Genomic DNA, 72,089 nt, shown 5'->3' on the forward strand with positions numbered 1-72,089 from the left:
CTTCTCTCACTCGGCCTGCCTCACTCTCCCGGGCTACTGTCCAACGGGAAAACCTGATCTCATCTCTGCCAATCCCCTGGTTTCTGTGCGACTCACACAGCCGTGGTGGAGAAGGGGAAAAAAGCCCCTTACGTGGGCTGATCTTTGCGGTGGTGGCTGCAACTGCGGCCTAACGCTGGTGCCCCATGGCTGTTCTGGCTGGCTGCCAATGTGCCTCCCCCTCTCTCTCTCTACAGCATGTCTCCCTCTCCCCCCTCTCTCTCTCTGCAGCATGTCTCCCTCTCCCCCCTCTCTCTCTCTACAGCATGTCTCCCTCTCCCCCCTCTCTCTCTCTACAGCATGTCTCCCTCTCCCCCTCTCTCTCTCTACAGCATGTCTCCCTCTCCCCCCCTCTCTCTCTCTACAGCATGTCTCTCTCTCTCTCTCTCTCTCTGCAGCATGTCTCCCTCTCCCTCTTTCTCTTTCTCTCTCTCTCTCTCTCTCTCTCTCTCTCTCTCTCTCTCTCTCTCTCTCTCTCTCTCTCTCTCTCTCTCTCTCTCTCTCTCTCTCTGTCCTCCCCCTCACGGGCCCTCTCTCCTCTCTCTGCCTCACTTGTCCCCTTGCTAGGATGGCCTTTAGTCACTTTGGGGACAGTGTTCTAGCATCAGGAGGGACATTAACAAGAATGGGCTTGACTTCTAGCTGTCCTCTGCAGCGTGCGGTGTATGCTGTGCTGGGAATTTGTCCTCAGTGTTTAGAAGACGTGATCAGTCTCTGCCTTGTGTTATTTTCCTTACCTGCTCAGTAGCAGTACAAAAAAATCTCCTGGCAGGTTTTTTAAAAGATCTGAGGTTCAGCCTTTTTTTCTTCCCCAAATGACATGGAAATGACTGTACTGATCTGTGAGAATCAATCAGCCTCTTTGCAAATTAGGTTTTTAGTGCCTGGGTCTCCCTTATACTCTCTCTGTAACCAGGTCCACTGCACCAAGCCAAGTGGAATGGCAGTGGAATGGGGATTCTGGAATGAGGTAGCCCCTGTCTGTCTGTGTGGTGTGTGTATTGCCATGTGTGTGTGGTGTGTGTATTGCCCAGTGTGTGTGCATGTGTAAAGGCAGTGGGGGAGTGGGGGGCTGGGGGGGATTGGCTCTGACAGAGATGCCACAGGGAGGTGACCTCAAGCTGGGCGCTGCTGTGTTTCGTCAACACGCCTTCCTTCTGCAGAAGACACGAGTCCCTTGAGATTGCCCCAAGCTTTTCTCCCCCAGCTTTCACTCTCTCCCTCTCCCTCTCCCACTCTGCCCCCTCCTCTAACCCCTCTCTGTTTTTCTATTCCTCCACAGTAATTTTGGACAGAGAGGGAAAGGACAGAGAATACATGTGAGCTTTGCTTCATAGATTTCTTTTGAAAACAATCAAAAGAGTTCTATGTGACATGCCACTCACTCAATTCAGTCCTGTGTCAGATGCTGTCATTGTCTTGGATACAGGCATTTTACAGAGGACGTGTTTCCAATAATATCTTCCAGTTTGACCAGTTGCTGATGTGTTAATTTGATATCAGTGGGCTGTGGACCATAGCAATGGCTCAGTTGACAGAAAGGGTGGGAGAGATAGAGAAAGAAGGGCATTTAGACTGAGAGAGAGGGAGAAGGAGAGGAAGAAGACAAGAGTGGGTAATAAAGAGCGGTATAGGGAGCCGTGTCTGGGTGAGTGTTCTCTTCCTCTCCTCTCCTTGTAGGTGGGGATGACAGATGCTTGTTTACCGGCCTCATTATGTCAGCGAAGGGCTGGCTGTCCTCGGAGGCTGTGGCAGGTCACGCCATGCCCCTCCGTCCGGCTCTCTCCCGCCGTCCACCCACTGAGACCCTGCTACCCTAACCACTCTGCCCAGACACACTGCCCTTAGGACAGAGTGAAGGGGAATGCCTGTCTGTACCATTACATAAACTAACAGACGTTACCGGCACACTGTTAATACTCCCATAGACAGCAGATTCTATTGTGAACTTTGCGAAAATACTCGATCAGGTGAGGCTTTTTCGTCAAGGTAGACTACCGGCCTCATGATCAGAGGTCCAAGAGCGGAACATGGTGAGAAGGATTCTTAGTTGAAGTTTGATTTAGTGGCAATGGGATGCAGTAGCTGATATTTTTGCTGTGCAGTGGAGGCTGGTGAGGGGAGGACGGCTCATAATAATGGCTGGAACGGAGTGAAATGGAATAGCACCAAACACGTGTGTTTGATGTATTTGATACCATTCCACATTTGCCGCTCCAGCCATTACCACGAGCCCGTCCTCCCCAATTCAGGTGCCACCAACCTCCTGTGTTTTGATGAAGCGTCATTATGGGCACAATATCGAATTGTCTCCAAGGATTCTTCAGAGTTTCTCTCCCTAGAACGCCATTGTTTGTGTAGTATGTGAATGCACAGTATGTATCAATGACAAATGGTGTGATCATTCATATGAGCATGTATCTATAGTATACGCATGTAGCCGTGTGTGTACATTACCGAGGAAGCCTGTGTGTGTGTGTGTGTGTGTGTGTGTGTGTGTGTGTTTTCCTCTCCGCAGTCCCCACATCTATAATCCCTTTTATTGAAATCCGTGTCACCTGCCGCCCGTGCAGTCCAGCGCCCTGAAGCGCCAGTCTGCTGGCATAGTGACGGGCACTGCGGCGAGAGAGAGAGAGACAGAAAGAGAGCGATGGAGAGAGAGAGAGAGAAAGGTATAACACAATTATACTGCAAACTTGTCAGTTACCACACATATAGGGAAACTTAGTTGCAAAATGTGATTCAAATATTCCGAGACTACCGTCTGTGCGTGCGTGTGTCTGTGTGTGTGTGTCTGTGCGTGCGTGTGTGTGCGTGCTCATAAACATTTGTATTTCAGTGATGTTAATATGCACCAGAGAGATGACAGGTCACAGACAAGAGCAGGGTTGGAGTTGGTCAAGTGTGGGACACATGACCATAACATTCAACCAACTGTTCAATTCATTTCTCACTCTAATCAGGTGAGGCATGTTTTTTTTAGTTTGTTGACAAAACACTCAATCATGCGTGTATGGATAGTCCCTGTTCCTTTGTCCTGTGTAATGAAATCTGCGTGTGTTCCCATTCCCATTTCATTGTTTTGGTAGAGTCCTATGGGCCATGTACTATTGAGGCTGTTTATAACACTGCCCACTCTCTGGTCGTCTTCGTCTAGTATGGGCTGTAGAGTCAGGGCGGCCATCTTGGATGTGATAAAAGGTAGAGCTTGTCCCTCTGGTCTCTCCCCAGTGTGTTTTACCTCCGTGTTTCTGCTCTCCTCTCCTATACACCTGGGAGTTAGGCTGACTATATATTCTGTAGAGGGAAGGAGAGAAAGATGGAGAGAAGGAGGGAGGAGAGATAAAGACAGTGGGAGGGAGGGAGGGAGATAAAGACAGTGGGAGGGAGAGAGGGAGAGGGTGGAAGAAAGCGGCAGGCAATCTTGCAAACCTGTGACATATGAATTATTAACAAACTCAGACTAAATGCGTAAAGTCTCTCCCTCTTGTTCATTCTCTCTCCTCTTCCCTCTCTTCCTCACTCTCTCCCTTTTCCTCTAATTTACCCTCCTCTCCCTCTCCCTGGAAAACACTCACTTTTTTCCTTCTCTCCCCTACACACGCGCACACACACACACACACACACACACACACACACACACACACACACACACACACACACACACACACACACACACACACACACACACACACACACACACACACACACTTACAAACACCCCCTCCTAGCCTGCCTCTCTTTTTTGTGGAGTTTTTCTTATTTTTTCACGGTGAGGTGCCGTTTGCTGCTCGTAAAATGAAGTGGAGCATGTCGGGGGGGTTGGGAGGGTGACAACAGTGTCAGGCATAAGGCCCATAGAGGGAAACTGGAGGGAGAGCGAGGGAGGACAGAGTGAGGGACAGAGAGGGAGGTAGAGGTGGAGAGAGTGGGGACTGGGGGAAAGTGAGATAGAGCGAGAGGGGAGTGAGAGGAAGTAGGAAGAGAAAAATACAGGATGGAGGGAGGCTGAGAGTCCAGAGGCAATGAGCGAAAAGAGAGGGAGAGAAAAAGAGAGGGTGAGAGAGAGAAGGGAGGCAGCGCCAGTCAGAATGAGTTTCAGGTGCTGTTTCTCAGGTGTGGATCAGTTCATTAGTGCAGGAAACGGGCCTCTCTGCAGCTCAACACAGACCTCAACGCACAACGCAAGAGTTTCATGCACGAACACACCAGCACAATATAAACAAAGAAAGTATACTCCAAATCTTGAGGGTGTCTGCAACAAATAAGTGTGAAACAATGAATTCATCAAAGCCATGGCTTTCTGAATGGAGGTTGTGTTGCAATTGATGTTAGGTAGCAGAGGACTGAACAGGTGAAGATTGTTGTTACTGGAATGTAGTGTTGTCCTCACTTAGAAATATGATGTGCTCACTGGTGATGTCATAGTCTATGTAATGACAAATATGATGTGCTCCGTGATGATGTCATAGTCTATGTAATGACAAATATGATGTTCTCCCCTGATGATGTCATAGTCTATGTAATGACAAATATGATGTGCTCCCCTGATGATGTCATAGTCTATGTAATGACAAATATGATGTGCTCCCCTGATGATGTCATAGCCGATGTAATGACAAATATGATATGCTTCCTGATGATGTCATAGCCGATGTAATGACAAATATGATATGCTTCCTGATGATGCCATAGCCAATGTAATGTCTATGGTGTGCCCCCCCCTCCTCCAGTAAACATACACATATCCCATAAGCTCCTTCCATCAACAAACCTGTCACACATGGATAACCATAATAGACACTTTGTACTTGGCCCGCTATGGGTGTTGTCTCCATGGACACTGTCTCCATGGACATGGTGTCCGTGGACAACAATGTCTCCGTGCTTCTTTTTCAGTGGGATGGGGCAGGAGCTTCCCCAAACACACGCTGCTTGCTCTCCACCAGATATCCTCCCTCTGTGATTGGACGGCCAGGGGCCTTTTGTGACAGGCAAAGTAAAGGACATCAGAAACACCCCTACTCATCTATCCCTGCTGAGAGCAGAGAGGCCCACCTCCCCTCCCGCCGCTGGGACAGGAAGCCTGGGGCAGCAGGGACAAGGTCCACCTACAGTCCCCTGAGCCGCTGGTCACAGGAGATCGACTGGTAGTATGGAGGGTTGAAGAACAGGACAGTGACAGACCCCTCAGGACAGCTGGACTAGAACCACAGGACTGATGGGCATAGAGGGCGTGATATTTGATGGTCTACTATGGGGATGAAACTACAGTAAACAAGGTGAGAGAGATCTCATCATCTTTAGATTATTCAGCATTCATTGGATCACATGGCTTGTAGTGTTTTGATCTTCATATCAAGTGTGGACATTCTGGGGTATGGACAAGAAGCTAGGGTTAGGGTTAAGGATAACCATGATGCAACCTAACCATGATACAACCTAATTTGCCATGGCTGCATACTTCAAGCACAGCTACAGTCATATTTTATTACTGATTCATAATGATAGGTTAAGGTTAAGGGATGACTAACAGTCTAGTAACAAATCAGAAACACTTGACCCTTTATAAATGTTAAAGGACAGATCATTTGGTAATCTAAGAGCCAGTCAGAAGAGTGGACGCACATAACATCAGGTAGAGAGAGACTATTGAATGTATTTATGTTACAGAAAACACAGAGGCCGGGTGCACTTAGTGACAATCACACTCACACATTGATGACACACGTTGCAGGGACAGCTGCAGTGACCATACAGTGGACCAGGGAGGACAGTCTCTCTGGCTCTGACAGCCTGCCTCACCATGGCAACACTTCCCACTGTGCAGGCCCTGCAGCTGTATCAGCCGCCTGCACACTGCATGTATACCGGGGCTGTAGCCGCACGCACGCACGCACGCACGCACGCACGCACGCACGCACGCACGCACGCACGCACGCACGCGCGCACACACACACACACACACACACACACTGCCTACACTCTAAGAAATACAGAGTTGTTCTTAAAGGGGTGCAACTGCTTGTCACAGGGGTGGACCCTGTAAGGTCATCGTTTGTAGTCCACAGGTACAAAAGTGTACTTTTAGAAAAGGTAGGATTTGCCTTTATAGGGAACCACCACAGTGACAAAGCCATATGTAAGTGACAATAAATGTACCTCTACCATAGACCACAAACTGGTACAACACTTCCACTCACGGGTGGTCAAAAATAACTAGCTGGAAGCCAAACCTCCCCCTATAATCTCCTAGTGTGCCTTGCCTTTTCGAGTGAATTGTAGAGTTACCACCTATGACTGTATTTGTTAGTGACAGAGAGACATGGCTGTTGAATTCATTCATTTTCAGTCCTGTGGCCTTCACCAAGTGAGTTCCTAGGCATATGTTATGATAACAATACATTACATACAGTGGCGACCCATTCTTTTTAAATACATTTATTTATTTATTTTAGCCTATTTTGCATGTTATTTTGGCATTAATTTGTGTCACATATCAGTTTGCAAACACTGTAAAAACAAATGTATTGAGTGAGTAAAGCCACATACAAATATGTTCTCTTTCTTGCTTTCTTGAGTAAGGTAGCTTCAAAATGCAGGTGTTTCATCCTAGCTCAGTGCTTTCTGTGGTGGAGGGGCAGCCAGCAGAAAATACAGAGCGCAGGAGTTGGTAATCTTCTCTAGTAGCGCCGTGATTGGCTCAGTGTTCTGTCACTCATGGGGACACTACGTCACTGCAGAATCTACAGGGAGAGCTAGGCAGTTCAAGCCCCCTTGGGTGCTACCATACATTTCCATTAGAAGTGCCCATCCAAGAAGGCTCAAGGTCATTGGCCACAGATAAAATGACGTTAAATCACGTTATATCTACCGTAGCTTTGATTGGACTGATCCTGTCAACATCATACTTTCAAAATCTCAGCTAGCAGTCATCATCATGAATCACGTCAACAATCTGCTGGCAAATCCTTTTCAATCCTTGTCATATGAAGCGAAATTATAGATAAAACGTATCGGTGGTCATCGGCCATTGGACATAAACATTACACAACAAGTTGGAAATTGCAAATTCAAGAACGAGTGATTTGGAAGGAATCAGTGGCTAACTGCAAGCGTTGCAAAGCAATCCCTATTTTGCTTCCAGTGTCTGGAAGGGTCTCTTTTCGAAGTTTAAAAGGACAAACATTCAAACACAACACCATGGGCCAGAAAAGGTTGAATACAACGACCATGCTGTCAATCCAGCATGACTTCTGCCTCGTTCAAAACAACTGGAAACTCGGAACTGGGAAATCTCAGACTTCAGTGAGTTCAAGACAACTGGGAACTCAGAATAAAACGAGCTCTGACTGGGAAAATACTGTTTTGAACGGTCATCCAACTTGGAATTCCAAGTCGGGAACTTGGGCATCTTTCTAGAGCTCCGACCTGAAGATCACTGATGTCATGATTCAAACTTGTTCTCTCTCTCTCTCTCTCTCTCTCTCTCTCTCTCTCTCTCTCTCTCTCTCTCTCTCTCTCTCTCTCTCTCTCTCTCTCTCTCTCTCTCTCTCTCTCTCTCTCTCTCTCTCTCTCTCTCTCTCTCTCTCTCTCTCTCTCTCTCTCTCTCTCTCTCTCTCTCTCTCTCTCTCTCTCTCTCTCTCTCTCTCTCTCTCTCTCTCTCTCTCTCTCTCTCTCTCTCTCTCTCTCTCTCTCTCTCTCTCTCTCTCTCTCTCTCTCCTTAAAGAAGAGTTAAGGCCTCAACATTGAATAGGCCTACCTGGTCGCAGCTCGTTTGCTTGCACTTGCTTATACTTAGAGCTAAGTGTTAATGATATAAGTGTAAACATTGTGAATTTACTGAACATAAATGTAATAATGTTTGTGTATGGTTCAAAACTCATTTCGGCGTTGGTTATTATTGAAGGAGAATGCGGTTCTTATCGACACAAAAAAGCAGTCAGTAGAAACCACATTTGTTTAAGCAAGTCAGCCATATCAGCTATGTTTTTTTAAAGGCAGTAAATGAGGCTGAATGAACTGTGTCGCTGCCAGACAAGGCTCCGCTGATAGCCAGGTGTAGCGGTGGTAAGGATTCACTCCATGGTGCTGAAAGGAAAGCTCTGCTGTTGGGACAGCTTTCTGTAATAGTTTTGTAGGCACCGTTTGTCACCGTTATATTGCAATGAACACACGTTTTATTGGTGAAGCAAATGGATCTTCATTGAAAGAGCCAGGTTGAAATGTGATGATGGTGACCAGAAAGGTTTAAGGAAAGGCTCGACTGATGTAATGATTAGAAAGCAACATGCCAAGAATGTTTATGACTCAGTTTATGCTCTTACTTTTCCTTTTGTCTCCTTTCCACGGAGCATGTTCACCAACAGACACGATGAGAGTACAGCTCTGGAATTACATGGTGGCCAATCTTTCCCAATCATTTGCGATTGAAACCTAAAGAGTTCTTCTATTGCAGGTAACAGTATCTGTCTTCTATTGCATGTAACAGGATCTACACAACAGATGGCGTGGAAAATGGCATGACTATGCCACTTTTTGAGTGTACAAAACATTAGGAACAACTGCTCTTTCCATGACATAGATTGACCAGATGAATCCAGGTGAAAGCTATGATCCCTTATTGATGTCTCTTGTTAAATCCACTTCAATCAGCGTAGATGAAGGGGAGAAGACAGGTTAAAGAAGGATTGTTAAGCCTTGAGACATGGATTGTATATGTGTGCCATTCAGAGCGTGAATGGGAAAGATACAATATTTAAGTTCCTTTGAACAGGGTATGGTAGTAGGTGCCAGGCACACCGGTTTGAGTGTATCAAGAACTGCAACATTGCTGGGTTTTTCACGCCTAACAGTTTCCTGTATGTATCAAGAATGGTCCACCACCCAAAGGACATCAAGCCAATTTGACACAAGTGTGGGAAGCATTGGAGTCAACATGGGCCAGCATCCCTGGGGAATGCTTGGACACCTTGTGGAGTCCATGCCCTGACGAATTGAGGCTGTTCTGGGGGTTAAAGGGGGTGCAACTCAAGATTAGGAAGGTGTTTCTAAAGTTTTGTGCAGTCAGTGTATAGACGCTAACAAAATTAGATTTGGGGTGGACTACTCTTTTAAGACTATCATCACTACCTCTACCACTACCACTACCTCTACCTCTATCACTACCTCTACCACTACCTCTACCACTACCTCTACCACTACCTCTATCACTACCACTACCACTACCACTATCACTACCTCTATCACTACCACTACCACTATCATTACCACTACCTCTATCACTACCTCTACCTCTATCACTACCTCTACCACTACCTCTACCACTACCTCTACCACTACCTCTATCACTACCACTACCACTACCTCTATCACTACCACTACCACTACCTCTATCACTACCTCTACCTCTATCACTACCTCTACCACTACCTCTACCACTACCTCTACCACTACCTCTATCACTACCTCTACCTCTATCACTACCTCTACCACTACCTCTACCACTACCTCTATCACTACCACTACCACTATCACTACCTCTACCTCTATCACTACCTCTACCTCTATCACTACCACTACCACTACCTCTATCACTACCACTACCTCTATCACTACCTCTACCACTACCTCTACCTCTACCACTACCTCTACCTCTACCACTACCTCTACCACTACCTCTACCACTACCTCTACCACTACCTCTACCACTACCTCTACCACTACCACTACCACTACCACTACCTCTACCACTACCACTACCACTACCACTACCTCTACCACTATCACTACCTCTACCTCTATCACTACCTCTACCACTACCTCTACCACTACCTCTATCAATACCACTACCACTACCTCTACCACTATCACTACCTCTACCACTACCACTACCACTATCACTACCTCTACCTCTATCACTACCTCTACCTCTATCACTACCTCTACCACTACCTCTACCTCTATCACTATCACTACCACTACCTCTATCACTACCACTACCACTACCTCTATCACTACCACTACCACTACCTCTATCACTACCTCTACCACTACCACTACCTCTATCACTACCACTACCACTATCACTACCTCTACCTCTATCACTACCTCTACCACTACCTCTACCACTACCTCTACCTCTATCACTACCTCTACCTCTACCTCTATCACTACCACTACCACTATCACTACCTCTACCTCTATCACTACCACTACCTCTATCACTACCACTACCTCTACCACTACCTCTACCACTACCACTACCTCTACCACTACCTCTACCTCTACCACTACCACTACCTCTACCACTACCTCTATCACTACCTCTACCTCTACCACTACCTCTACCACTACCTCTATCACTACCTCTACCACTACCTCTACCACTACCTCTACCACTACCTCTACCTCTACCACTACCACTACCACTACCACTACCTCTATCACTACCTCTACCACTACCTCTACCACTACCTCTATCACTACCTCTACCACTACCTCCAACTCTATCACTACCTCTATCTCTACCACTATCACTACCACTACCACTACCACTACCTCTATCACTACTTCTAACTCTATCACTACCCCTACCTCTACCTCTACCACTACCTCTATCACTACCTCTACCTCTATCACTACCTCTACCACTACCACTACCTCTACCTCTACCTCTATCACTACCTCTACCTCTACCACTACCTCTACCACTATCACTACCTCTACCTCTATCACTACCTCTACCACTACCACTACCTCTACCTCTACCTCTATCACTACCTCTAACTCTATCACTACCTCTACCACTACCACTACCTCTACCACTACCTCTACCTCTACCACTACCTCTACCTCTACCACTATCTCTATCACTACCTCTAACTCTACCACTATCACTACCACTACCTCTACCTCTACCACTATCACTACCACTACCACTACCACTATAGCTACCTCTACCTCTACCTCAATCACTATCACTACCCCTATCACTACCACTACCACTATCACTACCTCTACCTCTACTCCTATCACTACCACTACCACTATCACTACCTCTACCACTACCTAAACCTCTATCACTACCATTACCTCTATCACTACCTCTATCACTACCTCTATCACTACCACTACCTCTATCACTACCTATATCACTACCTCTACCTCTATGTCTACCTCTACCTCTACCTCTATCACTACCTCTACCTCTACCACTACCTCTACCACTACCTCTACCTCTATCACTACCTCTACCTCTACCTCTACCTCTACCACTACCTCTACCTCTACCACTACCTCTACCACTACCTCTACCACTACCTCTACCACTACCACTACCACTACCTCTACCACTATCACTACCTCTATCACTACCACTACCACTATCACTACCTCTATCACTACCTCTACCTCTATCACTACCTCTACCACTACCTCTACCACTACCACTACCTCTACCACTATCACTACCTCTATCACTACCACTACCAATATCACTACCTCTACCTCTATCACTACCTCTACCTCTATCACTACCTCTACCACTACCTCTACCTCTATCACTACCTCTACCACTACCACTACCACTACCTCTATCACTACCACTACCACTAACTCTATCACTACCTCTACCTCTATCACTACCTCTACCTCTACCATTACCTCTATCACTACCACTACCACTATCACTACCTCTAACTCTATCACTACCTCTACCACTACCTCTACCACTACCTCTACCACTACCACTACCTCTATCACTACCACTATCACTACCTCTACCTCTATCACTACCACTACCACTACCTCTACCTCTACCACTACCACTACCACTACCTCTACCTCTACCACTACCACTACCTCTACCTCTACCACTACCTCTACCACTACCTCTACCACTACCACTACCTCTACCACTACCTCTACCACTACCACTACCTCTACCACTACCTCTACCTCTATCACTACCTCTACCTCTACCACTACCTCTACCTCTACCACTACCTCTATCACTACCTCTACCACTACCTCTACCACTACCTCTATCACTACCTCTACCACTACCACTACCTCTACCACTACCTCTACCACTACCTCTACCACTATCTCTACCACTACCTCTACCACTACCACTACCTCTACCACTACCTCTACCACTACCTCCAACTCTATCACTACCTCTATCTCTACCTCTATCACTACCTCTACCTCTATCACTACCTCTACCTCTACCACTACCTCTACCTCTACCACTACCTCTACCACTACCTCTACCACTACCTCTACCACTACCTCTATCACTACCTCTACCACTACCACTACCTCTACCACTACCTCTACCACTACCTCTACCACTATCTCTATCACTACCTCTACCACTACCACTACCTCTACCACTACCTCTACCACTACCTCCAACTCTATCACTACCTCTATCTCTACCACTATCACTACCACTACCTCTATCACTACTTCTAACTCTATCACTACCCCTACCTCTACCTCTACCTCTACCTCTATCACTACCTCTACCTCTATCACTACCTCTACCACTACCTCTACCACTACATCTACCTCTATCACTACCTCTACCTCTACCACTACCTCTACCTCTACCACTACCTCTACCACTATCACTACCTCTAACTCTATCACTACCTCTACCACTATCACTACCTCTAACTCTATCACTACCTCTACCACTACCACTACCTCTACCACTACCTCTACCTCTACCACTACCTCTACCTCTACCACTATCTCTATCACTACCTCTACCTCTACCACTACCTCTAACTCTACCACTATCACTACCACTACCACTACCTCTACATCTACCACTATCACTACCACTACCACTACCACTATAGCTACCTCTACCTCTATCACTACCTCTACCTCTACCTCAACCACTATCACTACCCCTATCACTACCACTACCACTATCACTACCTCTACCTCTACCACTATCACTACCTCTACCTCTACCACTACCACTACCTAAACCTCTATCACTACCTATATCACTACCTCTACCTCTATGTCTACCTCTACCACTACCTCTATTACTACCTCTACCACTACCTCCACCTCTGTCACTACCTCTACCTCTATCACTACCTCTACCTCTACCACTTCCACTACCTCTACCACTACCTCCATCACTACCATTACCTCTACCTCTATCATTACCTCAACCTCTACCACTACCTCTATCACTACCTCTACTACTACCTCTACCTCTATCACTACCTCTACCACTAATGTACCTCTATCACTACCTCTATCACTACCTCTATCACTACCACTACCACTACCTCTACCACTAATGTACCTCTATCACTACCACTACCACTACCACTACCACTATCACTATCACTATCACTATCACTACCTCTACCACTACCACTACTTCTATCAGTACCTCAACAATTACCTCTACCTCTACCTCTACCACTACCACTACCTCTACCTCTACCACTACCTCTACCACTACCACTACCACTACCACTACCTCTACCACTACCACTACCACTACCTCTACCTCTACCACTACCTCTACCACTACCACTACCACTACCTCTACCACTACCTCTACCACTACCACTACCACTACCACTACCACTACCACTACCACTACCTCTACCTCTACCACTACCTCTACCACTACCACTACCTCTACCTCTACCACTACCTCTATCACTACCACTACCACTACCTCTACCACTACCTCTACCACTACCACTACCTCTACCTCTACCACTACCTCTACCTCTACCACTACCTCTACCACTACCACTACCACTACCACTACCACTACCACTACCTCTACCTCTATCACTACCACTACCACTACCACTACCTCTAACTATATCACTACCACTACCACTACCACTACCTCTATCATTACTCTACCTCTACCACTACCTATTTCACTACCACTACCTCTACCACTACCACTACCACTACCACTACCACTACCACTACCACTACCTCTACCTCTACCTCTATCACTACCACTACCACTACCTCTAACTATATCACTACCACTACCACTACCACTACCTCTATCATTACTCTACCTCTACCACTACCACTACCTCTACCTCTACCACTACCTCTACCTCTACCACTACCTCTACCACTACCACTACCACTACCACTACCACTACCACTACCTCTACCTCTACCTCTATCACTACCACTACCACTACCACTACCTCTAACTATATCACTACCACTACCACTACCACTACCACTACCACTACCTCTACCTCTACCTCTACCTCTATCACTACCACTACCACTACCACTACCTCTATCATTACTCTACCTCTACCACTACCTATATCACTACCACTACCTCTACCATTACCACTACCTCTACCACTACCACTACCTCTATCATTACTCTACCTCTATCACTACCTCTATCACTACCTATATCACTACCACTACCACTACCACTATCACTATCACTACCTCTACCACTACCACTATCTCTATCACTACCTCTACCACTACCTCTACCACTACCTCTATCACTACCTCTACCACTACCTCCAACTCTATCACTACCTCTATCTCTACCACTATCACTACCACTACCACTACCTCTATCACTACTTCTAACTCTATCACTACCCCTACCTCTACCTCTACCTCTACCACTACCTCTATCACTACCTCTACCTCTATCACTACCTCTACCACTACCTCTACCACTACCTCTATCACTACCTCTACCTCTACCACTACCTCTACCTCTACCTCTACCACTACCTCTACCATTATCACTACCTCTAACTCTATCACTACCTCTACCACTATCACTACCTCTAACTCTATCACTACCTCTACCACTACCACTACCTCTACCTCTACCACTACCTCTACCTCTACCACTATCTCTATCACTACCTCTACCACTACCTCTAACTCTACCACTATCACTACCACTACCTCTACCTCTACCACTATCACTACCACTACCACTACCACTATAGCTACCTCTACCTCTATCACTACCTCTACCTCTACCTCAACCACTATCACTACCCCTATCACTACCACTACCACTATCACTACCTCTACCTCTACCACTATCACTACCACTATCACTACCTCTACCACTACCACTACCTAAACCTCTATCACTACCACTACCTCTATCACTACCTCTATCACTACCTCTATCACTACCACTACCTCTATCACTACCTATATCACTACCTCTACCTCTATGTCTACCTCTACCACTACCTCTATTACTACCTCTACCACTACCTCCACCTCTGTCACTACCTCTACCTCTATCACTACCTCTACCTCTACCTCTACCACTTCCACTATCACTACCATTACCTCCATCACTACCATTACCTCTACCTCTACCACTACCTCTATCACTACCTCTACCTCTATCACTATCACTACCTCTACCACTAATGTACCTCTATCACTACCTCTATCACTACCTCTATCACTACCACTACCACTACCTCTATCACTACCTCTATCACTAATGTACCTCTATCACTACCACTACCACTACCACTATCACTATCACTATCACTACCTCTACCACTACCACTACTTCTATCAGTACCTCAACAATTACCTCTACCTCTACCTTTACCACTACCACTACCTCTACCACTACCTCTACCTTTATCACTACCACTACCTTTATCACTACCACTACCACTACCTCTACCTCTACCACTACCTCTACCACTACCACTACCACTACCTCTACCACTACCTCTACCACTACCACTACCTCTACCTCTACCACTACCTCTACCTCTACCACTACCTCTACCACTACCACTACCACTACCTCTACCTCTATCACTACCACTACCACTACCTCTACCTTTATCACTACCACTACCACTACCTCTACCACTACCTATATCACTACCACTACCATTACCACTACCTCTACCACTACCACTACCTCTATCATTACTCTACCTCTATCACTACCTCTATCACTACCTATATCACTACCACTACCACTACCACTATCACTATCACTACCTCTACCACTACCACTATCTCTATCACTACCTCTACCACTACCTCTACCACTACCTCTATCACTACCACTACCTCTATCACTACCACTATCTCTATCACTACCACTACCACTACCTCTACCACTATCACTATCACTATCACTACCTCTACCACTACCACTACCACTACCTCTACCTCTACCTCTACCACTACCTTTATCACTACCACTACCACTACCTCTACCACTACCTCTACCACTACCACTACCACTACCTCTAACTCTAACTCTATCACTACCACTACCTCTATCACTACCACTACCACTACCACTACCTCTACCACTACCACTACCTCTAACTCTATCACTACCACTACCACTACCACTACCTCTATCATTACTCTACCTCTACCAGTACCTATATCACTACCACTACCTCTACCATTACCACTACCTCTACCACTACCTCTATCATTACTCTACCTATATCACTACCACTACCACTACAACTACTGTACCTCTACCACTACTTATATTTCTACCAGTACCTCTATCACTACCACTACCTCTACCATTACCTCTACCATTACCACAACCTCTACCATTACCACTACCTATACCACAACCTCTCCCACTCCCACTACCTCTACCACTATGACTAGTGTATTAGTACCACTGCTACTATGCTTTGTACTTCTGCAAAAGCTATGAGTAATTATGTCACATACAAGCTTTACCATTATTAATGGAGTTCATAATGAATATACCAGTGATATGGATTTACTCTTTCAAATGAACAAGCACACAAGCAGATCTCCTCAACATACATGCTCTCTCTCTCTCTGGGTCCCCTGGTTTGTCCCCCTGCCCACTTCCTCTGCAGCCTGTGGTGTTTCCGTTGGGGTGAGAGAGTGCCAGCTCCCTCCCCCTGCTCCCCAGTGGGGTTCTGCCTCCCGGCATCTGTCAGGGCAGCTGTCTCCCCTCTTCGCTCTGCACCGCACCACGCCGTGCCTCAACCGGCCTCCACGCAGCACTGTGTGCCACACACACTGCTCACATACACATACTGTGCTCATACATACATGCAAGCCAGACACACACACGCATGGATGCCACACACACGCAGATGCCAGAAACCCACCTGCAACACACAAACACACACATTTTAATGTATTACCCCCCGCCCCAACCACCAACTCAAATACACTCACAGGTGACACGTTATTGGTCAGGAAAATGAAAATGAAGAACGAGAATTTGGTGAAACAGGAGGAGCAACATCCAGCCACTCAGGGGACAACAGATTAGGAGGGAAGTAAAAGCAGAGAGGAGAGATCAAAGGGGGGTGGGGTAGCCTGAGTCCAGGTGTGCTAGGAGCTACGGGGAGTAAACATAGAGGCGCTCAGCTACGCAGGTGCTGCTGAAACCTGATCCTGTGCCTGGAGAAAGAGGCCCAGCAGAGAGAGAAAGAGAGCCAGGCTGATCCATCCTGGAACACAGAGAGCACTCTGGAAGAGGACGAGAGCAGCGGGCCAGAGAAGGGCGCACATGATTGTAGTTCTGACTGTGAGTCTGGAATCAACCCAGCACTGACAACCCTCATCCTCGCCACACTCTCATCCTCTCTCCCCATCTCTCTTGCTTCTTTGTTTCCCTCTCCCTTTCTCTGTCTTTCCCTTTCTCTGTCTTTCCCTCTCTATTTCTCTCCCTCTCTATTTCTCTCTCCCTCTCCCTCTCTCTCTCTCTCTCTCTCTCTCTCTCGCTCTCTCTCTCCTACTCTCTCTCTCACACACACACACACACACCTAAACATACTCTCACCTCCGCACTCTCTTTCTCTTACACCCCTTCACCCCCGGCTCACCCCCCCCCCCCCCCCCCCCCCTCCTGGAGGTAGGGGTCCATCCAGCATGGATGCAGCTCTGATTAATTGGGCGCGACGCGGGGAAGTGGGTCTGGAAACTACCTGCCAATTTCCTTCAGCCTATCCCCCACCCCATCCTCCCCCCTCCTCTTGGAGCGCGCAAGTCGGCAGGTGGGCTGCTGGGAGGTGGAGTGGCTGCCATGCAGGCAGCGTTGATATTCTGCCTGCGTCCAGCTTGCCGGGCGCCCTACATTGCAGGCGCTCCCTCTGCCAGTGCCTGGCTTCAGCTTGGCTTTGGGCTGAGCACTGGAAACACTGAGGCTCTGACAGGATCCATGGACACACACAATGGAACAGAACGGACTGCCGTTCACCACCGCAGCGCAGCCACAGCGAAACACACACACACACACACACACACACACACACACACACACACACACACACACACACACACACACACACACACACACACACACACACACACACACACACACACACACACACACACACACAGATATTTCATTGTACGGTAATGATGCAGAGGAAGAAGCATGTACAGCTGGCTACTCCCACCTCTCTCTGCTCTGGCCCCTGCACTGAGAGAGAGAAGGAGAGGAATTTGGGGGAGTGGACTGGAGGAGGAAAGAAACATTGAAACAGAGTGAGGGAGGAGAGCCAGTGATAGACCCAGGTACAAAGTGAGATTTATAGCGGGTGAGAAGGATGGGGAAATAGATGGGGGACACAGAGAGAAAGAGAGATATTTACCTCATCCACATTCTGTAAACCCGCTGGATTACGCAGTGGAGCAGGAGGGAGGCTGTTTTAATGAAAGCACAGGAAGGGGGCAGCAGCTGGTGGCGTGTGTTTGAGCCGGGAGGATAAGACCGCCCCCCCACCCCCCCGCCCTCCCAACACCCCCTGTAGAGACTGAGCTCCTTTGTCCGCTCTGCTGCCGCCCGTCCTGGAGTGGGGCCCGAGCCGCGGGGGCCTGCCGGTGAGCCAGCACCAGAACCGGAGCAGAACCAAGTTCAGCCTCTCTCTCACAGTGCTGGCTGGAGCCTGTCTCTCTGGACCCACAGAGCAGAGCTGCCTGCCTGGCGCCCACTCACCCTGCGCTTCTTTTGGACTTTTGGACTCTGGTGTGAGCACTGCTCATTGTGTTGGGTGGGGAAAAGAGAAACGCAAAAAAAAGTGATGTCAAACAGAATCGTTGGACAATATGAACAAGAGAGAGAGATGTAGAGAGAGAAAACTGAGAGGAACAGGACCCAAGCTGCGGCAGAGAAATGGGACACTGCGTTCTCAAGCCACACTCTGCTCTCACGGAAAATGTTAGCCATTTTGAGAGGACTAATCTCTCTGCCTCGAGTTTGCATGTGTGGCCATACAGTGTCACGCAGTAAAATGAAGACCAATACAAAATCATTTGACTTTCATTTGTAATAATTTGTAGCCGCACACAAGATATGTTTTCCAAAATCAGAATTACGACACTTGTCCAAACCAAATTAGAGAAACGTCCAAGCAAAATGTCTGATCCCCATAGAGTGCATGCTGAACAGTAATATGAATACAGGTAGAGGGAACAGGTAGGGAAAGAATGTATCAGAACAGGGTAATAGTAGGAGTTTACTGTAATGAGATGAGACACCTTTATTACGTAACAACAGACACCACTCTTCTGTGACTTACCCAATTTATGCCCAAATTGCTCTGGTGCTGCATTGGGGTGCATTAGACAGACATACTGTATCCCGGCGGCAGCATTGGTCTAGTATACATTAGTCCCTGTTTTACTGTAACACACCACTGTGGGAGATGATAAGGATTTTGGTTGAAAGTTGTGGTTAGTGTCAGTGGTGGAAAATGTACCCAATTGCCATACTTGAGTAAAAGTAAAGATACCTCAATAGAAAATGACTCAAGTAAAAGTGAAAGTCACCCAGTAAAAAAACTACTGAAGTAAAAGTCTAAAAGTATTTGGTTTTAAATATACTTAAGTATCAAAAGTAAATGTAATCGCTCAAATGTACTTAAGTGTCATAAGTAAAAGTACAAATCCTTTCAAATTCCTTATATTAGGCAAAGCAGACGGACACATTTTCAAGTTTTTTTTTATTAGCTAGGGGCACGCTCCAACCCTCAGACATAATTTACAAACGAAGCATGTGTTTAGTGAGTCCGCCAGATCAGAGGCAGTAGGGATGACCAGGGATGTTCTCTTGATAAGTGTGGGAATGAGACCATTTTCCTGTCCTGCTAAGCATTCAAAATCTAACGAGTACTTTTGGGTGTCAGGGAAAATGTATGGAGTAAAAAGTACATCATTTTCTTTAGGAATGTAGTGAAGTAAAAGTAAAAGCTGTCAAAAACGTTAATAGTCAAGTACAGATACCCCAAAAAACTACTTAAGTAGTACTTTAAAGTATTTTTACTTTACACCACTGGTTAGTGTTTCCCAACTGTTTGGTTGATAACCTCCGGGTTGTGCTTTAACACTCGATTCTGGCTAGAAGTTTTATTTTTGTTTAAAGAAAATGAAAACTACAAAAGAAAACATTGGGGAGTCACGGGGTTGGCAATTGAGCCAGTTTGTTGTAATCTGGGTAAGGGTTAGTAGAATAATGAGGACCTAACTATAAATACTTTCTGAACTAAAGAGACTCTGGTAAACGTGTAACCTAATAAAGAACTCGTAAAGCCAACCATAAGCATGACACAAATAAATGTCCAATTTGTCGTGATGATGTGGATGAAAGTAAGGAAGGCCAACTCTGATGCATTGCATTAGCTAGAGGGTGGGAATACGGAACGTATAATACAAAAGCCCTCAAATCTAATGGGTGTGTGATTGGCGTGGCGTGGCAGGGTGAAGGGGCTGTGTGTAGGGAGGAGGAGGAAAAGGAGGATGAGGAGCAGGAGGAGCAGGGGAAGGCGCAGGAGGAGAAGGAGCAGGATAAGGAGGAGGAGGAGGAGCAAGAGCAGGAGGATGAGCAGGAGCAGGAGGAGGTGCAGGAGCAAGAGCAGGAGCAGGAGGAGGAGAAGGAGCAGGAGGGTTAGGGTCTTGGGGGCACCAGGATGGTGCAGATCCAATTACCGAGGAACACACTGAGGCCTTTGTGTCTGTCACTCCTGATAACCGGAGCCCCAAACCTCCTTTCTGCTCCGGCTTCTTAGACTGGACACAGCTTAACACTATACCAGTGGATGCTCCTCAGAAATTCATACTCCTCAGTGAATTTCATTTAAAAAATATATATATATTTAAAAGTTTTCCTTTTAAGATAAAACTGTAGTAAATATATTAATGTCACCAAATAATTTATTTAAACACACTGTTTTTCAATGAAGGTCTAGAGTAGCCTCAACAGCACTCTGTAGGGTAGCACCATGGTGTAGCCGGAGGACAGCTATCTTCTGTCCCTCTCTGAGTACATTGACTTCAATACAAAACCTAGGAGGCTCATGGTTCTCACTCCCTTCCATAGACTTACACAGTAATTATGACAACTTCCGGAGGACGTCCTCCAACCTATCAGAGCTCTTGCAGCATGAACTGACATGTTGCCCACCCAATCAAAGGACCAGAGAATGAATCTAGTACTGAAAGCATAAGTTACAGCTAGCTAGCACTGGAGGGTATACAATGCATTCGGAAAGTATTCAGTATTCAGACCCCTTCCCTTTATTCATATTTTGTTACGTTACAGCCTTATTCTAAAATTGATTAAATCAACAATTCTCCTTATTAATTTACACACAATACCCCATAATGACAAAGCAAAAACAGGTTTAAATTTTCTTTTGCATGTTTTTTAAACCGAAAAACATAAATACCTTTTTTACATAAGTTTTCAGACCCTTTGCTATGAGATGTGAATTTGAGCTCAGGTGCGTCCTATTTCCATTGATCATCCTTGAGATGTTTCTACAACTTGATTGGAGTTCACCTGTAGTAAATTCAATTGATTGGACATGATTTGGAAAGTCACACCCCTGTCTATATAAGGTCCCACAGTTGACAGGTCATGTCAGAGCAAAAACCAAGCCATGAGGTCGAAGGAATTGCCCGTAGAGCTCTGAGACAGGATTGTGTCGAGGCACAGGTCTGGGGAAGGGTACCAACATTTTCTGCAGCATTGAAGGTCCTCAAGAACACAGTGGCTTCTATTATTCTTAAATGGAAGAAGTTTGGAACCACCAAGACTCTTCCTAGAGTTGGCCGCCTGGCCAAACTGAGCAATCGGAGGAGAAGGGCCTTGAAAGGGAGGTGATCAAGAACCTGATGGTCACTCTGACAGAGCTCCAGAGTTCCTCTGTGGAGATGGGAGAACCTTCCAGAAGGACAAACATCTCTGCAGCACTCCACCAATCAGGCATTTATGGTAGAGTGGCCAGACGGAAGCCACTCCTCAGTAAAAGGCACATGACAGCCCGCTTGGATTTTGCCAAAAGGCACCTAAAGGACTCTCAGACAACTCAATACTTTACCAGACACACAACTCAATACTATACCAGACACACAACTCAACACTATACCAGACACACAACTCAATACTATACCAGACACACAACTCAATACTATACCAGACACACAACTCAATACTATACCAAACACACAACTCAATACTATACCAGACACACAACTCAACACTATACCAGACACACAACTCAATACTATACCAGACACACAACTCAATACTATACCAGACACACAACTCAATACTATACCAGACACACAACTCAATACTATACCAGACACACAACTCAATACTATACCAGACACACAACTCAATACTATACCAGACACACAACTCAATACTATACCAGACACACAACTCAACACGATACCAGACACACAACTCAATACTATACCAAACACACAACTCAATACTATACCAGACACACAACTCAATACTATACCAAACACACAACTCAATACTATACCAAACACACAACTCAATACTATACCAGACACATAGCTCAACACTATACCAGACACACAACTCAATACTATAGCAGACTGATACCCCACCAACAGATATATACCCCAAACCCAACATACACCCCAGCACTACTAGATCAACAACCCAAAAGAAAAATAACTGAACACTCAAAAGACACCCCAACACGCTCAGACAGACACCCCAACACGCTCAGACAGACACCCCAACACGCTCAGACAGACACCCCAACACTACCAGACAGACACCCCAACACTCCCAGACAGACACCCCAACACTCCCAGACAGACAACCCAACACTCCCAGACAGACACCTCAACACTACCAAACAGACACCCCAACACTCCCAGACAGACAACCCAACACTCCCAGACAGACACGCCAACACTACCAGACAGACACCCCAACACTACCAGACAGACACCTCAACACTCCCAGACAGACACCCCAACACTACCAGACAGATAACTCAGCATTATCAAACAGACACCCCAACACTACCAGACAGATAAATCAGCATTATCAAACAGACACCCCAACACTCCCAGACAGACACCCCAACACTACCAGACAGACACCCCAACACTACCAGACAGACACCCCAACACTACCAGACAGACACCCCAACACTACCAGACAGACACCCCAAACACTCCCAGACAGACACCCCAACACTCCCAGACAGACACCCCAACACTACCAGACAGACACCCCAACACTACCAGACAGACACCCCAACACTACCAGACAGACACCCCAACACTACCAGACAGACACCCCAACACTCCCAGACAGACACCCCAACACTACCAGACAGACACCCCAACACTCCCAGACAGACACCCCAACACTCCCAGACAGACACCCCAACACTACCAGACAGACACCCCAACACTCCCAGACAGACACCCCAACACTACCAGACAGACACCTCAACACTCCCAGACAGACACCTCAACATTCCCAGACAGACACCCCAACACTACCAGACAGACACCAACACTACCAGACAGACACCCCAACACTACCAGACAGACACCCCAACACTACCAGACAGACACCAACACTACCAGACAGACACCCCAACACTCCCAGACAGACACCCCAACACTACCAGACAGATAACTCAGCATTATCAAACAGACACCCCAACACTACCAGACAGATAAATCAGCATTATCAAACAGACACCCCAACACTACCAGACAGACACCCCAACACTACCAGACAGACACCCCAACACTCCCAGACAGACACCCCAACACTCCCAGACAGACACCCCAACACTCCCATACAAATACATCAGCATTATCAAACACACTCAATACCTTCAGACACCTAACATTTCCAAATAGCCAGATTGGTCATCATAACAACACAATTGATAATTGCCAAACTTTCCATCCTACAGCTAAGATCAGAAACAACTCAGAGCTGCTGGGTAATAACCGTATTACAATATTTATACCTGTGATTATCACAACCTATCTTTTCTAAATTGGGTAACTGAAATTTGACAGTTACTTCTCATTATCATACGTGTAAACTGAAAGACAAATTTCAGAGAATCTCTGAGTTTGTGTGTTTGTATGTATCAGTGTTACTCGGTGTGAATTCTGAATGGCTAATGGTCTGTGTGTGTGTGTGTGTGTGTGTGTGTGTGTGTGTGTGTGTGTGTGTGTGTGTGTGTGTGTGTGTGTGTGTGTGTGTGTGTGTGTGGTGTGGTGTGCGTGTGTGGTGTGCGTGTGTGTGAGTGGTCTGGCTACGTGTGGTCTTTGTTCCCAGGGCACAGTTTAATGTGTTCCTGCTGTGTCCCCTTCCATAAAGAGGCTGAAATGGTCTGCACTGACGCGACCTGCTCCCTCCCTCGCCTGGGGAAAGGACAGAGCTACACAGACCCTGGTCTTACCGAGTTCCTCACATACTTCACTTCCCTCTGTCTTCCCCTCAATCTCACTGTCATCTGAGCTAGTGTCGGTGAGGATTAAAATGAGCACAACCCTGACCTGATCTCCATGCTCTGGACCGGCATGCTTAATGAACTTGATTGGCTAGCTTCACTTGCTCTCACTCACTCTAATAACCTAACACGCAGCCAGCACCGGCAGAGCTCATTTCCTAGAAACATGGACACCCCCCCTTCTCTAACCCCCCCCCCCCCTTCCCCCGTGAACTGTGGCCTTCTCCCAGAACGCCATACCCCCCCCCCAGGCAACAACAGCCATCATGTGATCGCAACATCTACGGTATCCTGGCAACCACAGTTATTGGAGTGGTCACAGCTCACAGAGGCCATGTTGGCTGAACCAGCCATGTGACGCAGGTGTTGATGGTGACCCCTAGAGATAGGGCGAGACATTACACACTCCAGCATTGGGATGCCACCCATATCTTGTGCTGCTTGTTTTCCTGTCACATTGACTCCTAGACGGGGTTTAGTGGTATAGTGAGTCCCATCCCAGTTCCATATTAGACTATCAACCTCCACGCACGGCATCACTAGCCCCAATGCCTGTCTCCTAGCAACGCTGACTGCGTCCCATGCCCCAGAGAGGAATCTGTTGGTCTGTACACTAACACTCACATGGTGCAGTTCTTGGAGGGCAAATCAACCCCCCCCCCACTCCCCTCTCTCCCCCCTCCCTCTCCGTGTCTCTCTCGTTCCCTCTCCCTCGCTCTCTTCCCCTCTCCCTCACGCTGGTCTCCTCCAACTGGCTCCCACGCCAGGATTTGGAAGGGCTCTCTCACGCAGTCCTCGGGATGAAAATAACAAGGCCACAAAAATGTCCCTCCCTGCCTCACAGAGCTCTCCTTCTTCTGGTTGGACGTGCAGTGACGATAGTGCACCGTCTCTCCAACACAGTTGGTCTCTCAGGATCACTGGATAATGACCCTCCCAGATGACTCTGCTGAGAATCACAATTTCACTATATCAGTTTGGTCTTTCACTGTTCAATCTTATATTGGGTCACAATGAGTTAGAATACTTTCCCAACCTGTTTCAGACCAGTTTTATCTTCCCTTTAATTGCTGCTGTATGTGTATCTATATTTTGTATAGAGAGCCAATACTGATATATTTCCAGGGGTAAATGAAGGTGTGTGTAAATAATTCATAAGGCGAGTTTGACGGATACAAAGCGTTCCCTGGCCTTGTGTGACCTTTTGTTGTCCTTGTATTTGGGTGAAAAGGAGAGTGAAAAACAAAGCCAAATACATAACAAACTCCAGCGAGCCCTGTGGAACAGGGCCTAGCTCATTAAATCTGGCTCCACACCTCTCTCCATGCGAATGAGTCTACCCCCTACACACACACACACACACACACACACACACACACACACACACACACACACACACACACACACCGCTATTCCCAGAGAATTCCCTGGGCTCTTGGCTGTTCCCCCTCTCTTCCCTCGGAGGGCCCAGCTTTCCCACTAGGCAGCGGGGCTGCCTGCGTCGGCGAGTAGCGAGCCGCTCTTGCCCACCTTCCGCACATCTGAGAACCTCTGTGAAATCCTAATCCCCAGAGCAGGGTGAAGCGCAGACCCAGCTTGCCTGACCTCTCTGGTTGCCATGGATACACCGCACTATAAATAAAACAGAGGGCTTTTTTTTTTAAAGCAGTTTGGCAGGGCTGTGTGTCCTACCCACTGGAGAGGCTTATTTTCTCTCCCCCCTGCTCTCTTCTCCCCTCAATCACAGGGTGTCCATCCTCACTCTGTCTTGGTTTCCCTTTCTCGCTCTCGTACTCTCATTCGCCCTTTACACTCGGGCACTTTTTAGATCGAGACACTAACTGTGTCATTACCAACTTTTTGACACAACATTCTAAAATCATGGTACCCTAAAACAGCCATAAAAACATGGAGTGAGAGAGGCGAGAGAGAGACTGGACCTTGTGAGAGAGGAGGCAGAGTTGTTTTGTGGGTGTTGTTTTTGGGAGCATTTAAATCTGTCGAGTGTAAACAGACAGAGCCATCCTAGTGGAGGCCATGTAAAAAAAAAAAAAAAGGCCTATTTTCTTCAAAGTGGCGGCAGAGAGGCGTTGAGAGACGAGGGAGGTTGCGTGTTTGTGCACTGATTCAGGGCTGCGCTGCAGATTTTTGTCTGGCGAGGCGAATCTCAGGAGGCTAGAAAATAATTTGGTCACGGCTGTGGGAGGTTGCTGGGGGCGGGCAGGCGGGCGGGGGGTGAGGAGGAGGAGGAGGGTGGAGGGACGGCTGGAGGGGAGGAGGCAGGGTTTCGACCGTCTCGCTGCGGTGAGAACACGCTTGACACTTCATTCCTTTCCAGTCAATGCGGAGCGGCCTGCAGGAGGTTAACCCTATGCCTGCCTGGCTGCATGGTCACTGGCCTCGTGCTGTGCTAGGCCTCTACACCAACCTGAAAACACCTAACACTAGGCCCGGACAGCGCCAGAACGGACCAGTGGCCAAATATAAGACACCGTTTGAAAGGATATGTTAATATTTGTATTGCGTGTATGTGTCACGTCAAGTTGGTGCGAATATCTGAGTAACTTTTTAAAACAACGCGGCGATGCCGAAGGAGCTGAGTATCCGTCATGGTGATTTGTGACCATGACATAACTGGTGCCCCTTGTCTGAGAGACAAGGAGGAGTATGACAAATCTCTCTGTCTGCCTCGGGTGAACTAGACGTAAAGAAAATAATAATTAAACACCGGGCACAAAGTTGCCTCGGAGACAAAGGAGATGATGGTCACATGACTAAGGGTGGTCACATGAGATGACGGTCACATGAGACGACGGTCACAGACCTGGGGGCTAATCACATGGTCCCTCATCATGTCATGAAACTAGCACATGTCCAGTGGACATTCCCACAGGTTGGCTTTTTAAAGCTTCTTTATTCATGTCTGTAGCCATGCCTGGGAACCCTGTCCGTAGGTAGAAATAACAGTGGCAGTGGATATACAGTATATTGCTCTGTTCGTGACTTTGGGAGGCTGGCTAAAGCAAAGTACAGCTACAGTATAGTAGGACCTCGGAGAGGATGAATCCGAGCTCTCTATGCAGGTGAATCCACTGTCTCCCGCCGGCCGTATTTTACAGTCTTCCACAGAGGTGTGTGCGTTTAGGTGTACATCTCGGAGTGTGTGCTAGTGTGAGCATGTGAGGACATGGTGAGGACGTGGTGAGCAGGGAGTTAACCACACAGGCAGGGCTGTGGCAGTCCTCCTGCCCCTCAGCCAGATTAATCATGCAGGAGAGACACAGCAGGCCCCCGCTCGCTCTGCCTGGGGGTGAAGCCGTGCCCGCATGCTCTCCGTATCACATGGCCTTGGCCCCCCCACCCCCCTCTCTCCACTCTCTCTCTCTCTGCTCCACTCCTCCAGGCTGGGGGGCTGGGGATGGGGCTGGTGGAGGGAGAGAGGGGTGGTGGGGGGCCAGTGGAACGCCTCATAACGCAGTGCTTTTCTTCCTCGGCTCTGCTTGGCTTTAGTTCCTTACTTCCCCTTCCGTGGGCGTCAGGAGATAGAGGCAGAGAGAAGGAGAAAAACAGAGGCGTCCATCTCCCCTGCTCCGCAACAACAACGGACCCTTTTTTACCTCTCATCAGAGGGCCCCAATGGTGCCGGTGGCCAGGCTCTTTGGAGGAGGAGTAGTTTGTGTGTGGGGGTGGGGGGTGGGGGGGGGGTACCAAGGGCCTCCAGCACTCGCCTGGAAACTGCTCAGCGACGTCTCTGTGCGTCAGAGAACAGCCGTAGCCATTGTTGGGCTCACAGGGAGAGAGAGTGAGACAGCGCCTCGCTAGATCTCAGTCTCGTGTATCACTGTGTGTCTCTGTGTGTGAGTGTCTGCACGCACGGCTGTGTGTCAGTACGAGTGTTCGTGTGGGTTGCGAGTGCGTTTCAGTGCGAGTGCGTTTCAGTGCGAGTGTCCGTGTAAGCACGAGTGTGTTTTGGTGTGCGAGCGTGTGTCTGTGCGTGTGTGGTGGGATGTGTGAAAATCCTCCACAATGCTGATGTGTTGACTTCCAAAGCGTATCACTACCCCCCCCCCCCCCACCCCACCGACTGCGTTGCGATAAAACCCTCCATGACATCACAGGGCCCTCCTGCTGCCACCACGTCAAAATCAACACCACTCCTCCTTGTCCTCCCAAACAATAGAACTACCTCCACTCTGTCTGTATGAGTCTAATCAAACACATGTTGATCAGAAGAGGGCATGTTTACTACCCCGAGGTTACACGCCATTGTTTGTTTACGTTGCTGCAAAACTGAAGTCAATTATTTAAAAAACACTCATGCACGAATGTGACTTTGTTGAATACAATGTTAGATAGGATTGTTTGTGGTTTCGGGAAACTAACTTGAAAGTTATGATCAACAGGGTGCTAAATGGCTTCTGTCGTGTCATCTGAAATGTATCCATAGCCTGTCAGACTGTGTATTAGGGCTGACCAGAACTGCTTCACTCACTCAATTCAATGGGCTTTATTGGCATGGGAATCATATGTTTACATTGCCAAAGCAAGTGAAATGGATAAACAAAAAAAGTGAAATAACTCTCTCTCGCTCTCTGTCGTTCTCCCTCTCTCGCACACACTCCCTCGTTTCCTCGCGGGCTGGCACTGCATCTCCTCAGAGGTATAATGCTTTGCTTTGACTGGCAAGCAGGGGGCAGCCAAGAGAGGTTAAATGAGGGAATTGATGTTTTATATTAACTACCCAAATAGGGATCTGGGAGGGGAAGCCTATAGGGAGTTTTTTCCCTCTACTTTCACTCTGAATTTCACTCATGGAATCTAAAAGGAACCAAAGTTTACCGGGTGTACATTTCTGTGCCGCAAAAAAAATCCTGGATATAAAGTGGATAAAGAGAGACAATCATGCAGAAGACACACACACGGTGTGTGCCTTGCCTCTTGGAAAACTCACATCACTAGTGCTTGGAGGGGTCAAATGATTTTATTGTTCCACTGTGGTTGCGCCACACAGGCCTGACATCACACACATAGTTCAACACACACCTTGTGTGGGGCAACACACACTCGTTACACCCAGACCATCACTCTCGCTCTCCGAATTAACATAGTAAAAAAACAAAAACAAAAAATACAGAGTGCAACCAATCAAAAGTGAGATTCAGAAAAATAACAGACAGGTTAACCACAGCTAACAAGTATTATTTGGCACGGACCGTGTGGCTTGCCAGTGTTCGGTCCACTGGGACACAGAGCAGAGGCGTTTGGCACTGTCATTGGTCAATCTCAGGTAGATAGCGCAAGGTGCTTGTTCGGCCAGGTGGCAGTCAGGGGAGATGTGACAGTAAACAAGATGACGGTGCTACTCCCGGTGACGAGCGCCGTACATTAAGGAGGAACCACCTCCCCTCACTCATCCGGTTTTACCCGTCTGTCCAGCCATACTGTACTCTACCCATCTCCTTGGTCATGACAGGCGTGTACGATCAATTTGGCTCTGTCATTTGTTAGCACACGGAATGTACTGCGTCATTCAAGTTGACATTTGTCATGACTTGTTGCAATCTCAAGAACAGGTTTATGACCTTGATAACATTGCACAAAGCTTTGTGAACGTATTGTGCGCCAAATGTAACAATAAAGTGGTATTTGTACATGACAAGATATATTTTTTTAAGTATATCGACAGGTGAAGAATACATGGTATGATACGGTCAATAATACATTGAATATTAAAAAGGCAAAAGCAGGAAACAAAGGAAGACGCTGTTCTACAATCAACGCTTTTGGTTCACCTTTTCCCCACAGAGAGAATTTACAGTACTGTACAATTTAAAATACTAAATAAAACGAAGTATTAAAACATGGCACACAGGTAAAAATGGCAAAAGCTCTACTCTCATTGCTTTGCTTTTGGAGTAACAGCAATGGAGTCAAAGGTTTGGCTGTGTTCCTGAGAGCCTTGTGGCCTGCCTCCTTGCGTCCTTGTCCCCAGTTGCCGAGACCCCCAGGCTGGGTGCCCAGCAGTGTTCAGTGGGGCCTGGGTGGGGTGTGGTGGAGGACAGCGGGTGGCCCTGGTGGTCAGGTCCTGTGGATTACCTGAGTGAGGGGCTGGCAACCAGGTGCAGGTGGTTGGGTTTGGTGGGGATGGGGGGTTTGCTGCCGCGGGGAGGAGGGATCTGTGCAGGGGGCGTGGGGCTCTTCACACAGAAGTTCTTCATGAGCTGAGCCACCCGACCACTCCGTGAACAGGTGTCTCCGCCCCCCTCAGACACCACATCCTCAGACATGGCCCTGCGATAGGCTGCCATCACGCGGATATCTGGGAGAGAGACAGAGGCAGACATTAGATGAATGGTTAGAGGTGCCTTTTGCATCAACGAACGGAGCTGAAGCGCACTATGGTTGCTATGTCTTGGTCTGTTGTCACGCATCCCCGTAACTGGGAATGCCAATAAAAAGAAGTCTGTGAGCCTTACTGCCATCACGGAACATTCTCCCTGATCCCATCTCCTCTTTCTGCGTTTTCCCCCTTTCTCCTGCTCGCCCTTTCCTTCTTCGTCTACCCTCCCGAACTCTTCCGTCCTGGGCTGTAGTATGCCAGACTGGAGGTCATCTTCATAGGAAGAGGAGCAGGGAACACAGCTGGGTGTAGTTGGTGTGTGTGCATGTGCGTGTGAGACAGAGAGCCACGACGTTTGGGAGGGGGTATAATTGAGGGATGGGAGCGGAGGAGCAGAGGAGGGCCACGGGGACAGCGATGGAGAGCAGACAGACGCTGTTCAGACACCAGAAGGCTTGAGGAGCCGAGTATTTTTACCGCCGTCCCCGGGGGACACAGATGTGTGAGCACACACACACACACACTTAAACACACATACCCTTGGATTTCTTAACTTTTTATCATGTTAAAGTGGGATTAAAATTGATTTAATTTGTCATTTTCTCTCAACGGCCTACACAAAATACTCTGTAATAAGAAAGTGGAAGAAAAATATATATATTTTTTGATTCATGAAAAATTAAACAATAATATACTTTGATTAGATAAGTACCCCGAGTCAATACATGTCGGAAACACCTTTGGCAGCGATTACAGCTGTGAGTCTTCTTGGGTTAGTTTTAGAGCTTTGCACGCCAAGTTCTTTCAAGGTGTTGAGGATCATGGCTAGACAGCAATTTTCAAGTCCTGCCATAGATTTTCAAGGAACTTTCACTCTCTTAATGGCACGGACCACTCTCTTAATGGAAAGCAAATTGGCCTTGTGTTGTAGGTTATTGTCCTGCTGAAAGGTAAATTAATCTCCCAGTGTCTGATGGAAAGCAGACTGAACCAGGTTTTCCGCTAGGATTATGCCTGTGCTTAGCTCCAACCCGTTTCTTTTTTATCCTGAAATACTCCCCAGTCTTTGCCACTGTCAAGCATACACATAACATGATGCAGCCACCGCCATGCTTGAAAATAAGGAGGCATTCATTCAGTCATGTGTTGTGTTGGATTTGCCCCAAACATAAGGCTTTGAACTTAGGCCAAAAAGTATATTCTATTGTCTTTCTTTTTTACTGAATTACTTTAGTGCCTTTTGCATACAGGATGAATGTTTTGGAATATTTGTATTAATATTATAATTTTTATTACTCATTTTAGGTAATTATTGTGGGTCACTACAATGTTGATGCATCTTCAGTTATCTCATTACAGCCATTGAACTCTGTAGCTGTTTTAAAATCACCAATGGCCTCATGGTAACATCCTTGAGCAGTTTCCTTCCTGTCCTGCAGCTCAGTTCAGAAGGACAACTTTATCTTTGTTGTGTCTGGGTGGTTTAATACAGTCGTGGCCAAAAGTTTTGAGAATGACACAAATATTAATTTTCACAAAGTCTGCTGCCTCAGTTTGTATGATGGCAATTTGCATATACTCCAGAATGTTATGAAGAGTGATCAGATGAATTGCAAGTAATTGCAAAGTCCCTCTTTGCCATGCAAATGAACTGAATCCCCCAAAAACATTTCCACTGCATTTCAGCCCTGCCACAAAAGGACCAGCTGACATCATGTCAGTGATTCTCTCATTAACACAGGTGTGAGTGTTGACGTGGACAAGGCTGGAGATCACTCTGTCATGCTGATTGAGTTCAAATAACAGACTGGAAGCTTCAAAAGGAGTGTGGTGCTTGGAATCATTGTTCTTCCCGTCAACCATGGTTACCTGCAAGGAAACCCGTGCCGTCATCATTGCTTTGCACAAAAAGGGCTTCACAGGCAAGGATATTGCTGCCAGTAAGATTGCACCGAAATCATCCATTTATCGGATCATCAAGAACTTCAAGGAGAGCGGCTCAATTGTTGTGAAGAAGGCTTCAGGGCGCCCAAGAAAGTCCAGCAAGCGCCAGGACAGTCTCCTAAAGTTGATTCAGCTGTGGGATCGGGGCACCACCAGTACAGAGCTTGCTCAGGAATGGCAGCAGGCAGGTGTGAGTGGATCTGCACGCACAGTGAGGCGAAGACTTTTGGAGGATGGCCTGGTGTCAAGAAGGGCAGCAAAGAAGCCACTTCTCTCCAGGAAAAACATCAGGGACAGGCTGATATTCTGCAAAAGGTACAGGGATTGGACTGCTGAGGACTGGGGTAAAGTCATTTTCTCTGATGAATCCCCTTTCCGATTGTTTGGGGCATCCGGAAAAAAGCTTTTCCGGAGAAGACAAGGTGAGCGCTACCATCAGTCCTGTGTCATGCCAACAGTAAAGCATCCTGAAACCATTCATGTGTGGGGTTGCTTCTCAGCCAAGGGAGTGGGCTCACTCACAATTTTGCCTAAGAACACAGCCATGAATAAAGAATGGTACCAACACATCCTCCGAGAGCAACTTCTCCCAACCATCCAGGAACAGTTTGGTGACGAACAATGCCTTTTCCAGCATGATGGAGCACCTTGCCATAAGGCAAAAGTGATAACTAAGTGGCTCGGGGAACAAAACATCGATATTTTGGGTCCATGGCCAGGAAACTCCCCAGACCTTAATCCCATTGAGAACTTGTGGTCAATCCTCAAGAGGCGGGTGGACAAACAAAAACTCACAAATTCTGACAAACTCCAAGCATTGATTATGCAAGAATGAGCTGCCATCAGTCAGGATGTGACCCAGAAGTTAATTGACAGCATGCCAGGGCGGATTGCAGAGGTCTTGAAAAAGAAGGGTCAACACTGCAAATATTGACTCTTTGCATCAACTTCATGTAATTGTCAATAAAAGCCTTTGACACATAGGAAATGCTTGTAATTATACTTCAGTCTTCCATAGTAACATCTGACAGAAATATCTAAAGACACTGAGGCAGCAGACTTTGTGAAAATTAATATTTGTGTCATTCTCAAAACTTTTGGCCACGACTGTACATCATCCACAGCATCGTTACTAAAAGATCTATTCAAAATCTGATTTGGTATTTCTACCAATAACGGCCCTTCTTTTATGAGGCTTTTAAAAAGCACCCTGGTCTTTGTAGTTAAATCTGTGCTTAAAATTCAATACTTGACTGAGGGACCGTACATATGTTGTATGTACGGGGGTCAGAGGAAGAGGTAGTCAAAGAAATGATGTCAACCCCTATTATTTCACACAGAGTGAGTTCACGTAACTTACGTGATTTGATAAGACAAATTAGACTCCTGAACTGATTTAGGCTTGCCTAAACAAAAGGGGTGAATACTTCCTTTATGCAATGACTATATTTTACTTATTTCATTTTTAATTCATTTGAAAAAACGTGTATAATTCTTCCCATTTTGACATGGAGTATTTTGTGTAGATCAGTGATAAAAACCTAAATGAAATCTATTTCAATCCCACTTCGTAACGCAACAAAATGTGAAGAAAAAAAATCCATGGGGGGTGAACACTTCTGATACCCACACACGTACAGACAAGCACATTCACACACACACAAATACACACACCCTCATGCTCACCGACTCAGTCACGCATCCACCCACCCGACTAACCCCACCACATTTGATTCAGACACTGAGGGTCTGTGTTTAGTGTAGAGGGTGTGTGTGCAGCCCAGGAGAGGCAGTCAGTTCTATGGCCAAAGAAGCTTTAAAGCAAACACTTGATAGCGGTGAGGCATGAAAGAGACAGGCCCAAACTATCTTTAAAGGTTTTACTTTTCTTTTGTTGTTTTTCTCCCTCCCTCCGTTCCCTGTAGCTCTGCCCCCTTCCTCCACCACCCTCTCCCCCCTTCCTCCACCACCCTCTGTCCCCCTCCCTGCCTCTGTCCCCCTCCCGCCACCTTCCTCTCCCCCCTCCCTTCCTCTGCCCCCTGACCCGCGGTTCCTGTGTTAATGTCCTCTCGCCGCACTGCGTGGGCCTGCCTCTGATTGTCTCGCTGTGTTGTGTGGTCACCACGGAAACCCTGGATAGGCTCCAGCGATCGAGGTTGGACACGCATGCACGCACGCATACACACAAGCACAGAGTCACAGGCACAGAGTCACAGGCACAGAGTCACAGGCACAGAGACACAGGCACAGAGACACAGGCACAGAGACACAGGCACAGAGACACAGGCACAGAGACACAGGCACAGAGACACAGGCACAGAGACACAGGCACAGAGACACAGGCACAGAGACACAGGCACAGAGTCACAGGCACAGAGTCACAGGCACAGAGACACAGGCACAGAGACACAGGCACAGAGACACAGGCACAGAGTCACAGGCACAGAGACACAGGCACGCGTGGTCGGAGGCTTTTTGGTGCTTGGGTTTTGGTTCTGATAGGAATGCTAAACACAAGGAGTATGTGTGTGCCTGCACGTGCATGCGCTTGAGAATGCAAGCGTGCAACGTATTCCTGACCATTACATGTGGGTACGTACGGTGAGGGAATAGTAAGAAGAATTATGCTTTTTCTTAAAATGTATATTTTTTATCCCTCTGAGAAAACATCCATGTGAGGAAGATGAACCCGATACCTCTAGAAACTAGACGCCAACCTAACCTGTCTTAACAAAGAACTGCCCAAACCCACGCAGAACGTTCTACCAGAAACCAAAAAGCCAAACTTTGGAGTGAGATGGAGTGAGAAGAAAAGCAGTCTCACAAATGGAGTGAGAAGAAAAGCAGTCCGCTCCGCGGGTTACCTAACTGTGCAGCCATTTGTAGAAAACCTTGGCAACACCTGATCACAGTTACATGACTTTCCCTCTGCTCGAAGTCACTGGTCAATATGATACAGTGACTGTCTGTCTGTCTCACTGTCTTCAGACAGACCTTTGAGGCGGTACCCGCTCTTCACACCTCGGCCCAGTCCCAGCCCATACATGCAGTGGGGGAGAGAGGGGGGCTGCAGTGTCACCCACCAGCACCAAAATAAAAGCAAGCCTAGCTCTTTAAATACCCCCTCCTCTCTGGCACGGAGGGGGGGGGGCAGAAGTGGGGCAGAGGGCAGAATTCCGGAGCGGCACGTCTGTGCAGTGAGCCAGGCCGCGGGAGGGTCAGGGTTGGGAGGGGGAGGGGTGGGGGGGCCCGGCACGGCGCTGTGTGGAGGCTGGGGGCCCTGTCACTTATCAGCTCCGGCCGAGCGTCGCCCCGGGCCAGAGTCGGGAAGCAGCGCTGGAATGTGTGTCCTTCTCTCTGAAGGTGAGGAGAGGAAAGGCAAGCCGAGGGAGAGAGCGAGGCACACACACACTCAGCGAGCCAGCAGCTGCAGGAGACTGATACACTCGCATGCACACATACTCACACGCACACTATCACCTACTCTCTACCCCAACCCCCCAACCTTGGGCTGCACACACACATCAACATGCATGGACATAGGTCAATGTACACATTAACACACTCATATCTTATATACTCACACAAACACATTAAACCCCCAAATAAAACCTGTCAGAGGTAGTAACAAACATGAACAAACTCCCTCAAACTGTGTGTAAACACCGATATGCTCTCCCATACATAAAATATGGGTACCTACAAGAACAACACGTACACACTCAACCATGGCGGTCTCTTAACACTTTTTTGGTTACTACATGATTCCATGTGTGTTATTTCATAGTTTCGATGTCTTCACTATTATTCTACAATGTAGAAATGAGTAAAAATAAATAAAAACCCTTGAATGAGTAGGTGTGTCCAAACTTTTGACTGGTACTGTGTATATATATATATACATACATACACATATATATATATATATATACACACACAACTGTTCAAAAGTTTGGGGTCACTTAAAAATGTCCTTGTTTTAGAAAGAAAAGCACATTCTTTGTCCATTAAAATAACATCAAATTGATCAGAAATACAGTGTAGACATTGTTAATGTTGTAAATGACTATTGTAGCTGGAAATGGCTGATTGTAAATGGAATACATAGGTGTACAGAGGCCCATTATCAGCAACCATTACTCCTGTGTTCCAATGGCACGTTGTGCTAACTAATCCAAGTTTATCATTTTAAAAGGCTAATTGATCATTAGAAAACCCTTTTGCAATTATGTTAGCACAGCTGACAACTGTTGAGCTGATTAAAGAAGCAATAAAACTGTCCTTCTTTAGACTAGTTGAGTATCTGGAGCATCAGCATTTGTGGGTTCGATTACAGGCTCAAAATGGCTAGAAACAAATAACTTTCTTCTGAAACTCGTCAGTCTATTCTTGTTCTGAGAAATGAAGGCTATTCCATGCGAGAAATTGCCAAGAAACTGAAGATCTCGTATATCCTGAGGCTGCATTTATTGTAGCTGGGGATTGTAACAAAGCTAATCTGAGAACAAGGCTTGCTAAATTCTATCAGCATATCGATTGCAGTACACGAGCGAGTAACACGCTCGACCATTGCTACTCTAACTTCCGGATTGCATACAAGGCCCTCCCCCGCCCTCCTTTTGGCAAATCTGACCATGGCTCCATTTTGTTGCTCTCCTCCTATAGGCAGAAACTAAAACAGGAAGCACCCGTTCTTAGGTCTATCCAACTCTGGTCTGACCAATCGGATTCCACGCTTCAAGATTGCTTCGATCACGTGGTCTGGGATATGTTTCCTGGGTAGCTTCAGACAATAACATTGGCGTATACGCTGACTCGGTGAGCGAGTTTATAAGGAAGTGTATAGGAGATGTTTTACCCACTGTGACTATTAAAACCTTCCCTAACCAGAAACCGTGGATTGATGGCAGCATTCGTGCAAAACTGAAAGCATGTACCATCGCATTTAATCACGGCAAGGCGACTGGAAACATGGCCGAATACAAACAGTGTAGTTATTTTGTCCGTAAGGCAATCAAACAAGCAAAGTGTCAGTATAGAGACAAAGTAGAGTCGCAATTCAACGGCTCAAACACAAGACGTATGTGGCAGGATCTACAGACATAAAGAAAACCAGCCCCGTCACGGACATTGAAGTCTTGTTCCCAGACAAATTACAACAAATTCTTCGCACGCTTTGAGGACAATACAGTGCCACCGACACGGTCCGCTACCAAAGACTGCGGGCTTTCCTTCTCCGTGGCCGAAGTGAGTAAAACATTTAAACGCGTTAACCCTCGCAAGGCTGCCGGCCCAGACGGCATCTCTAGCTGTGTCCTCGGAGCATGCGCAGACGGGCTGGTTGCTGTGTTTTACGGACATAATCAATCCCTTTCCCAGTCTGCTGTCCCCACATGCTTCAAGATGGCCACCATTGTTCCTGTTCCCAAGAAAGCTAAGGTAACTGAACTAAATGAGTATCACCCTGTAGCACTCACTTCTGTCATCATGAAGTGCTTTGAGAGACTAGTCAAATATCATATCACCTCCACCCTAGACCCACTACAATTTGCTTACCGCCCCAATAGGTCCACAGACAACGCAATCACCATCACACTGCCCTATCCCATCTGGACACGAGGAATACCTATGTAAGAATTCTGTTTATTGACTACAGCTCAGCATTCAACACCATTGTACCCTCCAAACTCGTCATTAAGCTTGAGACCCCGCCCTGTGTAACTGGGTCCTGGACTTCCTGACGGGCCGCCCCCCAGGTTGTAAAGGTAGGAAAACACATTTCCACTCCGCTGATCCTCAACACTGGGGGCCCACATGGGTGCGTTCTCAGCCCTCTCCTGTACTCCCTGTTCACCCACAATTGCGTGGCCATGCACGCCTCCAACTCAATCATCAAGTTTGCAGATGACACTACAGTGGTAGGCTTGATTACCAACAACGACGAGACAGCCTACAGGGAAGAGGTGAGGGCCCTCGGAGTGTGGTGTCAGGAAAATAACCTCTCACTCAATGTCAGCAAAACAAAAGAGATGATCGGGGGCACGCCCCTAACCACATCGACAGGTCAGCAGTGGAGAAGGTGGAAAGTTAAGTTCCTCTGTCTATATATCACCGACAAACTGAAGTGGTCCACGCGCACAGACAGTGTGGTGAAAAAGGCGCAACAGTGCCTCTTCAACCTCAGGAGGCTGAAAGAAAATGTGGCTTGTCACTGAAAACCCTCACTAACTTTTACAGGTGCACAATTGAGAGCATCCTGTCGGGCTGTATCACCGCCTGGTACGGCAACTGCACCGTCCTCGACCGCAGGGCTCTCCAGAGGGTGGTGCGGTCTGCACAACGCATCACCGGGGGTAAACTACTTGCTCTCCAGGACACCTACAACACTCGATGTCACAGGAAGGCAAAAAATATTCTCAAGGACAATAACCACCCGAGCCACTACCTGTTCAGCCCGCTTCCATCCAGAAGGCGAGGTCAGTACAGGTGCATCAAAGCTGGGACAGAGAGATTGAAAAACCGCTTCTATCTCAAGGCCATCAGATTGTTAAACAGCCACCACTAGCACAGAGAGGCGGCTGCCTACCTACAGACTTGATATCATTGGCCACTTTAATAAATGGAACACTAGTCACTCTAATAATGCCACTTTAAGAATGTTTACATATCTCACATGTATAAACTGTATACTGTATCCTTCACTATCTATTGCATCTTAGCCGCTCTGTCACTGCTCATCCATATATTTTATATATTCTCATCCCATTCCTTTACTAGATTGTGTGTATTAGGTTTTGTTGTGGAATTGTTAGATATTACCTGTTCGGTACTGCTGCACTGTCAGATCAAGAAGCATAAGCATTTCGTTACACTCCCAATAACATCTGCTAACCATGTGACCAATAAAATGTGATTTGACACACACACACAGAGATAGATAGATTGATTGGAAATATATACAAAGAAATATGTATATTATTTAAAAACACCTGAAAATAAGTAACCCGTTCAAATGACATACGACTTCGCCATCTTCACTTGAAATGTCTCAATATTGTGAAGAAACATGCAAACCATGAATATGTTCTAGTTGAATTACAGGTTCCACAACCAGGACAAAGAAACACAATTCTTCATCTCATTGTAAGGTTAGCACACATCCAGCAGGGGGAGACTGTAGAGGCAGACAGTTTTGTTCCTACTAACTCTGGTAGAGGACTGGCTGCAGTGTGATCAGAGGTCCACTGGGTGGTGCTGGTCTAGCTCCCTCTCAGTCTGTGTCTGGTTTGTGAACTGGGTCACTTGTCTGTCGAGCTGGGATGTGTGCCGTTGATCAAAACCACCAGCCTATCCTGATCACCCAGAGGAACGCTGTCCAAACATTGCTAATTAGACTGATACTAAACTCACTCCTAATATTACACAGTTAGGGGAAGCTAGACAAGCTAAGATACTGAGGAATTCCATGGAATAGGGGAGACCAAATAAAATTAAAAAAAATCTGCAACAAGACACAGAGACGCTGCCATAAAGCAATCAACTACAAGGGCAAAGTCAATAACTCACTATATGTGCGGCTCAGCGATACAAGAGACAAATATCATCATGCACTGATAAAAGTCATGTTCGTTAAGAGGGACTGTGGAAAACGTTAGACAAACACACATAGTAAGAGATCATCCCGAGAGCGAGTAGCCAATAGAGAGGCAGAGGAGATGTGGGACCATGATACCACTTCCCCCCCCCAAGGCTGCACTGGCCTGCTTTTAGTCTGCCAGTTCATAAAGATTCCAGTGGGCTGAGGCAGCACTTGGCTAGGACGCTGGGCAAATGAATCCCCATCGCAAACTGCACTAGGAAAGCCTAACCTACACTATAGAGCAGAACCATGGTGTAACTGTCCATTATGAACACACACCAGGTAAAAGGGATTCGATGTCAGATAATCTTTGTCACATAGGCAATTCTCTTCCCTGCCATGTGGGGGCTGCCTTTTTTTTGTGGGGGGGGGGGGGTACAACTTCATTACCAAAAGTGTTCAATAAAAATGTGTCCTGGTGTCTGCATGCTTCCGGGCCCGAATGTGTTACTCCCACCATTCACAACCATCTCAATACACTCAGTGTTGGAATGTTGCATCTGTGCCATTGATGCTGTATAAATGTTCTTCTGTGTTTGAAAAATGTATAAAGCTAATATTGGTGATTTACCGCCACCTGCACTGCTGGAGTCCTGAACCAAAATATTATGTGTCATTCATTTATTGTGGCCACTATAATATAGCTTAAAGCTTTTTACAAACCGTATAACCCAGTTTGAAGAAGACAATGCTCTGGTCAATGGCTGATCGCTCCCAACCCATAGAAATCCCCACCCAGTTGACTGCTTTAAAAATGGTAGAATCCCTTAATGGCAATGTCCATGCTAAAACAGGTCATTTCCAAGTAGAGATCTATATACATCGCTATGGAGGGGACCCAATCTCCCATGCTGCTCTACTCTCTTACCTCGGCTGCTGGGTGTCTCCTGGGGGTGGGGCTCAGCCGGCTCCTCGGGGTGGAGTCTGGTTGTGACGGACAGCGGGACGACGGCTGTCTTCTCCGGACCATGTGGTTTGGTGGTGCTCTTCTCTAGAGCCTCTCTTATGGCCGTGCTGCTAGCCACAGGGGATGGAGTGATGGTCCTGTGGAAAGGGGACGGTGAATAGATGCTAGGGACAGGGGACGGAGTGGAGCTTGGGACAGGGGACGGTGAGACACTGGGGACAGGGGACGGGGTCACACTGGGAACAGGGGACGTTTTGACAGAGCTAGGGACGGGAGAGGGCGTGATGGTCTTCTCTGAAGCGCACGCTTTGGCAGTGCTCTTCTCTAGAGCGTCTCGGATGGCGTTGCTGCGGGGGACGGGAGACGGTGTGACAATGCCGGGGACCGGAGACACTGTTACGGTGCTGGGGAGAGGGGACGGTGTGACGGTAGGGACAGGGGATGGTGTGGAGCTGAGGACAGGGGATGGTGTGATGGTGAAGTTCTTGGGGACAGGGGACAGCACGGTATCCAGCCTCGGGTTGGCAGTGCCAGCTCTTGAGTGAGGTCTGTAGGACGAGAGGGCTGGCTTCTCCTCTGGAGCATCGACCTCTAAATCCTGCTTCAACTCAGCTTGCTGGGGAAACAGGAAAGAACAGTCAGTGTCCGATTCATTCATACCATTTGATTTGCATGTTCAGCAATCGTTCTACCAGAATCCAATGCCTTTAGGTTACTGAGAGGTTTGATGGCATGCTTCCATACACAGTAAGTATCCCCCCCCAAAAAATGAGACATGGGGTGCAGACACCATGAGCTAAGCAGGCCTGGGCAACTCCTCAGGGGCCAGATTGGTGTCACACTTTTGCCCCAGTCCCAGCTAACACACCTGACTCCAATAATCAACTAATCATGATCTTCAGTTAAAAATGCAATTAGTTTAAAATCAGGTGTGTTTTGCCCAGGCCCAGGCCTGAGTTAAGGGCAGGTTTAAGGCGACCTCTGCATCCATCCTATTTGCCGTACTCCTCTGCCCTCCTAATCTCAGGGTGTCTCCATCCCTACCGTCCTGCCTCTCGTCCTGCCTCTCCATCTCTCAGATCGACAGCTTAAGACCCCTCACTGTAGCAGCAGCAGTACCAAATCACCCCCCCCCCCACAAACAACTATCAGCTCCAAATACCGTTGCCAGAGATCATAGTCATTTGGATGGTAGTACAGTTACAATTAACATGAATTCTACATAACAACCAAATCTATGTTTTAACAAATGGTTTCAGAACCTTAGTCTCTCAGACCTATCATATGTAGCAATAGGGTGGGGTTGTGCATTAGGACTTTGACATGGGTTGGCAGAGATGTGCAGCGGTGTGTTTGGGAGGAGTCTTGTGTAAGGATGAACGGAGTGATAGAGTGTTCTCCTGCGGTTCGGCTCGGCTGCGTGCAGTAGGAGACGAGAGGGAAGGAGATCTCCCCTGTGCAAACCTCAGGAGACAATCCCACAATCTCATCCATCTGTGACTGACACCCTCTCCTGTCTCTGGCGTTTTAATACCCTGATCAACCATCTGCTCCAGAGGAGCCCAGAAACCAAGCTCCAGCGATTCCGCTCCTCGTACACACACACACATTTGACCTTTATTTAACTAGGCAAGTCATTTAATAAGAACAAATTCTTATTTAGAATGACGGCCTATACCGGCCAAACCCGGACGACGCTGGGCCAATTGTGCGCCGCCCTATGGGACTCCTAATCACGGCCGGTTGTGATACAGCCTGCATGCACACACACACACACACAAACAAAAAGAACACAAAACAATCGCACAGAAACACCCTTCATTCCACCCCACCCCAACCCAGTCCCATTGCAGCATGAGGTAGAGAGCGATGACATACATACTGGAGGGCTGCTACAGTTCAGCTGCTCCCCCAGAGACAGAGAGAGTATGAGGGGTGAGGCGGCCAGGCCAGGAGCAGCTGGAACAGAGAGAGAGAGACAGCTGGGAGAAAGAGGTTCTGGAGAGAGGCTGAGAGTGAAGGGACAGCTGGCCTAACCTCCACACCCTGGAACGAGGGAAAGAGTGAGGAAGAGAGGGAAAGAGTGAGAAAGAGAGAGAGAGAAAAGGGGTGTGGGTGTCCAGAAGAGTCAGACGTGTTCAAGCCATATTTAAGGAGAGCCGAAGTGTGGATTAGTGAAATGCAAACCACACTTAGCCAGGATATTTGAGCAAGCGTTTCGAATTCGAACCATCCATGTCTGTGTCATGGCTATTCGTGCTGAAACCTGCCACTACTAGCACTGCTGAGACAATGACTAACTTGTTGCTTTCTCAACCCCATACCCAGCCAGGAATACTACGAGATTGTGGTTGTACTTTCCTGTCTTTGCTTACATGACACTTGAGTATATGCCACTGATGATATCATCATCGTCGCTGTTCAGGGAAGTGGCGATCAAATGGCTTGCCCTCCCAACCCAGGAAATAACCCAACCTCTTACTCTACAACCGTGCACAGCGTTATACATACCTAAACTCTGTGTTAAATGAGCGTAGCATTTAAAAAACAAAATTATTACCAACATAACAGGTAAACCAGTGTATTAATAGTAGTAGTTTGATTCAGTATTAATATTAATACGGAATCAAAATACTGAATCAAACGACTATTAATACACTGGTTTACCTTTATCAAGGCATAAACAAAACAAATGTCCTCAATGTGCATAATGCACAAACTCTGATTTACGGAAGCCAAACTCACAAACATGTAATGCTTACTTTTTCAAGTGCTGCAGGTGGCTGCTGCTCACCCACTGACACCTGTGGGTTGAACACACAAACACAGGCATTACTGGGCAACTAATAGCTTCTGAGCAGACGGACAAAGCAGTGATACGTGCAGTACATAACCATACCTGTAGAGGGGGCAATGTCCTCACTTCCTCAGTGTTCTCCTGTTGGAATAGCAGGAACACGTCAGTTGGTTTGACAGATTTAAAACGCACTTTACTTTCTCTGACTGGAACCTGCTATGGGCGTGCAACAAATGTATAAAGTGTAAGCACACTATAGACCTGCACAACGCCTATACATTTAGATTCATTTCCTTGTGCTTATTCGGACTATTCTCGAAACATTTCTGACGTTCTGTTTGCGGTACCAGCCCGTGGGTGCCTGGGATGGGCACTGGTATGCTCTACAGGCAAGATGGAGTGTCCACCCTGGCCTGCGCTCGCTATGTGCAAAAGGGTTGCCATGACAACGCTGAAAATCTTCTCCCTCTTTTTAAGATCGCGTGAAAACGTAGGTAACCTCCCCCACCACACACAATACATGTGACACAAGCACGCTTCTCAATTTCATGGTTCGGTTCAAATATTTAGGGTCAAACCAAATATGCAGGGTTTACTATAACACATAATAACCACTCCCCCTCCTACACAATTAAAATACTTAATTTACATACAGATTTATGCAAACACACAGGGGTGGCACACACACTAGGGACAGCACAGGAGGTTGGTGGCACCTTAATTGGGGAGGACGGGCTCGTGGTAATGGCTGGAGCGGAATAGTATTAAATACATCAAACACATGGTTTCCAGGTGCCATTCCATTTGCTCCGTTCCGGCCGTCATTATGAGCCGTTCTCCCCTCAGCAGCCTCCACCGACTCCCAGACAGCGGGAAACACAAATGCAACAAGGAGGAGAGGAATGACATGAACTGTACAAAACAAAGTGGAAGACAAGATGTGGGGAGGGAAGAGAGGGATGGACAGGATGTGGCTGAGGTGGAAAGAGAAGAGCAAGAGAGAGAGGTGTTCTGCGCGTGTTGGAGGTGACAATGGGGAGTAGAAGAGGGAGGGATGGAGGAAGGGAACAGTCAGGAGAGGGAGAGATAGAAGGGGTGATTTATTTGGCTGCTGAGCAATGACTCTCCCTCGTCTCACTGGCCCTCAGCTGTGTCCGAGATTAATGACAGCAACAGGAAGGTCTCACACACTCACACTCACACACTCACACACTCACACACTCACACACTCACACACTCACACTCACCTTTAAATTGAGCTGTATCCCTGGCTGTGTTTTGGGAAGCAGGCTCTCTCTCCCAGTTCTGACAGATTCTGAGACGGGTCTGTTTACCAGGTTGCTCTTCGGGGGGGTTGTCTGGTGGCTACAGACGGACCAGATAGGATAATCAAAACAGGGATGATAGAAAATGGCAAACGCCAAAAACCAACCTCCTACTTAATTTGACATGGACTATTATAACTCCACAGAACTGCAGGTAAAAAATATTTAAACAATTAAATTAAAAATAAAAAAATTAACAAAAAAAAAGTCGCTGCTGGTATTGCTGACGTATCCGTACCGTGTGCTATTGTGCAGGCTCGGTGGTGCTTTACTCTCCACAGGCCCAGAACAGATGAGTTTAGAAGTCTTCAGCTCGTCCACCTCTCCAATCACCATGACCGCCACATCACCGTCCCTGCCCAGCAACCAGCTCACATTCTTACGGTTGGCTACAGGGGACATGAAACACACTGGAGTCATATTATTGGACGCAACAGAGAACGAGACATTCTTGCCAAATGAGGAAAACCAAGATTTGTCATGTTTATGTTTCCGTGGTAAACAGACATTGATGGGCTCCATATATGGACAGCAGTAGAGCAGATGGGAGGAAAAAAAACAAGAGAAAAGCTACCAAAATCATTGAATACTATGACGTGGTTACATTGGGTTAAGGCTGAGAAATGTTCCTTCGTGGAAAAAAAGCAGCACACACACACACACACACACACACACACACACACACACACACACACACACACACACACACACACACGATCAGTAGAGGCAGCTATCCAGCCTACTTGCTTTGTAAATATCCTTTGCTATTCTGATGTTGTTTTCTGTATGTATTGTGATTGCTACAAAACGAAAAAACTTGAATGTTCTCCATGAGGCTTTCTTAATCGTGAGGGTTTTGGTTGAAAAGAAGGGGAGGCACCCCTCCAGAGTAGATTACCAGTGAACTGGTTCTGCCAGCCTGTCCTGTGGCAAATGCAGGGAATTCCACTGGGGCAAACCACGATGACATGCCCTGAACTCAGCCCAGGCAAGTCAAAACATACTAGCTAGGCAAACAGACAATTCTCTCAAAACGCAAGACACTAACTACAGACAACAAACACTTGTCAAACTTGTGCTCTGGACTCTCGGAACCCTGTCCCAATACTCCTTCACGCCTTGACTCACATCACACCCCCTCTGTTCTGAGACCCTCATAAACCCGGGGCCTAAGTCATGTTCCATTGTAACTCAAACAGTACCATTTCTGATTTAGTACGTACTATATCCCTGAAATCTGCATACCTGTGGCGCATTCTGGGATCACGCGGGCCTAGTTACTGAGGCAATAAGACGCCCCGCCCTGCACTGCAGTCTATCATCTGCCACTAGCAAACGTCACCAGTCTGCCACGTTCTGTGCTCAAAGCTCAGACACAAACCAAAAACGGACCTAACCACACACAGGAACACATACAATGTACGGAAGACCTGTCATAACAGCACTGGTCATGTAGCCTACATGCTACATATTATACAGATGTACACATACACGCTACATAAATATAGTTACACAAACATTCAACAACACATTAACTACAGTATATACACGCCAAACTAAATGGTAAATATGACTGAACAGATGAAAAACACAAAACCTTTTATTTTTTCAGCCATATGCTGTCTATTTGTTCTCCACAATGCTTGTCCTGCATGCTTCCTGCTGTGTTCGCAGCTAATATTTGGAAGGAAGGGGCCAGTGGGCCTGGAGTCACTTCCTGCTTTGCACAGACACCTGGGTCCTGTGCTTGTAACAGACCACCATTTCCTCTGCTTCACACTAAGAAACACAAAACTAGGTCTGCAACAGTCTCCAAACACTTCGTGTTGCAACGTGAACTGTGACTATGAGATGATGAAAGGATCTAACTCTATAGTCCAGTGTGTGTGTGTGTGTAACACCGCAGTGTGTATCAGGGAGTGTGTGTAACACCGCAGTGTGTATCAGGGAGTGTGTGTAACACCGCAGTGTGTATCAGGGAGTGTGTGTAACACCGCAGTGTGTATCGGGGAGTGTGTGTGTGTGTAACACCGCAGTGTGTATCGGGGAGTGTGTGTGTGTGTAACACCGCAGTGTGTATCAGGGAGTGTGTGTAACACCGCAGTGTGTATCAGGGAGTGTGTGTGTGTGTAACACCGCAGTGTGTATCAGGGAGTGTGTGTGTGTGTGTGTGTGTATCGGGGAGTGTGTATGTGTGTGTGTGTAACACCGCAGCGTGTATCGGGGAGTGTGTGTGTGTGTGTAACACCGCAGCGTGTATCGGGGAGTGTGTGTGTGTGTGTGTAACACCGCAGCGTGTATCGGGGAGTGTGTATGTGTGTGTGTGTAACACCGCAGCGTGTATCGGGGAGTGTGTGTGTGTGTAACACCGCAGCGTGTATCGGGGAGTGTGTGTGTGTGTGTAACACCGCAGCGTGTATCGGGGAGTGTGTGTGTGTGTGTAACACCGCAGCGTGTATCGGGGAGTGTGTGTGTGTGTGTGTAACACCGCAGCGTGTATCGGGGAGTGTGTGTGTGTGTGTAACACCGCAGCGTGTATCGGGGAGTGTGTGTGTGTGTGTAACACCGCAGCGTGTATCGGGGAGTGTGTGTGTGTGTGTAACACCGCAGCGTGTATCGGGGAGTGTGTGTGTGTGTGTAACACCGCAGCGTGTATCGGGGAGTGTGTGTGTGTGTGTAACACCGCAGTGTGTATCGGGGAGTGTGTGTGTGTGTGTAACACCGCAGCGTGTATCGGGGAGTGTGTGTGTGTGTGTGTAACACCGCAGCGTGTATCGGGGAGTGTGTGTGTGTGTGTGTAACACCGCAGCGTGTATCGGGGAGTGTGTGTGTGTGTGTAACACCGCAGCGTGTATCTGGGAGTGTGTGTGTGTGTGTGTAACACCGCAGCGTGTATCGGGGAGTGTGTGTGTGTGTGTGTAACACCGCAGCGTGTATCGGGGAGTGTGTGTGTGTGTGTGTAACACCGCAGCGTGTATCGGGGAGTGTGTGTGTGTGTGTGTAACACCGCAGCGTGTATCGGGGAGTGTGTGTGTGTGTGTGTAACACCGCAGCGTGTATCGGGGAGTGTGTGTGTGTGTGTGTAACACCGCAGCGTGTATCGGGGAGTGTGTGTGTGTGTGTGTAACACCGCAGCGTGTATCGGGGAGTGTGTGTGTGTGTAACACCGCAGCGTGTATCGGGGAGTGTGTGTGTGTGTAACACCGCAGCGTGTATCGGGGAGTGTGTGTGTGTGTGTAACACCGCAGCGTGTATCGGGGAGTGTGTGTGTGTGTGTAACACCGCAGCGTGTATCGGGGAGTGTGTGTGTGTGTGTGTAACACCGCAGCGTGTATCGGGGAGTGTGTGTGTGTGTGTGTAACACCGCAGCGTGTATCGGGGAGTGTGTGTGTGTGTGTAACACCGCAGCGTGTATCGGGGAGTGTGTGTGTGTGTGTGTAACACCGCAGCGTGTATCGGGGAGTGTGTGTGTGTGTGTAACACCGCAGCGTGTATCGGGGAGTGTGTGTGTGTGTGTAACACCGCAGCGTGTATCGGGGAGTGTGTGTGTGTGTGTAACACCGCAGTGTGTATCGGGGAGTGTGTGTGTGTGTGTGTAACACCGCAGTGTGTATCGGGGAGTGTGTGTGTGTGTGTGTGTAACACCGTAGTGTGTGTGTGTAACACCGCAGCGTGTATCGGGGAGTGTGTGTGTGTAACACCGCAGTGTGTATCGGGGAGTGTGTGTGTGTAACACCGCAGTGTGTATCGGGGAGTGTGTGTGTGTAACACCGCAGTGTGTATCGGGGAGTGTGTGTGTGTAACACCGCAGTGTGTATCGGGGAGTGTGTGTGTAACACCGCAGTGTGTATCGGGGAGTGTGTGTGTGTAACACCGCAGTGTGTATCGGGGAGTGTGTGTGTGTAACACCGCAGTGTGTATCGGGGAGTGTGTGTGTGTAACACCGCAGTGTGTATCGGGGAGTGTGTGTGTGTAACACCGCAGTGTGTATCGGGGAGTGTGTGTAACACCGCAGTGTGTATCGGGGAGTGTGTGTAACACCGCAGTGTGTATCGGGGGGGCCATTGACTTGTAGGAACAGCTGCCCTGGTCGTTAGCAGATAGAGAGGCCTCTGTTCTCCCGCCCTCCCTGTCTGACATTCAGTCGGTTGATAATCAGTGCATTGTGGTCAACTGCAGCCAAGAAAAGACTTCCTCCTGACCTGACGCACACATCAGGCAGAATCAATGCACAAACTGACATGTGCTACAGTGACCTACAGCCAGCCATCACAGAGACTCGTTTTCATCCACTGTTACAAAGCTCTCTCGACCAAACTTCTCAAGTAGAAGCTCTGGGGTTATTGTCTTGTGATCTCAGATTCTCTCGGTGGAATGCCAAGGGAAAGTACATTGTGAACCGTGGATTGACAACGGAAAGTACATTGTGAACCGAGTCATTACGACACAGATTTCTCATACAGGGACTGGCTACCTACAGAAAGAAAATGCAGACAGGCAAGATTCTGCAGTACACCAAACCAGTTTCAGGATAGAATTACGGCCTGTCTCTTTCTATTTGTAGCTATGCATGTAATGAGCCATCTACACAATACAAGAAAACATGATTCCCTCTCTAACATAGGGGTACAAAATATACTCTGTGAAACTGCCACTATTTCTGTCTATCGCGCATTCCTATTTTAATCTGTTATCTGTTTTTCCGACACACGCACACACATTCCAGACATCAGCCTGCCTCTCCCTCGCACACACTAGTGCTTCACTGGGAACAAGATGATCTAATCAGGGCATTGTACACACACACACACGAGGAAAAGCAACAAGACGTATTCTGCTTGAGTGCATCAGATTCAGCATTACGCCTGTTTCAACTGTTTGTTGCGTGTGTGTCTAGTGGGTGGACAGCTTACGCTCAGATGGGCTGTGTTCACTGATAATGCCCCTTTAAAAACGATTGATTAGTGAACCAACAATTCAATCAATTAAGGGTGAGTCAACTGTAAGTATGTAATTTCCTCAAATGAGATAGCAGTGTCACATCCTGATCTGGCAGTAGGCCTACTCTTTCAGACATAGTTGTTATTGGAAGTGACTAGAAAGGTCCGATGGATACCTTCATTCGTGAAAAATGTATTGAACTTGATGCAGCTAAAAAAAAAGGATTACTACTCTTCACGAAGAAATTAATCATTTGACCAGGCGCCTTGAACTGAATAAGGATTCTATGAGACTATCGGCATCTTTAAATGCTTCCTATCAAAACATCCAACAGGATCCTAATTTGGACCTTCCTGGACTATGATACATTTCCGCCACTGCACCCCTCTACTAGCTTGAACCAGAAAATGGCTGCTCATTGTTCGACTCCAGGTGAACGTAAACGGATGTGTGTCGGAACCAGAAAGAAGGAGAGGAATCGTTCTCGGGGCGCCTGCCTTTTTCCCCCCGCGTTCAGACTTAAGACTCTCAAATTACTTTGAGCCACTGTACCAGCTGTCTTAAGCCGGGGGCTTGGGGGGGTTCCCTCCATGGCTGTGGATGCCCCTCCAGCTACTTCTCCCTGTCCTAGTCAATCAACTGCCTGGGCACAGCCTGGACCACTGCGGCCCCCCTCCGCTGGGCCATGCTCTCTGGATCAGAGCTATTTCCCTTTGGCTGTTGTGTCCTGCACGCATCCGGTGTCTCAGCAGCCCTCTTCTCAGGTGAGTTCTGTGGCTCTGGCCTCGCAATCTGCTTCGAGACACGGCAGAGGCCGGATCATTCTGGCTATTGTGACAGGGAGTTCAAAGGTGATGCATATATCTGTACCTGGGGCAAAGACTTTGTGTTTTCCTGGGGTCAAAGTTCAGGATTTCACCAGGTTGCTTCCCGAGGCTGTCAGTCAGTCACCGGGGGCTGATACTGTCATGGTTCATGTGGGGTCAAAGTTCAGGATATCACCAGGTTGCTTCCTAAGGCTGTCAGTCAGTCACCGGGGGCTGATACTGTCATGGTTCATGTGGGGTCAAAGTTCAGGATTTCACCAGGTTGCTTCCCAAGGCTGTCAGTCAGTCACCGGGGGCTGATACTGTCATGGTTCATGTGGGGTCAAAGTTCAGGATTTCACCAGGTTGCTTCCCGAGGCTGTGTGTCAGTCAATGGGGGCTGATACTGTCATGGTTCATGTGGAGTCAAATGACATTATGAAAGGCAGTTGAGAACAGCTGAAAATGGATTTTAAAGAACTGATTGGGTCTCTACTTGACACCAACAAACGCCCTGCCCTCCCTAAATCGTGGTATTGAACGGTTCAGCAGACTTTTAGCCCTCTATAACTGGCTACGTGACTATTGCAGCTCCGTGGGTGTAACATTTATTGACAAATTTGATACCTTCTGGAAACAAAGCTTGTATTATAAGGAGGATGGGATCCACCCAAATCCTTTGGGTTCCTGGATCCTTTCACAGCATTATAAGGCTGCATTGAGACAATGTCTTATCAATGACCCAAGTCTAGCTCATTTAATCCCTACCATTGTGTATCTGAGTTGTGATAATGCTTCAGCAAATGTACATTATCCTAGGGGAGTTGGAAGACACAATGTAAGTAACCTAATTTATGTCCATCTTACTGCCCTGAATGCCTCTGCTGATCCCACAGCTATTGTATGCAGTAATCATATACCTATGAACCAGAGTAATACTGTTAACACTGAGGTGGTGTGCCCTAGTAAGAAGTCCACTGTGTGCAGCTCACCCTGCACTAATAAATAACCTGAGCATGTCTACCTCTGCTAAGCTTCCCAGTAAAGCAATGAAAACAATCAAGCATCCCAGAAAAATGTTAAAAATAGCCCACGTTAACATATGTAGCTTAAGAAACAAGGTTCATGAAATCCATAATTTGCTAGTAGCAGATGACATTCATATTCTGACAATCTCTGAAACTCACTTAGGTAATACCTTTGATGATACAGTGGTATCAAGACATGGTTATAAGATCTACAATTAAGACAGAAATGCCAAAGGTGGAGGTGTGGCTGTTTATATTCAGAACCACATTCCTGTAAAGCTTAGAGAGAATCTCATGTTAAATACTGTTGAAGTAATATGACTACAGGTTCATCTGCCGCACCTAAATCCTATCAAGTGCTAACAGTCAGTATCTGGATAACATGTGTGAAATGCTTGATAATGTATGTGATAACAATAGAGAGGTATACTTTCTGGGTGATTTAAATATTGACTGGCTTTCATCAGGCTGCCCACTCAAGAGAAAGCTTCAAACTGTAACTAGTGCCTGCAACCTGGTTCAGGTTATCAATCAACCAGCCAATGTAGTTACAAACAGTACAGGAATGAAATCGTCAACATGTATTGATCATATCTTTACTAATGCTGCAGAAAGTAGTTTGAAAGCAGTATCCAAATCCATGGAATGTAGTGATCACTATATAGTAGCCACAGCTAGGAAAACCAAAGTTCCAAAGGCTGAGCCTAATATTGTATATAGAAGTGTTGTAGTGATGTGAAGAATATTTGTTGGTCCGTGGTGTGTAATGACGAGCAACCAGACGCTGCACTTCACAAATTTATGAAACTGCTTATCGCAGTTAATAATAAGAACGCACCCATTAAGAAAATGACTGTAAAAGAAGTTAATTCCCCGTGGATTGATGAGGAATTGTAAAATGATATGGTTGAGATGGATGAGGCAAAAGAGATGTCAAATAGGTCTGGCTAATTGAGAAATCATGTGACTAAACTGAATAAAATTAAAAAAAGAAACTACACTATGAAACAAAGATAAACGACAAAGAATAATAGCAAAAATCTTTGGAGCACCTTAAATGACATTTTGGGAAAAGGCAGATTCCACGCCATCATTTATTGAATCCGATGGCTCATTCATCACAAAACCCACTGATATTGCCAACTACTTGAATGATTTTTTAATTGGCAAGATTAGCAAACTTAGGCATGACATGCCAGCAACAAATGCTGTCACTACACATCCAAGTATATCTGACCAAATTATGAAAGACAAGATTGTAATTTTGATTTCCGTAAAGTAAGTATGGAAGAGGTGAAAAAACTATTGTCTATCAACAATGACAAGACACCGGGGCCTGACAATCTGGATGGAAAATGACTGAGGATAATCGCGTATGATATTGCCACTCCTATTTGCCATATCTTCAATTTATGCCTACTAAAAAGTGTGTGCACTCAGGCCTGGAGGGAAGCAAAAGTTATTCCCCTACCTAAGAATAGTAAAACAACCTTAACTGGCTGAAATATCCGACCAATCAGCCTGTTATCAACCCTTAGTAAACTTTTGGAAAAAATTGTGTTTGACCAGATACAATGCTATTTTTCAGTAAACAAATTGACAACATACTTGTTGCGTGCTTATAGGGAAGGACATTCAACAAGCACAGCACTTACACAAATGACTTATAATTACCTGAGAGAAATTGATGATAAAAAGATTGTGGGGGCTGTTTTGCTAGACTTCAGTGCAGCTTTTGACATTATAGATCATAGTCTGTTGCTGGAAAAATGTATGTGTTATGGCTTTACACTCCCTGCTATATTGTGGATAGAGTTACCTGTCTAACAGAACACAGACGGTGTTCTTTAATGGAAGCCTCTCCAACAAAATCTAGGTAGAATCAGGAATTCCCCAAGGCAGCTGTCTAGGCCCCTTACTTTTTTCAATCTTTACTAACGACATGCCTCTGGCTTTGAGTAAAGCCAGTGTGTTCATGTATGCGGATGACTCAACACTATACACGTCAGCTACCACAGCGACTGAAATGACAGCAACACTTAACAAAGAGCTGCAGTTAGCTTCAGAATGGGTGGCAAGGAATAAGTTAGTCCTAAATATTTGAACAACTAAAAGCTTTGTATTTGGGACAAATCATTCACTAAACCCTGAACCTTAACTAAATCTTGTAATGAATAATGTGGAAATTAAGCAAGTTGAGGGAACTAAACTGCTTGGAGTAACCCTGGAATGATCATGGTCAAAACATATTGATACAATAGTAGCTAGGATGGGGAGAAGTCTGTCTGTAATTAAGCTCTGCATTATTAACAGCACTATCAACAGGGCAGGTCCTACAGGCCCTAGTTTTGTCGCACCTGGACTACTGTTCAGTCGTGTGGTCAGGTGCCACAAAGAGGGACTTAGGAAAATTGCAATTGGCTCAGAACATGGCAGCACGGCTGGCCCTTGGATATACACAGAGAGCTAACATTAATGATGTGCATGTCAATCTCTCCTGGCTCAAAGTGGAGGAGAGATTGACATGTTAAATGCACCGAGCCTTCTAATTGAACTACTGGCACACAGCTCGGACACCCATGCATACCCCACAAGACATACCACCAGAGGTCTCTTCAAAATCCCCAAGTCCAGAACAGACTATGGGAGGCGCACAATACTACATAGAGCCATGACTACATGGAACTCTATCCCACATCAAGTAACTCATGACAGCAGTAAAATTTGATTTAGAAAACAGATAAAAATACACTGTATGGAACAGCGGGGACTGTGAAGCATCACAAACATAGACACATGCATACAAACACACGATAACATACGCACTATACACACATGTACACATGGATTTTGTTTTATAGATAAGTGGTATTAGAGTTGAGGCTTAATATGTTGTGAAATCTGTTATGGATGTATTGCAATGTTTTTCAAATGTATAACTGCCTTAATTGTGCTGGACCCCAGGAAGAGTAGCTGCTGCGTTGGCAGCAGCTAATGGCAAACCATAAAAAATACAAATACTAGAAACCTGAGTTGAAGACCTATTTCTCTCACCCCGGTGATGCTACATGAGGCCGAGCTACCTCCACATACCCTCCAGTGTTCCTATTGTGATGGTAAATGGTACCACTGGTGAGAAACTGCAGGTAGTGATTTATTAACAAAAGACAAGTAGTCTTTTCAGCCATTACCTACTCTCTTAGCCCTGCTGACACTCATAATATAAACAGATAATGCCATCTCATTGAAACAAAGTGCATAACCTACTCGCAGGCAGACACAGACCCGCATACAGAGGGCCTGCCAACAACAAAAATGACTGATACTGAATACATTGGCGGTAGCCTAAAGCACATCACAGGATGTTTCTCAGAGGCAAGCCACATGCTTGCAGCTCCACTTCACAAGGCAGCTCCCTATTAGTTCATCCACAGCAACAAAACCGCACCAACATATCGGAGACTTGTCTGATGTATCTGCCTTTAGAAAGACCAGATGGGTAGGTTTCAATGAAACGTGTTTGTAGACTTATTTCATAAGCAGATAACGATACTTTTTGGGGCAAAAAAAGTTACACAGCCTCCTGTCACACAGACCCTGTGTGTGAAGATGTAGCAGGAGAGGCAGCAGAAGAGGTAGGGAGGAATGAAGTTAGTACCTGTACTCAGCTTTGGTCTATGGTCTTCTTTCTCCTCACGTTCCTTCCAACGCCGCACCTGCTCCTGTCTCATCTTCAGGAACAAGGTCTTCTTCTGGTCCTCGTTCAGGGCCTCCAGCACATCAGGATCGATGTACATGTCCTTTAGTATCTGCTGCAGCATGGTGGCGGCGGGCTGGAGGTGGAGGTGGAGGGGTAAGGCGGTAGGGGCTGTTCCAGAAGGTTGCCCAGTCTAGCAGGGCGTGGATAGGTACTGTCCTGACTCCTTGGGTCGACAGTTTCCTGAAGACGTGTTGGCTTCTAAACAAGCTTCATGAGGAAAAGAAGAAGATCGAGGCTCCAATGTCACATTCACAAGCTGTAGACAGCTGCCTCTGACGTCCTCTGCACTGACACTCCCTCCTCCCTCCACACACGTCAGTCGTCCTCAGTCCTCATCAGGCAGCCATGGCTGGGTGAATCTGCATCAGGGAAAATTACACATCACAACCTCTATCAGCACTGTAGATGATTGGCACTCCCTGCTGTATGCTAATCATGCTGCTGTTCAGTGCTCCTAGCCACTTGGCCTTCCTTGTCTTTTGATTTATTTTCTTACTTTTTCCCCCTTTGTCTCTTCTTCTCTTAATAAGATGTAACTGCTCATTGCCTTCTTTTTCAATGCATAGTAAATCACAGCAATCTCCTTTCCCTTCTTCAGACGAACGATAGAGTTCAAACCCTGGTTTCCTCACCCAAGCCATAGTCAGGGCTCTGAGAGCGACTGTCTGGCCCTGGATGGGAGGAGATTCCAAAGGAATGGGGCATTTTTTCTGCCGTCAGTAACCCCCCCCCCACCCCACATCCCTTTCCAACCGCCCTTCCTTTTTTTTCTTCTCCCAAACTCCCATGAGATGGCTGCTCCATTTTAACATGGTCGTTGTTGGGCTGTAACCAAACTACAAGGTCACATCCCAGGACAGCATGAGCAGAACGCTGCTCTAGCAGAGGGGCTGAAAGGACTTCACTAGGCATGGTGGTCATATTAACAATGGAAACAGCACAATCAACATTTGGAGGGAGACAAAGGTAGCCTGAGACTGAGAACTGTCACTGCTGGAAAACAGATTGGTTTAAACTCAACACTTGGTGGGGGGAAGAAAGACAAAAAGAAGAGAAGCGGGTGAGCCAGTGATAGAGAATTCAGCAGAACGTGTGCGAGAAAGGATGTGTTGTTTAAGGAGGATGTACTCACAGTGGGGTGCAGACGCTCCACGGCAGAGTAACTACTCGGGAGAGTGAGTGCGCTTGTGTGTCCTCCTCCTTGCCTTTGTGTAGGACTGAGCTGATGACATCACAGCATTCCATGAGCTGTCTCTCACTCTATCTCCCTCTCTGTAAGACACACACAATAATTATCTTGGTGGTGGTGGGGGGGGGAGTCAGGAAACAGAGCTCAGCCAAGCTAGCTGTAAAAGAAGTAACAGCATCCTGTTGAACAGAAATAGAGAGATCAATACCAGCTGCTGTTAGAAAACCATGTTTCTATTGCCTGGATTGTGCAAATTGATTGCTATTCCAAAAAAATTCTAAATTCTAACAATCCAATTGCACATTTTGCTTTTACTTGTCACATTTCTCCTCCGCAAACTATCTCCTCTTTTCTTATTTTTCAAAAGCTCTAGCACTCCACCTCCCCTGAATACATAGCTCCTCCCCCCCATAAAATTCTAGTCCTCTTCAGACCATATTTGTCCCCTTAATCCCATATAACCCCTCTATCGCTTTCTCAAAACCAAACTAACCAACAAAACACTAACACATAGAAAAAGATAAGTCTACAGTTGTCTTCAGAGATGCCAATATCTAGCTTACACAATGCCCCACTTCCAAGTTTCAAATTCAAGTGAATAGCACTCTCTGGTGGTCAAACACTTTGGCTTGTAAATTAAGGTATTTTTTCTCCCAAAATGTCTTTATCCATGACTGCAATTTGTCTCATTTAATCAGTAAAATTATATGGATAGGTTTAAGCCACACAAAAAAATCGATTTCGAAAACAATGATGATACCATTTAAATACAAACAATGGACAATTGTCCAGTAGGCTTACAGTCTACTGTAAAACATTCCTGTACCTGCGCTGATGTAAAACTAATAGTAAGAGCTGTTGTTTCCCATATACTGAAGTCATTGCTCGCGTTACCCTGCTCAGACGTTGCATGCATCAACCAATGGTTGCGTGCCGCGTCATCGACTGAAACTAGATCCCCTACATACTGGCCTTGACGAGAAGGGAAAAAACGAGTAAATGTGGAGTTAAGATGGAATGTCGCCTTGTAAAAGTCCCAAAGCGAAAGTATGTCACAGGCACTCTTAATATTTGTTCCGAAAACCGGACCATCTGGTTGTTAGAGACTTGGCAGAGGCTATCGACCGACAGATTGCTATAATGTGTGGTTAGCTGATACGTAAAATACCTATCAGGCGTAATGAAATCTGGCAGACATCAACAAGGAACGCGCCCAGTGTCTTTCTGGAAGCATCACTCACAGCACAACATATTGCTTTAACCAATTGCACCATCTGCTGGTTGTAGCCTATTTGAAAATACTACAAGGATGATGGTTTTCAGTTAGTTTTTTAAACTAGGCAAGTCAGTTAAGAACAAATGTTTACTTATTGGGTTATCTGCCTTGTTCAGGGGAAAAACGACAGATTTGTATCTTGTAAACTCGGGGATTCGATCCAGCAACCTTCCGGTTATTGGCCCAACCTACCTGCCGCCCCAAAATACCACTTCAAAAATCAGATTAGGATTTAGGACTAAAATGACATGTTTTCAGGATCCGGTTTAACGCCGCCATCTTCTCCCACCCCCCAAAGGTTTTCAGGCGTAGCATCCTCCTCATCAAACTAACTTCTGCATTGTTCAAGACAACTGAGAACTTGGAAATCTCCGACATCTGATTTCAGTGTGTTCTAGACAACTGGGAACTTTGGTAAAAAGAAGCCCTGAGTGGGGAAAAACGTTTGAACGGTCATCCAACTCGGAATTCCAAGTCGTAAACTAGGGGATCAACCTGTGCCACGTTCACATCGTGTCATTGTGATCGGAGGAAATACTTGTTTACTTAAGAGGAACGACTTGGAGCGGTCATGTGCTTGGAAGGAACGCAAGAACCATTCTCACTATTGACAGACGAAACCGCGGCCATTTTCATTGGTGTGTGACGTCAGAGTTCAGCGTGTGGGAAAGATCGAGACACTGGTGTAGCATAAAACCCGCAGTCCCCTAAATGCAGTGGTGTAAAGTACTTAAGTAAAAATACTTGAAAGTACTACTTAAGGTGTTTTTTGGGGTATCTATACTTTAATTTACTATTTATATTTTTAACAACTTTTACTTTTACTTCACTACATTCCTGAAGAAAAGTATGTACTTTTTACGCCATACATTTTCCCTGACACCCAAAAGTACTTGTTACATTTTGAATGTTTATAGCAACTCATAAAAATGGTCTAATTCATACACTTATCGAGAGAACATCCCTGGTCATCCCTACTTGCCTCTGATCTGGCGGACTCACTAAACACATGCTGCGGGCGTGCGCCATCTTGCGCTATCGTGCATAAATTTATTTTGCCCCCCCACACCAAACGCAATCACGAAAACGCAGGTTAAAATATCAAAACAAACTCTGAACCAATGACATTAATTTGGGGACAGGTCGAAAAGCATTAAACATGTATGGCAATTTAGCTAGTTAGCTTGCACTTGCTAGCTAACGTTAATTTGTCCTATTTAGCTTGCTGTTGCTAGCTAATTTGTCCTGGGATATAAACATTGAGTTGTTATTTGACCTGAAATGCACAAGGACCTCTACTCCGACAATTAATCCACACATAAAACGGCCAACCGAATCGTTTCTAATCATCTCTCCTCCTTCCAGGCTTTTTCATCGTTTAACTTATATGGTGATCGCATCTAAACTTTCATTGTATTACCACGACTACCGGCAAAACAGTTTGTCTTTCAATCACCCACGTGGGTATAACCAATGAGGAGATGGCACGTGGGTACCTGCTTCTATAAACCAATGAGGAGATGGGAGAGGCAGGACTTGCAGCGCGATCTGCGTCAGAAATAGGAAAGACTTCTATTTTAGCCCTTGGCGTCGCAGACGCTCGTTGGCGCGCGCGAGCAGTGTGGGTGCAATAATTGAATAACATGGATTTCTACATTTATTTTGCGACGCTCCGCACGCGACGTGTCCAGTCTGGTCAGCATGTTAGAGTTGGAGCGTGCCCCTGGCTATGAGTTTGCTTAATATAAGGAATTTGAAATTCTTTATACTTTTACTTTTGATATTTAAGTATATTTTAGCAATTACATTTACTTTTGTATACGTAAGTATATTTAAAACCAAATACTATTCTTTTACTCAAGTTGGATTTTACTGGGTGACTTTTGCTTTTACTTGAGTAATTTTCTATTAAAGTATCGTTAGTTTTAGTTTTACTCAAGTATGACATTTGGGTACTTTTTTCACCACGGCCATAATGCAGGTGCCTGTCATCTCACACCTAGTCTACGTCAAAAACATTTTTAATGTTGACAGTAACCTTCCTTTTTAATCTCCATGTGTAGCAAGCGACGTGTTTGTTGTCCAATCTACATGGTAGTAGATGAGTCAGACAGACAATATTTCTCAGAGGCGCCGGCGGCAGACCTCTTCAGCTTCCTCCCCTAATTGGCTATCAAGTTCAAAAAAGTTATATGAATCAAGTTGGATGGAGAGTGAGTGCGTTGTTCAAGATGGATAAACAAAAGGCAATATCAAGTGGTGCACAAAAACGCATCAACACATCAGCAAAGCTACCACCTCCTTCAACTAACGAAACACCATGGCAGGTGGAAGCGAGTAGGCCTACTTATGTAGCAACTAGTACTAGCAGCCTCCCAGTCCCGACAGAGACCTCACTGCCCGGGCCCCGCAAAGACACTGGCTTTGCTCCTCTTCCTCCCCTCGAGAATAGTGACAGAGATCGACTCCCCTTCTGTGAACAGTGGTAAGTCTACGAGTGATGAGACGGATAGCCGATAGCGTGGTCCAAGTTCAAATGTGTCATATAAATAGGCTACCAACTAAATAATAGATATAGCTATAGATAGGCTGGACTGCATTGTCTGTATAATGAAACAATCAGTTGTGTTGATTGTGGACTGATTATATTATTTGGCATCAAGCCTGGTTTTAGGCCACACACACTTTCTATCCAAGCTGCGATAGAGTGCGAGGACCGCTAAGGTAGGCTATATGTAACCGATGTGAAATGGCTAGCTAGTTAGCGGTGGTGCGCGCTAATAGCATTTCAATCGGTGACGTCACTCGTTTTGAGACCTTGAAGTAGTGGTTCCCCTTGCTCTGCAAGGGCCGCGGCTTTTGTGGAGCGATGGGTAACCATGCTTCGTGGGTGACTGTTGTTGATGTGTGCAGAGGGTACGGACTAAAGTTATACTGTTACATATAGGCTTAAAATATATATATATATTAGTTACTGATTAGTATGCTGTTGCATGGAAAATTCATTTTACAATGTGCAATTTTTAAATGTCCCAATTTAATTACTGAACAAGTGAATACATTATTACCGCCAGACAGCATTCTAAATAGCAGCATTGCGACACCGTAGGCCTATAGCTTCTTGAAACATAAATGTTAGGTTTAAGAGAAAATGACGACCAAACAAAAAATGAACATGTATCCATTGAAGCAAAGATGTAGGCTACTACATGCACTAGCACACTACATGCACTAGCACCACATAATCTGATAGCCCATCGATAGGCAACCGTGTAAAATTGCAATTTCAGAACCATGGACAGGGATCGGTAGCCTCTCCCTGTCCATAGTGAGTGGCTAACGGATTAGATTTTAGAGGGATTTTGCGGGAGGACAGATAAACCGCGCTACATCAGTGGGACCAGAGATTATAACCAAGTTTCACAGTTGGAATTAAAATTTGCAGGGGCGTTCACGTGCATTTTTCCCAATAGGAAGGTCGTATTTAGGATTTCCCGACATGACGTGAATGCGGCAGTAGTGCTATGACTTCTCCGACCTTGAATATCACTGACGTCACGGTTTCACTGACGTCGTTGTTTTTCTGGTTCCCAGTTGTGAAAGCACCATTTGTCCCCTGATTGCGCATTGGCAGAAGTGTCTGGTCTATGAGATTATTAGCAAGCAATCAATCACATTTCTTAGGACCTTCACAAAGATAGTATAACTCAGAGACCTTATATTTCGAAAGGAAAGCCTCTTTAAAAGGAGTGCAGAAGTCATAATATCGGGCAACTAAAATGTTTGTGGTTATCTAATTGACTATGGCGCGCCAAATTTCAAAACTCAGCCGACCACGTTTGGAGTGAGTCTGAATAATCAGGCTCTAATACACAATTAATTGGATATACAGCCTGAAATTAATACCTGCAAAATCGTGTAAATGTTCCTTATATGCCAGAATGTTGAATAAAATTACATTTAAACTTACTGTACTGGTTGTCTGTGAGGTTTGTTCTTCAGCTCCTCGAAATTTGAGACAAAATATCCACAGGAAAGCGTCCCCCTTTTTCCTACAAACATAACGATGGTCATTATGGCCAAACAGTTCTATTTTGTTTCATCAGACCAGAGGACATTTCTCCAAAAAGTACGATATTTGTCCCCATGTGCAGTTGCAAACCGTAGTCTGGCTTTTTTTTATGGCGGTTTTGGAGCAGTGGCTTCTTCTTTGCTGAGCGGCCTTTAAGGTTATGACAATATAGTACTCGTTTTACTGTGGATATAGATACTTTTGTACCTGTTTCCTACAGCATCTTCACAAGGTCCTTTGCTGTTGTTCTGGGATTGATTTGGACTTTTCGCACCAAAGTACGTTCATCTCTAGGAGACAGAATGTGTCTCCTTCCTGAGCGGTATGACAGCTGCGTGGTCCCATGGTGTATATACTTGCGTACTATTGTTTATACAGATGAACGTGGCACCTTCAGGCGTTTGGAAATTGCTCCCAAGGATGAACCAGACTTGTGGAGGTCTACAATTTTTTTTCTGAGGTCTTGGCTGATTTCTTTTGATTTCCCATGATGTCAAGCAGAGGCAATGAGTTTGAAGGTAGGCCTTGAAATACATCCACAGGTACACCTCCAATTGACTTGAATGATGTCAATTAGCCTATCAGAAGCTTCTACAGCCATGACATAATTTTTGGGAATTTTCCAAGCTTAGAGGCACAGTCAACTTGGTGCATGTGAACTTCTGACCCACTGGAATTGTGATACAGTGAGTTATAATTGAAATAATCTGTCTGTAAACAATTTTGGGAAAAATTACTTGTGTCATGCACAAAGTAGATGTCCTAACCGACTTGCCAAAACTATAGTTTGTTAACAAGAAATTTGTGGAGTGGTTGAAAAACGAGTTTTAATGACTCCAACCTAAGTGTATGTAAACTTCCGACTTCAACTGTATATGGTTCGGTTATAGGCACCAAGGTAAAGTTTAGTTTTATATTGGATGTATTGGGTTTCTCTTGTCAATAGCTATTTAACCAAGCATGCCATGACAATGAAAGTTGTAGATTCTGAATGAGAGGAGGATGGCGAACAATCAACACCTTTTTTGTGTGAATTTTAGATATTTTTTAGAAGATTGAAATCTGAATAAAAAAATGAATAAGTGACATTCTCCATCCTCCGCTGATTCCCTAGCCCAATAATGGACTAAAGGAGCATTACGCTCAGGATCCCTCATCCTTGACCCATCCTCCTCTACTTTCCTCATCGCCCCAGCATACGACACCTTCTGTACTACTCTCTGGCCAACTCAACCTGCCTCTCTTACACCGGACACTTCCGATTCCTATCAACATGGGCACCCCTACAGTTGACACACACACACACTCCTCTGTCCCATACCCTCATGCACACTTCCCAAATCTTGGAATCTCCCTGTTACACACTGCTGCAACATGACCACAAACACGGTACCTGTAACACCCATCTGCACACTTCATGCTACCCAAGACATCACTCCTTTCAATGGCGCCCTGTTCCTAAGAGCAAAGCAAGAAACAGATCTTGAGCCAAGTCGCGTGACACAGAGCGCCCGATCCCTCCGGTCAGAGGAAACACAAACAAATATCACAAGGCCACTACGAGTTACCCTCACTGATTCAACTGCACCCAACTCCTTACTGACCCACCCTGAAACCATAAATGGATCCGCCAAAAGCCAAGGATCCATTTTCTCCCAAAACGTCACTCCTCCTACTCCTCTTTATCATGTCCATCAATACAAGGCTCGGACTCCGTGCTCTTCGCCACACCTTCCACCTCCATTAAAATCGTCCTCGTTCACTTCCATTTCTCTTCCAGAAGTCGGTCTGGCGTACTTCTTACTCTGCACAGTTTTCTTTGACACCCCATCTCCCTTTATGTCGCAATTTGTCCTCAATCTCAAACTCTTCTTTCCTCACTCTCTCCAACACCTTTTTAGTTTTCCTATTCCATTCCACACGTTCGGAACAGAAGGCTGTGTCCTCCAGCTTAGGTAGAGGCAGTATGTCCCCACACTCATAACAGAAGTTCCCGTCGTTCCCACTTGTCTCTGTAGCCTTTTCCCAGTCACTCAACACCGACTGTCCGGAAGCCATTTGGTCTGTCAACCATCACCTTCTCTGATTCATTTTACTACATGTATTTTTACATTATGGTGCCAGTGCCAAGGATAATGAGGATGAAACTGTTGATTTCACCAGAGTTCTGTCTATTTACAGAGATGTGCGTGGTTATCAGAACATCACGCCAGTGTAAGCCTACGCGAAACACAGTGTTTCTAAAATCCCCTATAGGAAAAATGCATGGTGGAAAAATGTTTGGAACCATTTTCTTGTTTGACCGATAGGGTCTATGGGTAGTATGACCTTCTATAAGATAGCCCTATGGGGTTTAGTTGGGATCATCAGTAAATTACACAATGTACAGTGCATTCGGAAAGTATTCAGACCCCTTGACTTTTTCCACATTTTGTTACAGTCTTTTTCTAAAATTGATTAAGCACATTTTTCCCTCATCAATCTACACACAATACCTCATAATTACGGAGCAAAAAAACCCAGAGATACCTTATTTACGTACGTTTTCAGAACCTTTGCCGTGAGACTCGAAACTGAGCTCAGGTGCATCCTGTTTCCATTGATCATCCTTGAGATGTTTCTACAACTTGATTGGAGTCCACCTGTGGTAAATTCAATTGATTGGACATGATTTGGAAAGGCACACACCTGTCTACATAAGGTCCCACAGTTGACAGTGCATGTCAGAGCAAAAACCAAGCCACGAGGTTGAAGGAATTGTCCGTAGTGCTCCGAGACAGGATTGTGTTGAGGCACAGATCTGGGGAAGGGTACCAAAACATTTCTGCAGCATTGAAGGTCCTCAAAAACACAGTGGCCTCCATCATTCTTAAATGGAAGAAGTTTGGAACCACCAAGACTCTTCCTAAAGCTGGCTGCCCGGCCAATCTGAGCAATCGGGGGAGAAGGGCCGTGGTCAGGGAGGTGACCAAGAACCCGATGGTCACTCTGACAGAGCTCTAGAGTTCCTCTGTGGAGATGGGAGAACCTTCCAGAAGGACAACCATCTCTGCAGCACTCCACCAATCAGGCCTTTATGATAGTGGCCAGACGGAAGCCACTCCTCAGTAAAAGGCACATGACAGGCCGCTTGATGTTTGCCAAAAGACACCTAAATGACTCTCAGACCATGAGAAACAAGATTCTCTGGTCTGTTGAAACCAAGATTGAACTCTTTGGCCTGAATTCTAAGTGTCACGTCTAGAGGAAGCCTGGCACCATCCCTATGGTGATGCATGGTGGTGGCAGCATCATGCTGTGGGAATGCTTTTCAGCGGCAGGGACTGAGAAACTAGTCAGGATCGAGTGGCAGATGAACGGGGCAAAGTACAGAGAGATCTTTGATGAAAACCTGCTCCAGAGTTCTCAGGACCTCAGACTGGGGCAAAGGTTCACCTTCCAACAGGACAACAACCCTAAGCGCACAGCCAAGACAACGCAGGAGTGGCTTCGGGACAAGTCTCAATGTCCTTGAATAGCCCAGCCAGAGCCCGGACTTGAACCCGATCTGACATCTCTGGAGAGATCTGAAAATAGCTGTGCAGCGACGCTCCCCATCCAACCTGACAGAGCTTGAGAGTATTTGCAGAGAAGAATGGGAAAAACTCCCCAAATACATGTGTGCCAATCTTGTAGCGTCCTATCCAAGAAGAGTCAAGGCTGTAATCGCTGCCAAAGATGCTTCAACAAAGCACTGAGTAAAGGGTCTGAAGACTTATGTAAATGTTATTTTATATTTAATGATTTTGAAAACATTTCTAAACCTGTTTTGCTTTGTCATTATGGGGAAATGTGTGTAGATTGATGAGGGGGAAAAACAATTCAATCCATTTTTAAAATAAGGCTCTAACAAAATGTGGAAAAAGTGAAGGGGTCTGAATACTTTCCGAATGCACTCTACATGGGACAATATTTTAAAAGGTCAATAGCTCCACATTTTTATGACTTAACCTCAAACCTACTATAAACTGTAGAAATCCATATACAAATATTAATAACCGTTTAATTAGACAACTAACTGAAAATATTGTCCCATTTACATTATATATAGCCCCAGGGATATGCGATCCAACGTCAAACCAATTTTGCTACAGTCGCACACCAGCAAGCTGAAGCTAATTGGCAAAAGAGGTTGGTTAGCACAAGCTAGCCTAGGAGACTTACAGACACAAGATCTGATTAGACTGATTTTAAGTTATCTAGAAGGGCGAGTGACTGTAACTCTGTACTCTTTTGGCAGAGTGAATGTACAAAATGCTTGCCACGTGTGAACACACAAACAGCCACATTAAAACGATTTGCCAAACACCTATTGAAAAAGTGGCAATTGGCAAGACTATAATTGACGAAGGAGACCCAGAAAAAACTATTAACTAACTGAAAAATATTTTTCATTTCAGTTGGCTAAAATTAGATGACATTATGGACAAGAGTTTTTGGAGAGAATGAGAACTTTTCAATGATAAGCACAATTATACTGAAAAAATATTAATGCAACATATTGTGTTGGTCCCATGTTTCATGAGCTGAAATAAAAGATCCCAGAAATGTTCCATATGCACGAAAAGCTCTTTAAAATGTTATGCACAAATTTGTTTACATCCCTTTACATTTCTCATTTGCCAAGATAATCCATCCACCTGACAGATGTGGCATATCAAGAAGCTGATTAAACAGCATGATCATTACACAGGTGCACCTTGTGCTGGGGACAATAAAAGGCCACTCTAAAATGTGCAGTTTTGTCACACAACACAATGCCACAGATGTCTCAAGTTTAGAGGGAGCGTGCTGCAGGAATGTCCTCCAGAGCCATTGCCAGAGAATTGAATGTCCATTTCTCTACCAGAAGCCACCTCCAAAGTCGTTTTAGAGAATTTGGCAGTACGTCCAACTGGCTTCACAGCCTCAGACCATGTGTATGGCGTTGTGTAGGCGAGCAGTTTGCTGATGTCAATGTTGTGAACAGAATGCCCCATGGTGGCGGTCGGGTTATGGTATGGGCAGGCATAAACTATGGATAACGAACACAATTACATTTTATCTATGGCAATTTGAATGCACAAATACACCGTGACGAGATCCTGAGGCCCATTGGGAGTCCCATTTTGCATATCTGTATTCCCAGTCATGTGAAATCCATAGATTAGGGCCTAATTTATTTATTTCAATTGACTGATTTCCTCATCAATTGTTACTCAGTAAAATCAATTAAATCGTTGCATGTTTTTGTTCAATATATTATACAAGTTGTAATTCGTAACATATCAGACAAAATGGGTGATGAATATCCACAAATTAATACATACCATACGAAACGTAACATAGTAAATGGAGTGTATCGTATATACAGGTTGAGACCAGGTTGGTTAGATACACTTTTCATAGCCAGGTTCTGTAGCCAAAGTAGTATTCTCCCTCTTTTCCTCAGAGAAAACTACTGGGCAAAAACTGTTGAATCAGCTTTGTTTCCACATCATTTCAACCCCAAAAATACATGTGTTTACGTTGAACGTTGAATCAACGTGGAGTACTGATTGGATTAGCAAAAGTCATCAATTTAAGGGAATTGTTTAAGGGAATTGTGGCTTTTTTTCACCCAACCTTTAACTTATATCCAATGACATGGTGACATTTTTGTTGATTTCTCGTTGAATTCACGTTAGTTGACAACTCAACCAAATGTCAATCAAAACTAGATGTTGAACTGATGTCTGTGCCCAGTGGTTAGCCATTACTGTTCAAAAGATATGACCCACAATACCGGCGCTATACGTTTTTTCTTTCTATCGTGCATTAGTGGGCCACATTTTACATTCATAAAGTATATCGCTGGCCATTCTAGACTACACCTTGTTCAGTCATGTTACTTCATTAGCTAGCTATAGTTAATCAACTGGGGCGCGTTCAGCAGGAAGCAACGTTTTGGAACGTTCAGATAGAAATGTGCTGTGTAGAACAAACATACCATTTGCCATTTTAAATAAGGAATAATGTTGGCTCTATTCATGGATTTCTATCTGCAACGTTCGAGAACGTTTTGCAACTGAACGTGGCCACGCTAACATTAACAGTAGCCTATATGCAAACATTTGGTGGCATGAAAAAGGAAAACAAACTATTTATTGATTAAATCCCTCGTGCTACAACACTATTTCTGACTGGGTAAATAACATTATTTTGAGTTAATGTGACTCACACTTGAGCACTTGGACCAGGACTCCTGCACTGGGACTCGGACTTCAGCCATAGGGACTCGTTACTCGACCATTGGACTTGGACTCTGACTCGAGCACAGGGGACTTGGGACTCGATTCGGACTCGAGGCATAGAGATTCGACTACATCACTGGGCGAAACAGTCATTAACGTTTTCATGTGAATATTCTAAAATCTGCATAAAGAAAATATATGCATTTACCCACCAGTGGTGTTTCCACCAAACGGATTTGTTACAGATAAAAGGCAGTGCGTGATGACGCGATACACACAAAATGTACTTTTTTTGTGCACACAAAATGTACTTTTTCGTTTAAGTTTTCATGTACCAAATAAAAATCTAAACTTCAATGTGTTTCCATTCCATTTTCAACTCTACTGATAGTTTTGTCACAAAAACTGTTGTGTTAAATAGCAAATGTGCCCATTCTGGTTTTGGCACCTGCACTCTAGCCAACAACATATACACAATATTTGCATTTGTCAAACAGCAGTCAAGCATCAATCATCATGTCACCAGAATAAGACATTCGATATTTATTTGGAAAGGAACATCGAGCTTATCTCGAGCACATATATATTTTTATTCACTTCAGGCCTGATAGAAAACAGCAAATGTGTCAGTAAACTTTCCAAATGTCGACAAAACAGCTAAACATGGTGGGATCTTTTTGTGATGGTAAAACTAATTATGCGACAAATGGAGGTGGAAACACTTATGCACAAATATCGATATAATAACCATCATATCGAAGTAAACTTGGAGTCACGCGATGACATGTTGTGTGGTCCTCCCGCTACGACACGGGAAAGCATGCAGTTTATTAGGCAGATGAAATAAGTTATGAATTTAACAAGGTGGTGAAAGTGCAAGCAACTTGATGAGCTTGATGCTCCTTTCCAATAAATGTCGAGGGTATTATTCTGGTGACATGATGATTGATGCTTGGCTGCCGTTTGACAAATTCAATGAATCTAGCTGTTTCGTCCATATTCATCTCGTTATGTAGGCTATTACCACACTGTATCTGGAGCTGTTGGCTAAAACGCACGTACCAATACCAGAGTGGACCCATTTGCTATATAACGCAATTTTTTGTTTGTTGACAAAACCACCAGTAGAGTTGAGAATCCGATGGAAACCCTTGTATTTTGTATTCAATACATGGGAATTCAACTGCAAAAGTTATTTTTATGTGCACATCGTCATCACGCACAGACTTACCCTCAACAAGTCAATTTGATGGAAACACATCTCTGGTAGGAAAATGCTGATATTTGATTTATGCACATTTTAGAATATTTTGCATGAAAATCTGTTGCCAATTGGATGGAAACATAGCTAGTGTTTGTCATATTTCTGCTGTTGGGAAGAGAATAGGATATGTTATTATAGGAATTATAGTTAATATGTTGGTAAGACAAGGTTATGTATGTTTGTGCACATGGAAGTCAGTGATTTATGTTTACTATAGGTTAATGAGGGAATACAAATGTAATGTGAATAAAATGAAAGGGCATTTAGTTGATGCAAATGACCCACTGTTTGTCATTTTAACTAGACTAAATCATTATTCAAATGACAAATGTGACTAAGAATGAATGATATGTTAGTCATAATGACTAAGACAAAATCTTTTAAAAAAAACAGTGCCAAAATTAACACTATTCTATAGCTACCAAAATGGCTGCGCTGCATGGTGGCTTATAAACAGCGCCCCCTGTCAGGCATCTAGGGTTAATACATATCATTTGTTACTCCACATCCTCTCACCTTGCGATTGCATTTCGATTGGACCATTTCATTCACCATTATTTCCCGCTCATATGAAAGTTAAATTCCAATTGTTTCCAAAACCATATCTCAAGCGAGGCATATTTGCGTTAAGACTGAGCGTTTGGGCAGCATTGGTTAATTTCCCTCACCCAGCAAAAAGGGACGTGGAATGACTATTTTGATGCAGTTGAAATTGAGTTATGATGAGGGCAAGGCTTTGCAATTCATCTACAATTTCCATTTGTCCTTATGATATTGTAGGAAATATTGTAGGAGGTAGCCAGATTGGGAGTTGCACCCGGGCAGGGCCCTGAGGCTGTCAGTCCGACAGCTTAAACATTAAACCAAGAAGCTCAGGCCTCTTGTCTTGTCGAGGTCAGTGCTGTACTGAGCATGTCTCCACAAGTCCATCGTGCTGTCCCGATGGGACACTTCAATGGCCTCCTTGCACTTCTGATACCAATTGGTTCAAAAGAGTGAGTCACCAGACACGAGACACCCATGTCACTATGAAGATTGTGGATTGGTTAGATAGAGACACATGCTGGCCAAAAGCACAAGCTGACTAGTGCCAGCACAACACACAACATATATCACTCTGTAGTATACTGCAGTAGACTTGAATGAATTTGTCATCGTAAGAATCATATATATTGCCACTGTAGCAGTGCTGAGTTTGCCCTCCTAAAAGTAGGCCATGTGGCCATTTTGGGTCTATGAACAATGAATTTGGCTAAACATACTGGGCAGGCAATGTAAATGCATACCTGTACCAGTGGAAGCTACTGAGGGGAGGACAACTCATAATAATGCCTGGAACGGAGCGAATGGCATCAAACTCATGGAAACTGTGTGTTGGTGTATTTGCTACCATTCCATTAATTTCACTCCAGCCATTACCACAAGCCCATCCTCCCCAATTAAGGTGCCACCAACCTCCTGTGACCCGTACATTTCTTAGCATTACATTTCAATGTTTACATTGCCTTTGCATCTCAAAAAGCAGGTCTCCTTCTGTTCGAACACCAGCCAGAAAGGAATGTGCTTGACCTTCAAGCTCGGATCTCCATGGGTAGCCTGCGTCAAATGCGAACCTATGCACGTAGTGAAGATCTTGAACAAACAGTCTTTAACACTGGGGATTGTAAAAGAGTAATCATAACCTTGTGATGCC

The 72,089-nt window shown here is 45.8% G+C and overlaps 1 protein-coding gene across 3 annotated transcripts; it reads right to left on the reverse strand.

Moving 5' to 3' along the window:
- Positions 1–29,602: 29,602 nt before the first annotated feature.
- On the reverse strand, positions 29,603–58,573 carry LOC120057310 (anti-sigma-I factor RsgI2-like). 3 transcript variants are annotated; one of them, XM_039005884.1, is made up of 9 exons: positions 58,360–58,571; positions 57,477–57,616; positions 56,243–56,703; positions 46,048–46,198; positions 45,732–45,849; positions 44,587–44,625; positions 44,450–44,491; positions 41,649–42,303; positions 29,604–31,176 (listed from the first exon to the last, which is right to left on the reverse strand). In XM_039005884.1, the coding sequence occupies exons 3-9, from the start codon at positions 56,403–56,405 to the stop codon at positions 30,950–30,952; spliced, it is 1,395 nt and encodes a 464-aa protein (XP_038861812.1). In that variant the 5' UTR covers positions 56,406–56,703; positions 57,477–57,616; positions 58,360–58,571; the 3' UTR covers positions 29,604–30,949. The 3 variants fall into 3 exon arrangements, with proteins under 3 accessions (XP_038861814.1, XP_038861812.1, XP_038861813.1); XM_039005886.1 differs by lacking the exon at positions 44,450–44,491 and having other exon boundaries at positions 29,603–31,176; positions 58,360–58,573; XM_039005885.1 differs by lacking the exon at positions 58,360–58,571 and having other exon boundaries at positions 57,477–57,668.
- Between the last annotated feature and the right edge of the window lie 13,516 nt (positions 58,574–72,089).

This window comes from Salvelinus namaycush, chromosome 12, assembly GCF_016432855.1.
Source record: "Salvelinus namaycush isolate Seneca chromosome 12, SaNama_1.0, whole genome shotgun sequence".
Lineage (NCBI taxonomy): Eukaryota > Metazoa > Chordata > Actinopteri > Salmoniformes > Salmonidae > Salvelinus > Salvelinus namaycush.

Bases quoted from the DNA above. Each gene is read 5' to 3' on its own strand.
- LOC120057310 (XM_039005884.1), bottom strand. From the start codon at position 56,405: ATGCTGCAGCAGATACTAAAGGACATGTACATCGATCCTGATGTGCTG. The intron at 45,850-46,047 runs GTACGGATACGT...GTCCGTCTGTAG, and splicing joins AGCCTGCACAATAGCACACG to CCACCAGACAACCCCCCCGA. The intron at 44,492-44,586 runs GTATGGTTATGT...TTCAACCCACAG, and splicing joins GGACATTGCCCCCTCTACAG to GTGTCAGTGGGTGAGCAGCA.